Consider the following 67,100-nt stretch of genomic DNA (forward strand, 5'->3'; position numbering starts at 1 on the left):
AGGGTGTACACCAAATATCTCACCACTAGACATTGGGACCAGAAATATCTGTGACTTTGAATATGCATGTAATCAGTTTCCGTCTGTTGCATACCAAGTATGTTGGGAACTAGTCTGGTTTCCAGACCCTTTGCCAACTGTAGTCCCTTCCACAAAATGCGCCCTCCACAATGACTTTGTCGCTGCCTTTCCTGGTACTTCTTTTTCTGTTAGAAAGGGTTAATATTCTGGGGAGCAAAACAGTACATGCACATGGTCTAAAAGTGAGACTAGTCAGGGATTGATGATGTATTATATTGTTCATAGTAGAGGGCTATATCCTGAAATATTTCTAAGTCTATTTTTTTCTTGTCCAATTCATGAGGAATAAACAAAACACAATTTTCAGACACAGACTGACACATACACACATGCACTCATGTAGACAAAATTGACTGCAGTACATCACATGGAAATGACAATTATCTATCATAGCATAGTCATTTCTGAGACTTTTTCTTGTGAGTATTGTCTGTTCTATTGATGAGAACACGTGATCCACATGGATTTTATCTTGTCGGTGATCCTTGGATAATTTCAAATGTCTGAATTTCATTAACGTGCAGTCAAAAAAGGAAAATCGTTATCATAATTATCTACATTTGTGCAGCTCTCATTTGTACATAAGGTAGAACTACCCAAAATGTAGCATTATTTGTATGTTGTTTGATGTAATTGATTTGTTTTTCAATGTGATGCACTATAATTTAGCCTTTGGGCTACTACTTTGCATGTTTGTTTCAATAAACCATTATCAAATCAAATCAAATCAAATCAAATCAAATTAAAAGCAGCATTATAATGAGTCATACTGTTTCACAAATGATTTATATGTTGCCTCATTATGACAATATCTGACAAGTTTATGCGCAGAATAAGCTGCTTTGCATCGAGCATAGTTGCTGTTGGTATTCGATATACTGATACTTTTCCTATCTATGAGCTTCAGATGTTGTTTGTTGTACGTGTATGGCAGTTAATGTACGGATACAAGTGAGGTTGTATCATTCAGTGTGAAATGAATGTGGAGCGTTTAGGCCAAGGCATTGTAAAGGGTCGACATGCGGCTCCGTGCTAGAGGAAAATGAATTTATACCATTAAATATCATTATAGCAAAATGGTGATTTTAAAAGGGTTTTTTCTCATCTTTACCTCATGTAGTCTTCATTACACATTTAATCTTCAATATGCTGATTAATTTGGCATAAGACAGGTGTATGCACCTTGTAACTTTGTCTGCGATCATAAAGGATTAGTAGAATCAATGCCTACATTTAGGAGAGATTTATGAAAATTTTGAACTGAAATACAGATGTATGTTGAATATTACTCAAATTAATGAAAATGGTCCAGTTGAAATGATACAATAAGATATCCTCAATCCAAGGCTCGACACTAACGGTGGCCCGGTGGCCTGGGGCCACCAAAAATGAAAGTCGGGCCACCAAATTTCAAAAAAGGGCAAATTTGGTGGCCTGCCTCGGGCCACCAAAATTTTTTGAAAAGTATGTCAATAAATTTGAAACTCTTTGCACCAGAAATGTTGAGGTTAGTTTATGAGTAGATATGTCCAGCTTCCAATTCTTACTCTGATAAAACTGAAATATTTGACTCATGAAAAAAAAAAGGACTTTTAATGTTTTTTATTGTTTTTTCGGGCCTCCAAATTTTTCTCTCGGGCCACCAAAAATTTGAAATTGATGATTTTGGTGGCCCCATCGAGCCACCAAAAAAAAAGTTAGTGTTGAGCCCTGCTCAATCAAACAGTTCCAAGTCGTGATAATATATCTCTATTTAGAAAAAAAAAAAAAATCTTTTCTTTCACGCATGCTTGATGTTCCTTGTCCTATGCTCTGTCAATGCTAGTACAGCTGTAAGCCATCTTGATGCATACCGAAATTGATGCAGAAGTGTTTAGGGGTTTTGCAACATCTCGCTTTTAAATAATACGACACTGCAAAAGTAGTGCTGTGCTGATCAGTGAATCATCATCATTATCTTTCATGGTTTATTGCAATCATGACTGGCAACAGCTGCTGAATTTGCTGACAGTGTCATATTTCTAGGGGACGAAAAAATGCTGATGAACATAATATGTCACTTTCACTGGAATACTACATGCAAGAAAGGTTGCTTACTGTTTACAAATGCAATTAACTTCACCCATTGATAGCCAACCTCACAAAGGTTGAAATATTGGGTAAGTCAAAGAAAAATTCTACCCCAGTTGGATAAAAACAAAAATGTGTGTATTCTCTCAAAAATGTCAAAATTCACGGTAGTCAATAAATTTTCTTTCTTCTCTTTTGGATTCGACTTAGGCAATGTTGACTGTCGTTTTATTGCACCGGGTGGAATGAACGCTTGCCCTGTAAAGATAAGCTGGAAATTTTCAGTTATTTATTGTACCTTGATGATGCTTGAGAGACTGGTATGTGATGAGTGAGAAGTTGACAATGTTTTACCAAGCATTGAATTCTCGTATGCTTCTTGTAGACATTTCTTGATGGATGCCCTCTGAAGAAATGAACCATGATATCACTCAGTTACTAAGTAACACTGGGAGTTTTAAGTACTCACTTGAAAACGGAAAAAAAAAGGTTGTATGTAATTTGGATATGACTTTGTGTAGACAGTTACTGTAACTCAGACGGCTTTCAAAAAGAAGCAGCAAAATAATATGTCTAAGAAGAGTGAAATAAATACATTGTATATGTAATAAAATGTGGTACAATCTTCCCGAGTGTTTTTTCAAGTAATCTCCTGTGTTGTTGTTGTTGTTGTTGCTGTTGTTGTTGTTGTTGTTGTTGTTGTTATTCTTGTTCTTATTCTTGTTTTAGTATGCCATGCTGTATCAGGCATGCCCCTGGATATCTTTTTGAGAGGGAGCTCAAATTCTTCCGTGTTTTGTATGTCTTCGTTTGCTTCAAGGAATAATTGCAGTGGGTACTCTGCGTAAATGATAATGTGTCTGCATGTGGATAAATTGCAGTCACTATTGTGTGTGTGTGCGCGTGTGTGTGTATGTATCATTTACATATTATACAAATTGTATATATATATATATATATATATATATATATATATATATATATATATATACATACATACATATATGTGTGTGTGTGTATGTGTGTGTGTGCGTGTGTATGGGTGTGTGTGTTAGTACAGCCATTTATTATTTCACATTATCCAGCAGTGATGTTTGGAATCATATCATTGTATCATAACTTATATGTATATACAGTTGTATATGTTTTTTTTCTTTCATTGCCCCAAGTCATACATACACATATATTACACTGTCACACTGTCACAAATTACAAATGCCAACTCACAATATCACACAACCGAGTTCTGAGGAAAGGCAAGACACTTCTTGGAAACCCGATGTACAGTTAAGTTGGTTCTCATGCCATGGTCGCCATGTATTTCTTCGCGTCGTTATTTCTCCCATCACAACGCATAGATGCATATACAGATACCCATGATATGAATACCGTCAACCTCGCGCAAGTCGAAAGGAAAGAGACTAACTCGAAGAAAAAAAAATAACCCGGTTTTACGTAAAAGATAAAACATGTGGTAATTATGTTTTGTAAATCGAAAGATTTCCTCTTGTCTCTTTAAAATTGCCTTTAGGGAGGATGGCTGTATATGGATACACGTGAACAACATATTTATGAAATCCTTCTTCTGACGAAGGAGGTGCCATGGCCTTCAATTGGTTAACTTTTCTTCTGATAGAAGAAGACGGAGTCCTTTTAATAGGTCAACGTTTTGAAATAACTATAAAATGTTCGTGTCACCACCGACGACATCATCTGGTTCCTGGCGCCCTGCGTCGTCTAATCGTGAGTTTCATAGCCAGTGTCATCTACAGGAATAAAAGTTGGGGTCCACGGGAGTCTACCGGCCCGCTGGTCGTCCGCACGAAGAGTGCTGATAACGGTGCCAACCACTGATGTCCGTACACAGTTCTTGACATAGAAATGGGTCAAACAAGAATTGCGTTCGGACAATCAAGGGAGAGCACTCGTGTGGGTGTTTGTGGCGGACCAGATGGAGTAGGCGATCATGTCTTGGTCAGGAGCCGGGAGGGAACGGGCGCCACAGGAGGCTAGCAGAGACATGGTGGCAGCAAGGTTTCGAAGGCGTCCGAATGGCTGCAATTTAATTCCTGACTAGCGACAGGAAAAATATGAAGACGTTGTTTGTGACTCCCCCCTCCCTCTTCTTTAAGGTTCTTAAGTACGGTATGTGCCTTTGTTGCAGGTGGATGGGGTTTAGATAGCGATACGCTGTTTGGATAGAAGGCTACAGCTAATCAGGCGTCGAAGAGAAGATAGTTTTTTGAAAAGCATTTTTCGCTGAATTGATATTACCTTCGCGCAGTTTTTATCACAGGCGAAGGAAAGGAGAATGGAATTCATAGGAAAAGTTGTTTGCGTGTAAGATTTGATTTTTCCTCCTTTTCTTGGCTTAGTCTCACTTCTTGTGAGAAGAACAAAGTGACGGAAAAGTCCTCGGAATGAGATTCATTTCATTATAAAGGTCGCAGATGAGAGCGCTAATCCTCGGGATAATCGGGGACACGAGAGAAAAACATCTCATTTACGAAAAGTATGGAAAAATGCTGCTTATTAAAAAGTGTCCAGACAGATAAAAAATATCTTCAGATAAAGGAAGGCATACGTGATGTTTGTGACATTTTGGTATTTTAATGAAGCAGTCAATACAACATGTATCAGGTGTATATGTTAGTGTATGAATTAATGAATAAATGAATGAGTAGAAAATTCTAGTGTATATAGCTTATTTTGTACGTGTAGATGAATACACACGCACACACCCATACAAACATAAATATCTATACATAATCTACACCTATAGAAACACTATAAAGAAGTAGTAATTGCATCGTGCTCATGTGGATTGATATAATATTCGTCTCGTCTAAATGTGTTTCTGACAGGTTTTGTGAGGTAAAACAAGCTGTACAGCATGGAACCTTTTTCATTCATGTTGTTGTTGTTTTTGTTGTTTGTTTGTTTGTTTGCTGTCTTCTTCTGCTTCTTCTTCTTCTTCTTCTTCTTCTTCTTCTTCCTCTTCTTCTTCTTCTTCTTTTCATCCCCTTCCTACTTTTTCTTCCGCAACTGCAGCCATGATGGCAGACGATACTATAGTTTGTGGCGCCAAGATGTTTCGAAGGCGCCAAACCACATGCTATGAAAGGATGGTGGATGGTAGGTAATGTGTGATCATGGTGCAGTAAGCTAGTTCGGAGTTTCCCTTTGAGCATAAGCAGAAAATAAAAGTGTCATTTTGTACTGGCAGACATTAGGCATCTGTGATGTAATGATTACTCATGTAATCAATATTGCTTGCCAGTCCATCCGACAGTATTAAAGCCTAGTAAGTGAATTTGACAAGATCAATAAATGAGTTTGTCAATGCATTCATTGCAAAACAATGAAATAGATGTTTCCCCATACAAAGTGTTGACTGACTGATCGTTCTAGTCACCTGGTCTGCGCAAGTGCAGTCTTTATTTGAACATGAATTCCACAGATTGGTCAAGTCGGGCAGGCTTGTGCATTAAATGTCGCTTGGAAACGATTAAAGTACTTAACCAATTGAGAGAAAAAAATGTATTTGTACCAATGTGCACATGAGCTAACACGTAACTGGCTCATTAATACGTTTACGAGTGGTTTTTGGTATAGTCGCATTCTAAATTGCTCATCGGATGCAAGCAATGTGAATGTAGAACGTGCTGGACTTGAGCTGAGGAAATCATTGAATATGAGACATACGGCACAATTTCTCTATATCTCTCTTTTTATAGGCATATATCATGAATACACATACACACATAAGAGTATGTTCAGGTGTTAGTAATAATGTAGATAGTAGATGGATAAATAGATCCTCGTATGTGTCTGCGAATACTCAGATATTCGTTTCGTTTTATTTGGCTGTATAATACAGCTTATAACTATCCAGTTTCACAAACTAATGTGACTGGATATGGTTTTCGTTTGGTTGGTTGATTAGTTTTGCTGGTACTTTGGTTATTTCGCGAATCGTTTGAATATTTTATTTTCCTACACAAATTTCGGCACGACTGGTATTTTACTACCACTGTGTGGACCCGTTGATAATAATGATGATAATAAAAACACAGTTACTAAGGACTAACAGCTTAAAGTCTTCAGGTTTATTTTGAATGCAGGAAATATATTGTGTAGTGCACCCAGTTCGTTAGTGTTAAAGTTTAACACAATTCGTCCCGCAATTTATTTTCTTTTGCTAGACGAATAGCCAAGAGATATAAAACTTTTGATATTCCTGCCAACCCTTTCATTAACTGTCATTTTTTGAGATATGAGATATCAGCAACATAGTTTTCTTGCCATAGAGCGCGTAATCATCGCTCTATATTTCTACAACATGTTGAGTTGTCTACAGAACGTACAGAAAGTGAAAAGTTGTCGTCTGCTACGTTACTTACCGTTCTAGTCGAATTCCTGGACTTGCAGATACCAAACTCGATCTGTTTGATGTCTTCCGTGGCTTTATTTCTGGCACCTGTGGAAAGGTTGTGCATCAGCTGTTTCTAGAAAAGTGCAAACTTTAGATGAACGAGTTCAAACTCGGATGGCGAATTAAAGAACTTTTACTCGCGGACCCTTTGCTGACGAATCTGTGACTGGACCAAAGTGGCAAGAGAAAGAGATGGAAGAGAGAGAGAGGAGAGAGCGATAGAGTTGGTTTGACGTTTACCGCAGAACCTCCAGCGTGCAATCAGCAAGACGTCCCACCCCGCACTCGGAGCCAGAGACAAAGTGACACACCCATCGGTGGCGCTGGACTCCACTCACTCAAAGTGACCGCTCCTTCTCGAGCTCACACCGAGAACAATGTATAGCTCCACGGTCCGTAACCACCACCCCTTAATCCACGTTTAAGGAATCCTATACCCTCTTCCTTTCAAACACGGAGTCGTTAATTATCCACGGCTTAGTGGCGCGTATAACTATCTATGGACCTCCCATGCCTTTGACTCCTTAAATATTATTCACCACTCCAATCTTGGAACGGCGGACCCCAGAGCGAATAAAGGATAGAGCCACATAAGATGCAGAGAATAGAAAGGTCCCAAAGTCACTGAAATGTTACTGGTGCCAACTGGCTTCCTTCCTTTTAAATGTGGCCCACCACCCCCTAGACTAAAGCCATTGGAATGTAGCCCAACAGTAACATCATTAGACGAGTCCTTTAATTTGCATTTGTCTTGCTTCACCTATCAGTCTCCTTGACTTTATTCAATTTCACAAAGACTGGATGACATAGATTATCAACCAGTTTGAAGATGAGGGGGTCTTAAGTATAATGTAGACCCCACATCCATGACATCTCCATAATTGGTGCAGTCTCTACATTAGTCTGTCTTATGCGGGTTTGATGAAATATTGTGCATTGCACTCTCTGTAATTTATCCAAAGAAGTTTTAAAATCCTTTGTAATAGCTCCTATCCTGTCTGATTATAATGAAGAATAATGAGTGTCTTTCAAGTTGGGACAATTTTGGAACTGAAATACGTTCGCTTCATTAAAATGGCGCACGGTCTAGGGAGCTTTATATAGACCATGTAGACAATAATTGACCATCACTTTTACGAATTGTTGATATTTTCTATCAGATGTTTTTTTGTTTTTTGTTTTGTTTTCAAAACTGAGATTTGAAGAGTTTCATCGCACAATGGGCTGGGTACCATCTTTTAACATTTTAGAGCAAAGTCCATCCACAGATAGTAGAGCGAAATGAAATCTTTCCAGTGATAACTTACTTACCACAAAACAAGGAATATTCTTGAAGTCATGATTTAAAAACCCCGTATTATCATTTTCTGTGTTTTCCAGCAGCTTTTAATTGCATAATATTAACAAACTAATCTTAACAAACAAGTTTAAACTTAACAAGAGTGGAATTTGCTCGTTTTTAGATAAATCTCTTCAAATTGCCATCATGTTGTTTATGATGATATTCAGTTTCCATTCATGGTACTTTGTTCTGTTCGATTAGTTAAGAGTGTTTGGGTGCATTCAGCGGCTTCCTGTATGGGACACAGTTAGCATTGTTTATTGAAAAAGAAACATAAACTGCGTAACGTGAAACAACGTTTTAAATTCAAACATACGGTATTCTTCATTTCTTATGTTATGGGGAAAGACGGTATTATTCGAGCTCAGCAAACAGACAAATACAGTAGAAGTGCAGTGAACCTTTTTTCACATCTTTAATCGATGCGGACACTGGAAATGCATTTCGGAATTCCGAACCTCAAGTTTAGAATTCAAAGTCAGTATTTGGATTGAATTTAAATGGTTAAACGTATCTATTCTATTCGCCTTGTGGTGAATGCATTTTTGAAAGCCAGTCAAAATCACCAATCGAAGATCCGCTGTTTTGTAAAAGACGTACACTGAAAATAAATAATGCCTATGATAATGATGATGGGGCTAATGATAATAATGAAGGTTATCAATATCACCATGATTACGCAGTGCTTTTCTGTTGCATTGGAAGTGCGAATATCCAATCAACTACCATGCAGAATTATCCAAAAAATGATTCTACAGTCAATTATTATAGTTATCAATTTGATACCATTTCATACTTCCCTCTCCCGTTTGTGTACACACACATACACACACACACACACGCACACACACACACGCACAAACATGACTCTAGAGCATTAGAGCCTGAATCCTCGTAAGGAAAATCGTAAAACACTATTCATTTGAGAAATATGTTCTTTATACTTAAAGGACCACAATCATCTCTATAAAAACCTTTAGATATTACGTTTACACGCAACGATTTTCTATAACCTATAATATAGCTCTTATTCACAATTCTTGATACACGCGTATGTATACGTACGCAACAGCTCTGATTCCTGTAAAATCCAATGCTTTTTTTTTATGGAATTGGTAAGATGTAATTCCATGCTTAATCTCAATCTCTCGATGAAGAAAAAAAAACCGAAAATGTTCAATAATTATGAGGCCGATATGCTGTTTCTTTTCTAGTGTTGTTTATAATACCAACGCCGATTCGTTTACGCACATGCATATGGTTCAGGTATAAGTGTTATTGTGCGTTTAGTGTATTGATGTGTTTTGTTGTTCAAAGTGAAAGTTACCCAGATTGGTGGTACGCTGCCTTGACAACCGTCCCTTTACCGCGGTGTCATTCAGGTTCTTCTTTGGGTGGGCACCCTGTGCCCGCCGCCTCTATGGCCTAAATGGCGCCACTTCATCATGGCTCCCAGCGCAACACGTGGACACTCGCTCTGAGCGGAGCGCCGCGTTCGCTATACACACAATGGCGCAGCTCAACCATGATGGACTGATAGAGGTGTTGTTTATTAGGCTGCATGAGTGGCGGACTTTGCCAATACAGGTGAATAGTGCGGTGCTACTCAGGCGCCGGGTCGTTAAATGATTCCGAAGGGGAGAAAAAAAATCGCGTCCTTAATAATCTCTAACCAAGACGAAGTGCCTGTGAGGAGCTTAAGGAATGAACAAAAATGGGACAAACAACTTTAGAGTTATCACCCTTCGAGGCCAATGAATGGGAAAAAGGCGTGGCCTAAAGGGTGCAAACTATCTTCTGAGATGCGCGTTATAGGTGCCCTTAACCAAAATACCAAAACACTTGAAGGAGACTTCACTTCTCTTTGCTTTCTCATGCATTTTAATCAAAATAATGATTAATTCGTTTGAAACTGCTCTAATATAATTCGGATGATAGTTTACCCTTACCGTTTCCTTTAAAAGAGGGGGCGCCTCAGAATGCATCATTACGCGATTCAACGACTCTTGCTGTACCTCGTACTATATAGAGATACAGACAATTCAAGTCCCAAATTCATTGCCCATATATCTTTATATACTTTATTGTTAGGCTATAACGAACTTTCGATATAACGGAAGAAAATATTCGGTGGGAGGACATCGTCATAATGAGAGTCCTCTGGACCTCTCTATGCTCTACCTCCATCTCACGTTCCCCACTGCTCGGGCAATTTGATGTGACTCTGCCGAACATTATTTATCATGCATGTGTCAGGGTATACGCTCTTCTACATTGTTTTCCTCACTAAAAAGAAAAGATGAAGCATATATAGGCCCTATTACAATTTTAGACATGTTATTAAACATATTATAACATTTTATAAATTTAGAGGTCCTACAAGGGAATGACATAGATCAAAGGACTTAAGGTTTGAGCACATGGCTCTGCACTGTAACACAAAATATTTGTATCTTCTTAGTGACTAACAAAAAAAGACAACAACAACGAACATGAATAAAAAAAATAATAATTAGTTTTCACTGATCAATAAAAGGGGCTCCTGTATTTCTAAAATTTGGCACAAATGCTCATGATCAGCTCGGGAGGATGATAATCACTTGGAAAAAAAAAAGGCAAGGATGGTTCATAATGGAACCACGACAGCTCGATTTTCTCGTATATCCGACGTTGCATATCGTAACAGATATTAACAAGAATATAGTGAGCACAGGACGTGTCCACTGGAACAGACTTAGGCTACTTCACTTGAATGATTTCACAGGATAGCGCTGGCAATGAAAAGACTAAAAAGATGGTGAGAAAAAAATTGCTTGGAAGTTTCTTTTGGTCCTTAGTTAGAACGTCAAGCGTGTGACGAAGGTGAAAAAAATCAACACGAAAACATTATGATTTATATAAGACGCCAATCTCCATTTCTGACAATAGATGGACTGAAATGACCATTTCGGAACTACGACTACCTCTGATATCATCGTCATCACTGAAGTGGCCACGTCTCCTCTTTCCTTTCCCAAACTCTCTAGTCTAACCCCCCGCCCCCCTTTCCCCGATGTTGAAAAGCACGACGAATTGAAACAAACATTTCGGAAACGTGATTATGGAATATCTCATAACTAATTGACTAACATGTCGTCTGCTGCTTCTAATATTTTGTAGATTTTTTTTTATTCTGCTTTATCCCATCTGTCATGTTGAACGAGATGATGTGAAACCGGATTACAAAAAAATACTTTACTGATACAGTGCAACTGACATTCCTGTATACCACTTCTCGTTGTCAAATTCTTCTTGTTCATCATCTTTCAAACTCATCACTCACTCCTTTACTGTTTCAATTCGCCTATTTGAGTACTTTCGGTCTGGGGGTGTTTCATCAACGCTTGACATCGCCGACAACTGTCGGCGCTGACCAATTTCAACGAAATCTTTGGTTTTGATTGGCTGAGATGCTCTGGTCACTGACTGTTACTATGGTGATTCAAGTTGTCAGCGCCGACAAACGTTGATGAAACACCCTCCTGTTTTCTCTTTCCCTCTTCTATTGATAATTACCATTCATTCTCCTCTTTTTTTTTTGGAATTTTCTTTCTCTTTTCTCCATTAGTGAGCCATCTTCCTCATAGCTGGTCTGCAGCGGTTTTTATTTTTTTTCTGATAATAATGAAGCTTCACTTCCCCTTTCTCGTATCATGATAGCGTTACAATTTGTTTTGAACAGTGGTGAACGAACAAAATATTACGTTAACAATTAATGCACGATGTTAAATGTACAAGTTGTGGAGAAGAAGGTGATTTTCCATAATATTGAAATCACCCTTATCAGAATGAATCCCTCGGTTAGCATCATGTATCCGTGTTTATGAATAATTATGAAAGAAATAACACGACAACGACAAGAAAACGGACGTATTCGTTGTCTGAAATTGAATGTCGCCACTGCCGAAAAGGCCAAGTGATTTTTGGCGCTCCGTCGTGATCCAGTTAGCTTATATCACCTGCCCTGTATGTCCTTGAGTCTCAAACGTGAAACGGAAAGTAATGGTTCGAACACGTCCGGACCATTTTTGTTCACCCACCTACTGGTACCTGCTAGACGTATCGATGGTATCGATCAAACCGTCAGCCTCACCACATTTTACACTCTCGTACGACTAACATTGACTCACCCAGATACTTCACAGAATCCACTCCCCGTCCATCGTTCTGGTTTGAAGTGGCAGGAGTTGTGTTTCATGTTCTTTCAGCTGTTGATGCTGCTACCAGAGAACTTTGGGCAGAAGATCTGGCCAGGATTCCTGGCGTCCAAAACGAGTGCATCAAGAGACGAGGCTAGTGCAGTTCTTGACATGCGAGCCATCAGAGAGAATAGCAACTCATGCATGCGTCCGTAGAAATTTTTATAGATCTGTCACGCCGACGCGCTAAAAAGCCCCTACGCCGTCATACAACACATCAATAGTGACCGGTTGTCTTGTCTATTGTTCTCTTGGTCAGTCTTCGACTGGCCAGGCCTTGCCCTGCAAGCACTAGGATGGGGTCGGGACATGGGCCGTTTCACCCCATTCACACAGAAAAAGTACGTTCTTTCTTGAAAGGAAATGACTAGCATGATGATGTGAATTCACAATGCATTTTGAAAGGATACATTAAGGAAAAAATGTATGAATAAATAGGTACACTCAAGTTCATGGTGAAAAAAAAAATAGATGAAAACTGATTAATTCTAACTTTGTGTTTGAAAGGGAATTTTCTTCAATGTGTTTGTCATTGAATCTTGGCGTTTCAATTGTCTTTGTGATTTGAAAAATGCAACCTCTGCATTTATGTTACTATGTTCACTGAACAAATTTTCTAATTAAAGCTGTTTGGTTTTCCCAGAAGTCAATCAGATTTTCATGCATTTATCTTTACTGTAATGTTCATTTCTATCAAGTCATGCTTGCATTTGCACAATTAGAACATGTTGATTGACGAGCATTAATTTTAAATCGATTTGTGCAGTTCGTCATGCATTTTTCGTAACGGTTCTGTAACTCTATTCATTCACTTGTGATTACAACACTAATTTGGAAAATTCACTTTGATTACCTTATTCCGATTTACACTTTGTGCAATTGACTGCAGCAAACTCATTAATACAATGAAAAAATAAAAATAATGTTTTCAATTCCATGAGCAAACATTAGTGTTTAATTTTAGTAATCAAAAATTATCCAATATTTTTTTCATTGACTTGATGAACCAAAATGATGGCAAATGTCTGTCTTTTTATTCAAATCAACAAATTATAATTTCATGACTGGATTCTTATCAACTCAATGTGCAGAGATGAGGAGTAATGTATGATGAAGTTTAGTTGATCTGAGAATGGTGGTTCCAATTACAATGACCTGTGCTTGGACCAAGGACCCATTATATGATATGTAAAATCTACAAACCACTGGGCTCTGTCATTTCAATTGAACGTTTTCCCAATGCAGAATAAAAACGCTATAATTATTCTGATGGCGATGTATTTAACCCAATTAGTCAAAGGCTGTTTATTAGCCCTTGGTGTTCTGTATATTTGTGTTGGTTTTGTTGTTGTTGTTGTTGTTGTTGTTGTTGTTGTTGTTGTTGTTTTTACGTGCATATTTTGTATTTCTCCCAAAAATTATATAAATACTCTTACTACGCCGTAAGATGAAAACTAAATACCATACATCGTTCTCTTTAAAATCAAAGGTCACCGATACCAATTCAAATCTCCCTTTTTCGTTCGAATAAGATAAAAAAGCGAGGACAAAATGCAGAAGATGATTTTCAGTCTTTTTGAATCATGATTCAAACTTAAAAGTATTTTATTTGATCCCTCATAGTGACTTCTTGCACCGTTACAGAAAGCGGCATATGTTAAAAGGGTGTTTGTTTTTTGTTTTGTTTTGTTTTTTGTAAAAGAACAAAGTAAAACAAAGTGGTCCATTTACTTTGTTTTTGAATATCTCAGTCATTTCAAAACCAAATTTTCATCAAATAAACATTGAATTTCTCTTAGAGTTGTATGCTCTTTTATATTTCAAAGGATGTTTCTCATTTTCTCACAAAAAATTGGAAACCTGAAGCCCCATATCGACTGAAACTATATTCCTTTAACTCATTGCAAAGGATATGTTCTCAGAAAGTGGTTTTGGAGAAGATCTTAACGTTTCAAGCTTCTAATGGTAACTTATTTTCAACATTCTATCGTGTGGGGTTTTTTTATCAGGAATGTACACATTACAAATTCTTTGCGAAGAGTGAGTTTCAAATTCATTGACAGTAAGAACTTGAAGACACCGTCTCCAAAAGTGACTGATTACAGATAAGTAAATTTAAGTTTGGATGGTTCTTCTATTCATCCAAAAGCACGTTAGGCATGCTAAATATGGTTTGTCATTATTCTATTGACCATAAGAATCCGCGAAGTACGGTGGTGTTGCATGTGAACAACCCCTGAGTTAATGTCTCATTCAACCTTTCACCCCACCGCACCTACACCGACCGCTATCGATCTGTTGTAGGCTCGAGCACAATGGGATGATGGCCCTTGTTGGACAGTGAGAAAGAAAAGCTTAGCCGTTTGAATCTAAACAGAAACCAACACCGTGCCGCACAGCGCCGAATTCCGCCAAGATTCGAAGCCTTTCATCTAATCCCCTTAATGCTTAATAACACTCCCTTCCCCCGCTTAACTCTTTCTAGCTCTGAATGACTATTGCTGCTGCGGGCGGAATGGAGGGCTAAAAGAAGGGTAGGGGATACTCTTTAGGACCATCTCCCTTTCATGCACCCATTTATTACCCCTTACCCCTTCAGATTATGGGATGCGTCTCTAAGCGTATCCCTTTTATTCGAGAAAGATTCAATAGATAGTGTTTTCGTCACCGTAATAATAGGCGTGTTTCAAAGCCATTCTTACAGTATAGTGTCCCTACTGTCCAATCTCGCATTCACAATATTTCGCCCATACTTTGGAATGCCTCTCTCTCTCCATTCATGTTAACCATGCAGCTCTCTGTCTATCTCGTATCTCTTTGGCTTGGATAGATGTGCTGACGGGTTTTCTTTTTAGACATTATCGTTCATTCCTCCAACTGGTCTTTAAAGGGGAAGGCTAGTAACTGATCAGTGGGAATCAGTGGAAATGCTGGGAGATGATTGTTCCAATCTTTATGGGATTCATTCAAGAGTTCATTGTATATCTATTGTTGTGTGAAAATGATTTGCTTCAGAACGGTCTCATATTCAAGTAATGTGCAAATTAATGCTCCGTCACTGACCAGGGACGCTAACCTGGAAGCATTAAACTGCACATTACTTGAATATGAGACCATTCTGAAGCAAATCATTTTCACACAACAATAGATATACAATGAACTCTTGAATGAATCCCATAAGGATTGGAACAATCATCTCCCAGCATTTCCACTGATTCCCACTGATCAGTTACTAGCCTTCCCCTTTAACGTACAAAACCAATCAATCATTATAAAATTTATCGTATAAATCAACATGCATAACTTAAATGTTTCCTTTCAAAGTCTATTGTTAATCATATTAGTAACATGGAAGCATGCAAGGTACAACGGTTACAGCTCGTTATTCCGAAGGTTCGTTATTCCGAAGGCTCTTTATTCCTAAGATTCGATATTCCGAAGGTTCATTGTTCCGAATTTCATTTTCGGATTAACCAATCTTCGGAATAACGAACCTTCGGAATAACGCCACAAATTTTGGGATTAACGAACCCTTTTTAATTTTCGGATTAACGAACCTCTAGGTATAGGGAATTGCGTGTTTCGGATTAACGACCCTTCGGAATAACGACCCTTCGGAATAACGAACCTTCGGAATAACGAACAGCACCCGGTACGGTTTATGTTCAGTCAAGGAAAATGTGCGTATTTAGTGTCTTTTGTTAATGATAGTTTTATTAGTAACTTTTGTAATGATCGTCAGATGATGTCACTGGCAGAATCTTGGTTTGGAAGGGTTTCTTTGGTAGGTGTATATCAAAGCAGTCTGAAGAAAACAGAAAAATTATTATGAGATATAATATGACACGTATTTAGATATGCCCACGCACCATGCTGATATTGAGCGTATCACGAATCAACACTGTCAACATGCGTTTGCATAATGTAGGTTCCCGTAAACAACTACACACATAAACCAGTTTGGTTCAGACTTATGCGTGCGGTATATTCCAAACAGCATTGTCGGATGGTCCTTCGTGATCACTGGCCATGGTGTCCTTCAGTCGATAAGTGTATTACGCACATATTCATACAAACACACAATAACCAGCAACAAATCAAATAAAGATATTTATAGAAGGACTGAATGAAGGAAATGCTGGCTGTTGAGAATAAAGGATCAGAAGTCGTCATCATGAATGTACAGGGCCGACGGAACGGGGGGGGGGGGGGGGGCCGAGCCCATGCCCCATTTTTTATTCATTTTTTTTTGTTGTTTTTTTTGGCACAAGATTAGCGTCATTTAACCATTACCATGAGCACTGAAAATAGCATTATAATAATCCCTTTGATCTATCGACAAAGTATTATTGCCATCACGCTAATCAGGTTCAGAATATGCATTATGATATGGATTTTTTTTTTTACTTCAAGGACTAATTATATGAAAAAAAGACTGTCTGGCCACAAAAGATGCCCTGCATTGTCATATTCCTCTGTAAAGTATTATTTTGTATGCATTATAATTACTGTTCTTAATGTTGATATTATTATATCATTATTGCCGTAATCTTCACTCTTGGCACAGAAACAAAGGATATATATATATATATATATATATATATATATATATATATATATATATAATGGTATTAGAAGCAAAAGTCTTCTAACACTTCTTCTGTAACTTCTACATTATGTGCTTATTATCAACCCCAATTAATCATGTCACATAGAGACTCGAACATTACCCTTCCATGATTGGTTTTTCACTTTTCCGGATACAAAAATAGATATTCACAGGTGTTGATCTCGAAAGAAAACGTTCCAAAAATCAACTTGGAACTCGCAATTCAAACTGGAAAATCTAAGGGTGAATTTGACTTTACCTACTTATATGAGATCTGGACAGGTGTATTAAACTCAGTTCTTCCAGTGGAGGGAATTGATGTTTTTTATGTCGCATGCATTACAATCCTTCTGTTCCTCAACAGTGACAAGTTGAATTAGATTTAGAGACAAGTCATATAACCCTATAGAGTCTTACGACCACAATGTTGACGAAATTGTCAAACTTTCAATATTTTTTCGATTCTTCAATTGCCATGTCAACTCATAAGTATTACATACTTCATCATAGTTCATAGAGAACAGAAATATGTGGCTGGCCAATTTTAACAAAGGTGGAGTAACAAAACAAACAAACAAACAAACAAAAAGATGCTGACACGCATGAGTAAAAGAGCACACCGAAAGCTTTGTATGATTTTAGGAGCTTTAGCAATGTCAACATGAACTCAATCACTGTCTTAGCAGCTCAAAATGAATCATGGTGACTGACGAGTAGCTGTAAGCCCTTAAAGTTGTTGATCCCATCACGGAGAACTCGCCGAGAAAAATCAATATCAGCGCAGACGGCTGTCCGGTGGTCGTTCGGGAAATAAGGGGATAATTGCTGTATGCTGTGATAGCCATTCACCCGTTAGACGAGAAACTTAAAAGCGAGAAGGATTTAAACAAATCTGGCAATTCTCAATCAAATCCCACAACTCCCCACTTACCATAGTATAATCAGGGAGGTGGAACGGGCTCACTCCGAGATTAAAGGGATGATTTAGTTTTTTGTTGAGATGGAGATTCAGGTTTTAACTTTTTTTGCAAGATAATTAGAAACTATATAATCCGCATGAACTATTAAAGAGCATACATGACGAATTAAAAGTTTATTTGATGAAAATTGGTTTTGAAATGGCTGACCTATCCAAAAGAAAGTAATCCTAATAAAATATGGGTCCCACCTTTTATTAGGACCACTTTGTTTTGCTTTGCTTTTGAATATCTCAGCTTCTAATTCCTCTTAGAATTGTATGTTCTCTGATATCTTATATACATAGTTTCTAATTATCTTGCAAGAAGTTAAAACCTGAATTCCCATCTCAACCAAAACTATACCATCCATTTAACGTACATGGTGCGCCTATGAACTATTACACCATTCACATTTTCTGAAAATCACTGTTCGATGTAGCAAATTTCTCTTCTGATAAAATCATGAAAATGAATATACATGTATTGATAAATCGATTTCACACCAAATATTTTCCTATGCCATATACTGTATCTGGAAAACCAGGTGATAAAGGTTTCAGGTTGTTTGTGTTAATAATGCAAAATCTGATGCTGCTCCATTAGACTGTGGTGTCCCGCAAGGATCTGTCGGGGGCCCAACGCTTTTCTCGATTTATCTGACTGGTTTGAAAGAGATTTTACATTGTTACTCTTTTAACTATCATTGTAATGCTGATAATATCCAGATATATACATCATTTTTTACCTACCCAAACCAATGTCGTTGACATCATTCAGAAACTTGAGGCTTGCATCCATGATATCAAAAAGTGGATGAGCTCGCATTCATTGAAGTTAAATCAGGAAAAGTCAGGAGTTGTTACTTATTGGTTCCAAGGTTCTACTTGACAAGGTTAGTCTTCCTTCTTTAACGGTTGACAATGGTGTGGTTATTGCTCCATCTAAATCATGTAGAAATCTTGGAGTATTATTTGATTCTACAATGTCCATGTCTGTTCAGATCTCTGCTGTCTGTAAATCCGTGAGATATCAGTTACGCAATTTGGGCATTATTCGCAAGTATTTAACTCGTTCAGCCACAGAAAAAATAGTTCATGCTCTTATATCATCCCGACTTGACTTTGGTAATGCACTCCTATTTCAGATACCACAATCTCAACTTTCACGGTTATAAAAATTGCAAAGGGTTATTCAGCAGCCCGCATTGTTACCCTTTCCAGGAGAAATACTCACATTACCCCCGTTTTGTTCTCATTGCATTGGTTACCTGTTGAATCTCACATTGTATTTAAACTATTACTATTTGTTTTTCATTGCATACATGGATCTGCCCCAGAGTGCAATATTAATTTACTGACATTTTATAATCCTTCCAGATGTTTAAGGTCATCCGATTGTAGATTACTTGTTGTTCCAAAAACGAAGAAATCATGGGGGGATCGGTCGTTTGCACATGCTGGACCTTACCTGTGGAATCAGTTGCCTCAAGCTATCCGTCACATTTCGAATGTTGACTCCTTTAAAGTTGCCCTCAAGACTCATTTGTTCATGACCATTTTCCAGTAGAATTGCATATTATGATGTATATTTTTTCATTGTCATTATTGTGTCATTCATTTTCATGTGCATGTTTGTGTAAGGATTTTTGTATTTCATAACTTACTTCTTCTACTGCGCCTTGAGCACGCTAACTATGTGGAAGTGGCGCATTATAAGTACCCTGTTTTATTATTATTATTACTTTGTGTGAACAAATAGACAAACGTTTTCTGAAAGCAGTCAAACCTCTCATTTACCCTTCCATCTATGTCCACGCAAGTCGCTCTTCCCCTGTTATTTTTTTGGTATGTATTAGGTATTTGTCATGAAATTAACAAAATCGTTCACACTGTCCACAGTTTGTTTGTCATTACATCGTCGTGTTATGGGTGCTGTTCGTTATTCCGAAGGTTCGTTATTCCGAAGGTTCGTTAATCCGAAACACACAAATTCCCTATACCTAGAGCTTCGTCAATCCGAAAATGAAAAAGGGATCGTTAATCCGAACATTTTTGTGGCGTTATTCCGAATGTTCGTTAGTCCGAATGTTCGTTAATCAGAAAATGAAATAGGGTTCGCTATTCCGAAGGCTCTTTTATCCGAAAATGAAATAGGGTTCGTTGTTCAGAAGGTTCGTTGATCCGAAATGAAATAGGGTCCGAAACGAACCTTCGGAATAACGAGCTTTGTGTCATTTTCGGATTAACGAACTTTATTTTATTTTCGGATTAATGAATCTTCGGAATAACAAACCTTATCACATTTTCGGATTAACGAACCTTCGGAATAACGAATCTTCGGAATAACGAACCTTCGGAATAACGAACTGTAACCCGTGTTATTGTGTGTATTCACTGTATGTTGTGATCATTTGTGTTGGAAATGAAATAAAACGAAATAAATCAAAATGAAATGAAATGAAATGAAATGAATGTAATGTAAAGGGCTGTAAGCAAATCAAGCTACGCTTAAGCTGTAAGCCCTTCTGTATTATTGTTTTGTACCGAGTTATACAATACTGTTATTATACAACACAGCAAACAATGTGTGTATATGTATACTAAAATCAACAATCAGTGTACATGTACAATAATGCAGAAACAAATAAATCAGATCAAATCAAATCAAATCAAATTATCAATATCTTTTACTTCGTAACTATGCACAAGAAAGTGGGAAAACTATTACTGAAAATCATTCACTAGCAGATTAATTCACACACAGTGTTCAGAATGCACCGTCTCCATCAAGCGTTTATACATTCGTCTATTCATGGTTGATCAAGTAGGCCTAAATCCAAAACTATGTTTGTCTTCATGTTTACTGCATAACCATTCGAACAGAACAAATCAGCCTTCTGTATAGGTTCTTCATACATTTTCACCTGCTAAGTATATATCGAGGTAGATACCAGCGATACAAGCAATGTGGTATCATAGTCATTATGGTGCGGTGACTGCATGGCTGGTGTTTCCCCAAGCGTTTAGAGATTTGTTTTAAATGGAAGATCAATTTAGATGATTGGCGCCAACATTCTCATCACACTTTTAAGATTCTTGAGACATTCCAACGAAGAGAACGAAATGAATGGCATAAAGTTTCCTGTCAGGTAAAAACAAGCAAGAAAGGTCGACCCACAATTTCGGGATGTAAGTTGCACATGAGATACAGTAAGTCGTAAACCAAGAAAGTGAATAATAGAGTTTAAGATATGAAAAAAAAAGGCTATCAGTTCGAGAAGGAGGAATGGTAATCCCTTAATGCGAAAAGTCTAATTTAAAACGGCAGACCCTTTTCTAAGGGCGCTCGATATAATAGCAGCACGCTGGTATTTTGGCAGCAAAATGGGTCTCAATGAGGTTAAGAATTGCAAGAATACGGGGTCTCGATAAACAGGTTGTTGAAAAGGGATGATGGTGTTAGGTGCCCCCCCCCCTGTCTCTCTCTCTCTCTCTCTCTCTCTCTCTCTCTCTCTCCCTCCCCGTGTGTGTGGTATGTGTGTGTGTGTGTGCGTGTGTGTGTGTGTGTGTGTGTGTGTGTGTGTGTGTGTGCATGGTTGTGTGTAAAGCTCAATAATACTAATATATGAATGGTCCTGAAATCTATCGCCTTTAACGACAGTACGCGGCTTTTGCGCAGCAAGATAAATGTACTTTTTTCTCTCTCTCCACAATGCAAACTCGATCTGTCCTTGTAATTTCAATGTTGTTGCTTGGATATTTTTCTCCGAAGACAAATAAAAGCTGAAAATCTGAAAGAGTGTTTTCTGGCTTTGAAACAAGGGAATTATCATATCTAAGTGTAACATCCAAAATACCCGAGCTTATGTTAAAGTGACGCTATAACCGAAATGATGACACCGAGTATCTGGAACTTGATGGCGGATCCTTCGATTGGTCTTACCAACCAAAATATTGCTTGTAAAAACTCGATATTGATACTTACAAAACAAAACAAAAAAAAAACAAAAGAATACAAAACGATACAAAACATAAAGAGAATGATCATTCTACAACACCACAGCTTCATGATTCGACATCGCAGTGGCTATCGGTAGCAAGCATTGCATGAAATTAACCCATCGCCGACGGCAGCATGGTGGTGCCGCATGAATGCTATAGGGATTTCACAATTCAGTATGGAATGCGGCAAAGAAAAACAATGATCTAACAACAGCAATATTGTCCTTGTATCAAATCTTGGAAATTTTGGAAATGAAATAAATGTTGGAAATGAAATAAATGAAATGAAATAAATGAAATGAAATCTCAGAGTAGATCGATACTATACACAGAACCGCTGAGATAGAGATATAGTTCAGTACGTTTTATTTCATAGATGTTTCCAAATGGGAGTAATTCCCACATCTTTTTGGAACAATCCTGAAATAGGTTCCCGAATATCATGTTTGTTTTCTAACCCCCGAAAAATTCAAAAATAGAGGTAGTGCAGCTTTTTGGAATTTGCCCCGATTCTTATTGTGCATGTTTTGCTGCAAAGTACGTCTGGAAGTACTACATGTACATCTTCTCTCATATATGAGAAAGTCCCTAAAGATATTGATGTCCCTGCATGCAAGTGCCGACTATTGTGGACACTCTACAACCTCTGCACTCTTCCTTCATTTAGGGGGTTATTTTGCCCACTTCCTTTTTAAACACCTGTGATAAGGGTAATTTCACTGGCTTCGCTTCCAAAAACCCGTTAGAATGGGTCAAAAAATCCTTACCCAGTCCTTCCAGTAAGTGGGTCTCTCTATACGAATCTGAAACAATATTATTATTATAATGACGTATGTTTGACCGCATGACACCTCCGCGGCGGTCGGGACACCAAACACCAAGAAATCAGCGAAAAACATACGCCCTCAACGTTAGTAGATGGAGAATGCTATCGCTGAATAACACGTCTCCTAGTGCCAGCCCTGTATTCTTACATAATTATTTGAATTACTTATGATAACGCCCAGTAAATCAAGGACTTGTATTATTGGTTTGTTAAACTACAACGCAGGGTTAATGTTTATGTAACCAGTTCAGTGAGGTACAATGCTAATTTCGGAACACGTTTCGTGCTTTATCGATTCCAGACGTTCAATTACGTTAATTATCTCGTAGATGATGTAGATCCTTCGATAGCAATCATTGGAATACACTTTAGAAGCAAAATTTTAAAGTACATGTATTTATGCGCACTGTGAGATTTACAAGACATCAACAAGCCAATTACATGTGACTCCTATGGTCTGTCCGCTGAGTGCACTCCGACCTCTCCTATCCGGCCTCCCTAAGTTATCCGGATCCCTCTATTATCCGGACACGATCTCGCCGTGATTTTTTTTTTTTTCAATCTAATAATTACGGCGGAAAGGGGATTTTAAACTCTAACAAAATTCCTTCACAAACTCACATGGATCGGATATTACTCTCGACATGAGTAACATACATTCACATCAAATTTTCGTCTAAATAACACTGCATTCAGACATTCACTACCCCCAAACACCGCAAAAATATGGACAGAAAACTACTCTTTAAATCAGGGCACGGTACAGGCGATCGTCCATCAAGCAAATGCTTATTCAGAGAATTCTGAACGTAGACCAGCTGTGGAGGACGTGACATGTCAGGCCCGTAACTAGGGGGGGGGGGGGGGTGTTCAGGGGGTTCGAACGAACCCCCCCCCCCCCCCCACTAGAGAGCAGGGTCCGCTTGAACCCACCCCCCCCCCCCCAAGAAAAAAAAAAGTGAAAACTTCTTCCCAAAGCTCCAAATACGACAAAATAGTTTTTAAAGTAAAACAACAACCAAAATAAAACAAAAACAAAAAGCAAGCATGACCAAAACTCGACTAACGTCTCTTGCGCTTCTCCATATTCACTACCACAAAGTGATCAACCTAGAAGAGGTGGTTGATATCTTCAGCAACACAAATCCAAGGATGATGCTGAACTTGGTATAGAAGTGCACTCTGTTACAAATAATTTAATCAATAAAGACCAATGTGAACAATGAAGGCACTTTTCTTGTCTAAAAGCTGTCAATTTCATAACTGAAAATGCAAAATTTTTAAAATCATAATTCATTGTTAATATACACTATAATATCTATACACTAATATTTACTTATGAGTAAATTTAGTGTATAGATGGTAGCCTCGCGTCCTCGAGTGTGCCCCCTGAAATTAACATACCTTTAGTAAACCTTACATTTTCCCTTTCTTCTATGCTTTTTAGCAATATAAGAATATTTTTTATTGCTCAAACAATGCGATCACGTAAGCTTTTAATGAATACATTTCAGAGGAATGGCAAAGTGAAAGTAGCTCGCTCGCTCTGTCCGTACATATATAGTAAAATGAACAGTTTTCGTTGTTATGATGATAGTCATTCGCAGTGATGATTGTTTTAACCCCCTCCACCACCCTCGCCAAGGATCTCACACCGTCACCCGTACCCCCGTATGTTATAATCGTAGTCCTTCACACTACTTTCTTTTTCGCCATGTTTAATTCCCGTGAAATTTGCTTTTAAATGCTCTATAAACGCGACTTTTGTACTCTGTTTTTTTTTTTTTTACAAAAAGTCCCTACCGTGGGAGGGAGATATCCCCCCTCACAGACCCTCCACCCGTTCGGTCGCTTCGCTCCCTCTCCGAGGATCTCACACGTTCACATAATGTACCCCATATGTTATAATCATTGTCCTTCGCACTATTTTTTTCACTATGTTTAATTTCCTAGAAATTTGCTTTTAAATGCTCTAAGCGAGACTTTTGTACTCTGTTTTTACAAAAAGTCCCTACCGTGGGAGGGGGGTATTCCCCCTCCCACATCCTCCCCCTGCTCGGTCGCTTCGCTCCCTCGCCGAGGATCTCAGACCGTTACATCAAAATTTACCCCCCCCCCCTCATGTTATAATCATAGTCCTTCGCACTATTTTTTTTTTAACCTAAGTTTCATTTCCTAGAAATTAATTTTAAATGCTTTATAAACGGGACTTTTATACTCTGTTTTTTACAAAAAGTCCCTACCGTGGGAGGGGGGTACCCCCCTCCCACACCCTCCCCCTGCTCGGTCGCTTCGCTCCCTCGCCGAGGATCTTACACCGTCACATAAATGTACCCCCCCCCCCCGCCCGTATGTTATAATCATAGTCCTCCGCACTGAATTTTTCCATTATGTGTAATTCCCTAGAAATTTGCTCTTAAATGCTCTATAAATGCGACTTTTGTACTCTGTTTTTACAAAAAGTCCCTACTGTGGTACCCCCGCTCGGTCGCTTTGCTCCCTCGCCGAGATTTCACACCGTCACATAATGTGCCCCCATCGTGATTTTGCCCCCCCCCCCCCCAAAAAAAAGGGTTCCGCCGCGCTTGTATAAAAACAATTCAATATAAAGTCACAAAGATGATCAGAGACTTTTCTTCATGGCTGATACATGTGTCAAACCGAACTATTAAAGGTGAAGAATTGATTGTTTTTACGTTTGAAAATATACCCCTCCCAGAGTGAGACCCTATATCCCGCTTGGTTGCTTAACTCCCTCAGAAAGGTCCACTATTTCCAATTTTGAACCCCCCCCCCCCATAAGAATCCTAGTTACGGGCCTGCATGTTCACGAAATATCAATACATGTATATGTAGTTACCATTGGGAAGGCAGCTGCATATATAAACATTGAGTCTCCCACATCCGACTAAAATCCTTTATCCGGATGAACGTCGGTCCCGATAGGAGAGGAGGTCAGATAGTACCTACAAACGATGGCCACCACTGTGGTCACAGACCAAAGAGTAGAGCGGAAAATCCTCATCTTGATGGTGTAGATTATCATTGCACGTCCTTTCGGATCTTCGTCATATCAATAAAGAACGGCAATTTCGGCTTCATTGATGTTTGCTGTTCACAATGATCTTGTGTATTTCATTTCATTTCTCTAATTTAATTTCAGGACAAAAATTTCACATTTCAAATTACTTAAAATCGATACAACATTGTTATCAAGGGGGAAACTGTGAATTAAAAAATACTGAATTATTATGTGACTTTAAGACTATTATCTAATCAAAATTGACTGGAAATGAAGGGTAATGCTAAATAAAAAAAATAAATTAAAAAATTAAAAAAAAAAGGAGCTTGTACTTTGCAGTCTCCTCACAAACAATAACTGACATGCGATTGTTGAACTAACAAGACAAAGCAAATTGCCTTAAAAAAGAAAAGAAATAACAAAAAGAAATACTACTACATCTCAGATATTGCGGCTTAGAACATAGTGTAAACAGGTACGCAAACGAACAAAATTACAATACATACAGTGACATAATCATGTGAGTGTCTCTGTGTGAAGGGGAGACAGAGAAAATGGAATGAAATTGTTAAATTTCATCATCAGCTTCAACAACACAATTAATCTACATCAACTCTCCAGAGCGAAACCTCTATCCCTCTCCTCTCACTTTAAGATGAACCTTTTTGTTTCAACGCGACGATACACGACCCAACACAAACACATGGTTACCATGGATTAAAAGCACGGATGTAATAGTTACAGTTTTTATTTCGATTTCCTTGCTACTTGCGTACATCCTATATACGGTGAAACAGCCATTGTCATGCATAGTCGTCAAGTTAAAAAAAAAAAAAAAAAAAAACAGGCAGAAAAGACTAAAAAGAAACCAAACAGATAAACAGAAATCATTATCCATGAGGGCGCTCTTTAATTCAGCGCTCAGTGGTAAGGCTGTATACTACAATACTAATGCGTTCCGCACACATCAAATCCAAGTTTGTGTAAAATATACCCACGTAGTACTGTACGTGGAGAGTACAGGTATGCGTTAATTAATAATGCAAACGACTTGCTACAATAGTATACTGCGAAAACAGTAATATCTATACTGTTGGTTTATATGATTCACTTCACTGGCATGACTGGTCTAATTGCACAAAAAAAAAATATCTTCAAAAGAGAATTTCGGTACGACAATAAAAGAATTATCAGAGTATATATTTGATAATTATGTACAACTTACGTTAAACTTCCGAGAGGGAAAAAAAACAGAACTTACAACACGTACTGAAGTTAGAAAGGTGATACAAATAGGAAATACTGAATCATGGGAACACATGTGAAAACATTGAAAGTACTCGTATGCAAAAATCATCATTGGAAATGATCACTGAATACTATACCATTATCAATCAACGCTGCATTGAAATAGAATTTGAATATAAACATGATCAATAAAGCGGACGAAGCACTCCAATTTTACTACAAGTTTGTCGTCAGTGCTGCATGCATCTAATCTTTTCAAAATTTGCGAATGCAAACTGTTGTCGATGTAAAGTGGGAATTTGAAATAGTGCAAAAACAAACAAACAAACAAATAAACAACGAATCCGAAACTACTACCTACGATAAAATCTCGGGGAAAAAAAAAAAAACTAAATCATGAAATCTATCATAATAGAGGTATTTACATGTTCAAGAATCCTTTCACTGCGGGTTTTTTTTTTTCTTTTCGTCGTATCATTATTGCTCGGCATGTATCAAAACTTTCTTTCATATCATCATTTGTTCGAATTTTGTAGAATTATCTGTGATTAGTTGAATTTGTAAGTGACTCTTATTTTGGCATCAATAAGAAGACTGGAGTTGAAATTTTGGTACATTTGGGCAAAGGTTTTATGATTTTTTTTTTCAGCCATTGTGTACATTCATTGAATTCAACCAGTTCCATGCAATGCAATCTGTGGCAGTTACCACTGGCTAGTACCGTCGCAAGCCTGATAGGAATGTTGGTGGCCATTGTGTGTATGAAAATAGACCCTATACTAATGACATTTTTTCACCATTTTCTGATTTTACATACGACTGGGGAAAGGAAGAGGACACTCCATGCAGTAATAGCTATTGAACTGTAAAGGATAAGAAAATTATTTCTAGGAATTATGTGATAGAGTCACATTTTCAAGTCATATTTAAAACAAACGAACGCGATATCATGATTATTTGATTGATTTATAACAAATCAACGCGACAATACGCGAAAACGCATGCTAAGATTGTATTAATCACAAAGAATGCTCGATACACCAGGAAAATGATAACCTATACAAATTGCTTACATCAGCTCAGAATGTATCAGAGCACGTCATCCTAAGTTTGCAGAAAGTGCGACTACTTTGAGCATCATGAATTTTATCAGCCTCGTTTGTTGGTGCTTTTATTTCTTTATTTTTATTTTTTTTCTGCATTTGCGTGTGTTTGCAAAGAGTGCGGTAACATTTTTTGCTTGTTTGTTGTTGTTGTTGTTGTTTGATATTGACTCCTACGTTTCGAAGCTGTCGGGTTCAAACATTGTGCCCTGGATATAGAAATGGACAAATGACAGACTACGTTAATACATGTACTGAGAAATAGACGGGAAAATACTGAGACAGTCCTCGGCAAACACCGATTCAATCGAGCAAATAAAGCATAAAACACACCAGGTCATCAGAATTCTAACTCGAAAATCAACAAAATAATGGAAAGTTGAATAAAACGCGGTTATTTATGCTCTTGTTTACGTTCTTTACTTAAAAAATAAAGTGGTCAGCTGCACTTTTGAATATCGGTATGCAAAATAATACTTTCGAGATGAATGCGTGCCACCGTTTGTCAGTGTTCTACTGTTTTCGTTGGTCTACTGTTAATAACATGGAAGCCTATAAACAGACAACATTATGTAAAGCTGATGCTGGCCTGGTTGGCTTTGGTGGGTAAGGCGACTAGAAGACTGGGTTTTGCGGTTTGGTAGCCATGGTGGGCGAGAAACGATTGAAGGCCACGATGTAATCCTTGACGAGGGCCAGGGGAGCGCCCGCATTCAGGTGCAACTGCACCATGTAGCGATGACCCCACGGCGGGAGCGTCACTCCCAAGTTCAGGGTGCGAAGGTTGGTGGCGCTGGCCACGCCTGACGGCACACCGGTCCAGTGTTTCAGGCATGCCTCCATCTGGATGTTCAAAAATTCACAGTGTAACAGAAAAAAACAAACAACAACAACAACAACACACACACACACACACACACACACAAAACAAAATACCACGGTTACCTTGGCCAATCTAGGGAATCTCGACCAAGATGGTTAATTCACTTCAAGAAATTAACAGCAACGGGCCGGGAAAAATCTAGTACATTGTAATCAAAACGAATACATACGAATATTGAATGAACAGATAGCTCATGGAGGTGGGGAATCTCGATCTCCCCCACCTCCCTGGTTAGCTCAAAATGTCAGGGCGCTAGCTCAACTTTTAGTGTCTGCAAAACTTGCCAAGAACTGCCACAGCTGTGAAATACGATTTGGAAAGTTACTCTCTGTTTTAATGACTTTAAGAACATGCTTTATGATCCGCTTCATGCTAATTAGGGATGGCCTGTTCGACGAGTCGGGAGTGAAATTTACGCTTAAGTCAGCAATTTGGTTTACAATATAATTATGTCTTAACCTCTCTAACTGTACTACAAGGCACTCCGATAATTCTTACTGAAACATTTTTCATTTCCACCAAGTCCTTTATGAAACAAGATGTATAATATGTTACAAGATATGTTATCATTTGACGTTTGTATTACCTACGTATATCGACTGGAAATGAAAATAAAAACATGAATAAATGGATGAACGAAATTCTCTCACATATTCCCTGTTGTGACTGCAAAACTTTCCTCTTTCTTTTCAGACCAACTTTTGAGTAGTCCGGAATTGTCCTTTAAATTACACATGAGAAATACTCTCGAAGGATTACATTATATTTATAAAATGACGAAGCAGATTCTACTCAAATGACTGGTAGAGAGCATACACGTGACCAGGCACTTATTTTGCCCATCACGTAATTCTGCTTATAACCTGTCATGAATAAAGTATAATGACCGGTCATTATCACTTTCACGTTGCATTGGTGGCCGGGTGAGATTTTATCGTTTAATCTTGTTTATTAACTCGCGAAAATGGCTGCCGCGAAATTAAAACGACTACCTTTGAAATGCTTCTGACGACAAGGATCTGTTTCATCATTTTATAAAACAAAGTAATACACATTATTTTGCCCGGACATATTCATAATCACCTACACTACGTACCTTCGAAACAGTTTAAATATCCTTGGCCATCGCCTCGGGTGTGTGACTGTTCCAAAAGTACTTTGTATGGGTAATCCGTACTAATGCCCTCAATGATGTGTATTGTTTTTATACTACTGCACAATATAAACAACAAAGAAATGTTAAAAAAAAAGAGAATAAATAGAAATGTCGCTATGGCGACTGGTATGCCTCCGCCATAATGCATGATTCTCCTAATAGGTCTATAGTACATGGACAATGTGTGATTACATTTTCACAAAAGTGGCAAAATATTAAAATGACATGTTTGTCACAAATGTGTTGAATGTTCACCCTCCTTGACCTAGATTTGATTGGATGAATAGGAGAGGACGTATTTGGGGATTTAAGGACTTTAACTTGACTTTGACCCTTTCATATGTTTATGCACTGCAGCATATGAGTAATTTTCAAGGTATGGAGAAAAAGTGCAATTTTTGTATTGAATAGTAAAGCGTTACCATTTTCATCTGCCTTTGACCCTAAAATTCATAAGAGAATCACTGTCAGGCAGAACATGCATAAATATGTACTGAGTTTCAAGATAACTTGAGCCACTTTGGAGATATGGAGGAAGAAGTAAGTTCAGCACTTTCACTTGATCTTTGACCTTTTGACCTTTGACCTTTTTTGGAAAAAAAAAAAAACTTCCCAAAGAATCTCTATTGGGTTATACATGCATACACCAAGTTAAAAAAATAATCCTGCTGGCATTGCATAAATATGAGGGAAATAGTAAAATTTTGAAGTGTTGCCCTTGACCTTTGACCCCTGAACTTTGACCCCATGAACCCCAAATTGCTTAGATAATCACTACCAGTCAGTGCATGCATATATACTATGTTACATGAAGATACCTTATTTCCAAGATATGGAAAATAAAGTGAAATTTTCACATTTTTACTTGAACTTTTGACCTTTGACCATTGACCTCATGACCCCAGACTTTAACCAGAGAATCTTAATTGGGTAATACATGTATACATTGAGTTTCAAGAAAATATCTTCAGGCATTGCATAGATATGGGGGAAATAGTCAAATTTTAAGCATTTGACCTTTGACCTTGAGCATGTGCACCCAAAAGTTGATAGGCACAACTTCACCCCCTAATACTCATACATGCCAAGTTCCATTAGAATACCTCAATAGGTTTTTTTAGTTACGCTGTCCACAAAATTCATTACGGACGGACGGAAGGACGGACGGACAGACGGACGGAAGGACGGACGGACAACCCGAAAACATAATGCCTCCGGCACCACTTCGTGGCGGAGGCATAAAAAATCAAAGCGTACCCCGCAGCAAGAGAGGGCAGCGAGCAGGCAGCATGGTCTCTCGCCGCGTACAGCGGCCTGGGCCTCCACGCCAACAGACACGTCCAGCTCGACACTCTTAATGCAGTCCAGTGGAATGCTCAAGTAGTGAACGATGTCTGTGGCTTTGCCGGTGACCATGTAGCCAGACGGTCTCTTGTCCACACCGTGTGCCAGGGAAGTCAAGGACAGCCCTGCAGGATTAATTTAGATCATATCAGTCTGGTTCATTTCAGGGTGATTTAGGTCAAGATCGGGCAGTGCCAAGGAAATAAAAATTTCCCTATTATGTTCATGTTAAAATAATTGTTTGTGTATCGCTTTCTGAGATAATCAAGAACCAATAATCAATAATAAATAATTGAATTGATACACCAAAATGTCATGTAGAATTTGCCTGAAAGTGGTGTTCACCTAAAAAGAGAGTTCGCCTCAAGAGATATCTCTGTCTTTGTCCTACCTCGGTTTTGCATTTCTATTTACTCCGATCCTACATAATAATTATTATGGAATACCATATTCATTTACGTTCATGGCACATTCGTCATATTTGTTTTGTTTTACTTTTATAGAGATATGCCTCCAGCATTCTGACATTCTTCTCATGTTACTTGTACTTATATGATATTAGGGAGCTTTAGATTTTAGACGCGCGGACGTTCAAAGAGAAAAAAAAAACATGATCTGAACGTGCGCAGTAGCGCGGATCAAGTTACTGCGCACGCTCAGATCATGTTTTTTTTTCTCTCTCTCTTTGAACGTCCGCGCGTCTAAAATCTAAAGTTCCCTATTGCTGGAAATAAATCAATGTCATTAAACCTGAACTTGAATAGTCAACAGTTTGTTAACATTGCCTCTACTATAAACAGAATACTGTGCACCACAAAATCAAGGAGGATATGTCATGACAATAATACGTGTAAATGTATTTCAATAAAATCTACTACGGTTGAAATGAAAATATGAAATTAACACGCAGAAATCCGACTTTCCTCATGCTTTGGCGAAACAGACATCGAACCCACCCAGTGGCACATAAATGTTGCTGATTAAACGAAGTGATGATTCTTCGTCCACTCAAACCTCTCCCATTGGTTTTATTGTGGAGAGGATATTACTAAATCAATGAATTCTTGCTTGGAGTTGTTTTTATTGCAACTGATTAACAAATTGCCCTACATCGGTGTTCATTTTCACTCAATTTTAATAAAAACAACTCCAAGCAAGAATTCATTAATTTGAATAAATACGCAGTATCCGTGCATGTTATAAGGATAAGAACCAGCACTGGCAGTCGAGCGGAAGTTCGGTTGTCCAGTGGATACGACAAGAGTATATGGGATGTCAAAGTTTTTGGTTTTTTTTTAATCATGGCTACAACTAAAATCTGATTAGACGGTACTTATTTTTACCTCGACGCAGGACGATTTGTCAGTTGCACTGAAGAATTTCTTCAGGTCGACTAGAAACTTGAGACGGTGACGTCATCATTTGATCTCTAATGTGCATATAAGATGTGACTGACATCGCTGTTTCATGAAAATACCCATTTAAGTCGACTTTAATGACAATTTCTTAATATTCTTTTGTGTCTCGTTTGTCTCTACTTTTTATTTTCTATGCTTTTGTTTGTCTTTTTAAAAATTATGCTGAGCGAGGAGCGGAGTTTCATTCAAAAACAAACTCATACCCTGGTACAATTCGGCAGAGAGGAGAAGCAGGCGATGGTTGGTAAGAAAAGCGCGCCCTTGCGTGATGTTGGCTCGTGGCGGGGAACCGGCTTCCGGCGCGAAGACCACGTAGTCGAAGTACAAGTACGAGTTCACGAGCATTGTCTCCTCGTTGTACAAAAGACCTAGTATAATGAGACGGGTATTAAAGGGATGGTATGTAGTATTGGTTGAGCTGATGATTCAGCTTTTAACTCTTGCGAGATACTTTTAAAAGATACTTAATGAATTGATATGAAAGCGCATAAGAAGAAGCATTCAATGTTTATCTGATGAAAATCGGTTTTGAAATGGCTGAGTTATCCAAAAACAAGGTAAAACAAAGCGATCCTAATCCAAGGTGGGTCTCATCTTTTCTTAGGATCGCTTTGTTCTGGATATCTAAACCATTTAAAAACCAATTTTCCTCAAATAAACTTTGAAATCCTCTTAAAATTATACGCTCTTTTATATTTCATAAGAACGGTTTGTCATTATCTCAACAGGAAAAAAAAAATCATCAAAATATGTTGGAAACCTGAAGCCTCATCTCAACCGAAAATGCATCATCTCTCTGCAAAGGGAGTGTGATGATTATGGTTTTTATGACAAGGTCTATCCCTAGTTAGAGAGATGGGTGTTTAGTAGCAGAGTTGGTGCTCAGACTGCAAACATTATCAGAAAATAGTTCAATTCAAGCTTGCCTTGAAATAGCTAGTTCCATTATGTTTCTCTACAACATTTTTACTCTGGTCGAAACTCTGACACATCGACCATGTTCAATGCAAATAATTTTCTATTGTATATGCATGAAATATAACAAAATGATTATACATAATCTCCAGCTTGGGCTGGGCATTATGTATAATCATATTTTTGTCATATTTCATGCATTTTTCATTGAGAAATGCGAAAATAAATTCAAATTCAAATTCCAGAGGGCACAGCACCACTCAGTCTTGGTCGATCGGCTTGCCACTACTTTCCAATGACATTAGCACAAGGCAACATTATTCGGGTGCTGTTCGTTGTTCCGAAGGTTCGCTATTCCGAAGGTTCGTTGTTCCGAAGGTTCGTTGTTCCGAAGGGTCGTTAAACCGAAACACGCAAATTCCCTATACCTAGAGGTTCGTTAATCCGAAAATGAAAAGGGGTTCGTTAATCCGAAAATTTGTGGCGTTATTGCGAAGGTTCGTTATTCCGAAGATCGGTTAATCCGAAAATGAAATTCGGAACAATGAACCTTCGGAATAACGAATCTTAGGAATAAAGAGCCTTCGGAATAACGAACCTTCGGAATAACGAGCTGTAACCCATTATTCAACCGTGCTCCACCATCATAATAAAATCAAGTTGACTTTAGCAACATCTAGGAGACGGACGACATTTCACGACGCAACTTTCAACGTGCACTGAAAAAAAATATAAACGATTTTACACAGAATGTTTGGAAGAAAAGTATATCTACTTGTGTAAACACGGAAACAACAGAACTGAATTTGAACTTCAGCTCTTCACCGTCTCTCGTTTTCTGACCGTGACCAAATTAATGAATTTCCTATCAACGCCATTGTGCAATACACGACGTCTGATAGAACCCCAAATATATTCCTATATTTCATGGGGTATGTTTTATATAAATAATAAAAATAAATAGATATGCATTATACATATATCAGAATATAACATAAATTCGAATGTATAAATATTTGTCAGATCCATATATAGATGGATATGCCTCAAATTGTCAGGCGAATATCAAAATTTAGTATTCAAAGTTTAGTATGAAAAAATATTCGCGTGTTATTAAGAACGCTTGAGATTAAATCGACTTCCATCCAAATTTGCTGTGTTTCAATGATTCGTGATATCATTTGTGTTTATTCACAAAAATTCCAGATGTGCGATACTCCAGCTTGACCCAATTGATAGGTCCACGGCAATAGCCGTCGTGTCAGTCTCACCGGCCATGAACTGGTCGTAGGTGAGTCCATTCCGAATCGCAGTTCGCCCGTGCTCGGTCGACGAGGCCACACCACTGCTCGTTTCGTTGATCACCTGCAGCAGCTGGTTGTGGCTTTTGTGAACCGCCGGGAAGGAATTGACAACCGCTTGAGAGGCGGGGTCGAAGAGGTACGTTGTTCCAGACGCCTGTTAAACGACAGGGAATGGCATTAATGGCATTTTACACTTACTTGCACTTCTGATTAAATGTAAGGGCGCTATATATAGGAAACCTAAAACCAAATATATATGTGGATTTACTGAATGTAGCAATATGGTATATGAAAGCATATGAGCGAAGTTTTCAGGAAAATCGGACAATCGATCGAAAAGTTACGAATTGAAAAAAAAAATAGTGCCGTCATCGCTGGATGAGAAGACTACTGAAGTCCATGACGTCACGTATGGAGAAAAATATAAAGAAAATATAAGAGAAATTCAACATATTCTTATTTTCCTACAGCATAATGAAACAGCTCTTGACTTTCCTTTTTGAGAAAGCAGGGGTAATGGTTTTACCTTTAACACATCAGATAACATATACAAGTCAATGGAATGTGTAGGCCGCTACTTTTCATGCAGACATTTTGTGAAATTTTCCCCGAGTCCTATTATATTCTTCACATTGTTGTAAATAAATGACGTTAAGAAACTGTAGCAGTTTTCCTACCAAGCGTTGACGGAACCGAAACTTTAATATTTAATAACTTTTATATTGATAGTTCGATTTTCCTCAAAATTTCGCAGATGGTGTGTTGTATATAAATTGCTGCTTTAACTCAATTTGTATTGAAATCTCGGTTATGGTTTCCTTTGACTATGATATGGAGCTACACCATACAGTAGCTCCATGATTTAAGGCAGCGATAACTCTCGTTACATGCTATTCGTTTAATTTTTATGTAACGGCTATAGCTAGCAGACGTATGATCTGAGAGGAAGTGAGTGGAATAAGTTAGATTATATTCCACATACTAAGAATCTGTCTACAGGATTGGTCGAGAGCTGATCACGTGATAAAGCGTAGTTTTGCCCATCACATCACCTGAGAAGAAAAGTTCGTTACACTCTATGATGATAGTCATTTTGTTTCGACGGACGACGGACGGACAGACGCCGCAGGCGATCCCTTAGTCTCCCCGCACCTCCGGTGGCCTCGACAAAAACTTCTAAAAACACACTTTCCCATCAATTTTATGATCCCAAACTAAAGAATAATGTAGGAGAAGGATAGTTCTTTCAGAAAATATGAAAAACTCAGAAATAACTCGGTTGACCAATGTCACCTTTTTTGAGTCCTCACGTAAAATCAAGGAGTGCAACTTTTTGTTCGTTCTGTGATGCACGGTCACATATATAATTTTGATTTTGATTTCATTTGATTTGTTTCATTTCTGCATTCAATCAGATACAATTCAAATACAAATTTCAAAAGTACAAAGACAAAGAATAGCCAGTGCAGTGAAATAAATCGATAACAGTACACAAATAGATACACGTAGGTGATTCCATTGAGCAGTGTACATACACAAAAACATGAAATAAAATACATAGTATTTTTCAGTAAATAACAGAGATCATTGAATGCAGGAGACCACCATCGTAAGCGATTAAGCTTAAAATGGATGGGGGCCTCATAAAAGGACTATCCAAAGACATAGCTCTCTTGGAGGAAAGTGATCAGGTGGGTGCAGTGCAGTTGCAGGTGTGAGTGCAAGATGCAGTTGAAGGAAGAAAATAGAGATTGAAAAAAAAAAACAATCATTTACCATAAATATTTGTTATCTTGATGAGTAGGGAGAATATGATTGTTCAAATGTCGTTTAAGTGAAGCTTTCAAAGAATAAATACTTGAGCAAGACTTTATATTGTCCGGGAGATTATTCCAAATGTCCGGACCCGAATGTCTTATGGATTTATGTGTCACTAATAATTTAGGATTCAAAAGATGGAAATTTCTACATATACGAGTAGGGTACGAATGGACAGAAGTATTAAACCTAAACATGTTATTCAACGATGATGGAAGTTGATCATGAATATATTTAAACATAATTACTGCTACTTGAATAATATTCAAATCAAAAACCTTCAATGCTTTAAGTTCATGAAATAAAGAATCAGTATGAGCCAGGAAATGCGATCCAATACAAATACGTATAACTTTCTTTTGTAATTTACAAATAGAATTTATTTTGGTAGAGCCGCAAATTCCCCATACAACATTACAATAACTTATATATGGGAGAATTAAGGAATTATATAATAAAAAATAAAGTTGAACGAGGAAGAAAGAACTTTAGCTTGGAAATGATTCCTATGTTTTTAGAAATACACGTTGGAACATGATGCAAATGCTCATTCCAAGTCAAACTTTCATCTATATATACGCCCAGAAATTTTGAATTTGTTTTCCTTTCTAATGGGATATCATAATTGTTAATATGTAGAGAATGAAGTTTGAAATAAATGAAATGAGTCTTTTTTATATTCAAAGAAAGTTTATTAGACTTAAACCAATTTGATAATTTACTAATTTCAATATCTAAAGTATCATTTAAAATCTTAAGATCTTTATGAGAATAAAATATGTTGGTATCGTCAGCAAGTAAGACAAGAAAGAGAAGAGAGGATGTATCAATGATATCATTGAAGGAATAATAGTGGGCCCAGAATTGAGCCTTGAGGAACAACACATTCGATTAAAAGGGGATCAGATTCAAAACCATTAGAAATAACATAGTGTCTTCTATTAGTTAGATAATCTTTAAACCATAAAAGTGCTTGACCCCGAATACCATAATGACTAAGTTTGGAGAGTAGAATAGAATGGTCAAGAGTGTCGAATGCCTTACTCAAATCACAAAATTAACCTGCAACATGTTCTCTATTTGCAAAAGCACTCGTAATTTTATCATTAAATTTGTATCAATGCTAAGTCAGTAGAATAATTCTTTCTGAAACCATATTGATTTGGAATAAGTATATCATACTTATTGATAAAGTTAAGAAGTCTACATTATAAACAATTTTTTCTAAAATTTTGGATATACTAGGCAACAAAGAAATGGGACGATAATTGCTAATTTCATGAGGATCATCTTTTTTATGAATAGGATTAACTTTGGCTATTTTCAGCAAATCTGGAAAAATACCTTGTGATAAAGAAAGATTAACTATATGGGTTAACGGTTCTGCGAGTGGATAAACTATTTCTTTGAAAAGCGTCATACTTATTTTATCAAAACCACAAGATTTAGAACTATTTAAAGATTTGGTGATATTAATAATTTCACTGGTACTTGTTGGGTTGAAATAAAAAGACTCTCGATTTTGTTCAGAGAGATGATCTGTAAAATGAGCAGAAGTATTGCTAATTTTAGTAGCAAGTTCCGGACCGATAGTAACGAAAAATGAGTTAAATGAGTTTGCATACGTATTGGGATCATTTATTTTGATGCCATTTAATTTGATATCATCCGTTAGTGGAGAATCGGGCTTTTTACCTGGGACCTCTTTGATGATTTTCCATGTTGCATTGATATTCGAAGGGACCTTTTTCATTCTATCAGAAAAATATAATCTGCGAGATAAACGAATCAATTTTGTCAATGTATTTCGATAAACTTTATACATATTCAAATTAAATTCAGTTGGGTTACGAATATGTAACTTAAACAAAGAATTACGAGTGTTTATAGATTTCAAAATACCTTTTGTAATCCAAGGATTTCTTGGTTTACTTCGGTTATTTTTTATTCTACATAAAGGAATATTATTTTCATAATAATACAATAATTTTTCATTAAAAACATTTATATGACAGATTAAAATTATTAACACTAAAAATGTCTGTCCATTCCTCTAAGAATAATTTCTGTTTCAGCAATTCTACTAAGTACATTGCGTTTTGATTCTTTATAATACCAAATTTTATCAAATAATATTTCACAACCTAATTTACATTCACAAATTGAAAATATTGGTAAATGATCAGAAACTTCAGAACACAATATACCCCCATAGTTGTTTTATTATATACATTCGAAAAAAATATTATCAATCTGAGTTGATGAATGCGGATTTATCCTGGTGGGTTTATTGATAATCGACACAAAACCGTATGAGTACATTAAATGCATAAGATATGTTTACATTCATTACCTATCTTATGGAGATATAAATCCAATTCATCACAAAACAAGAGACCCGCGGGTCTAGCGCTCACCTGAGTATCGCAAGTTCACCTTTCACGCAGTCACTAATCTAAATTATTCACAGCTCTACCAAAATTTGACCAGGCATTCTCAAGTGGAAGATGAAAATGTACAATAAGGGCCCAAATCTTTTAAGATTCCTTAATTTGGGGGGGGGGGATTGGGGACCCCTGGGGCCCTCTGGGTGGGGCATGGTGCTCATTTGGATAAATTGAGATCCTGACCCCCTAGGGATGCTACTTGCCAAGTTTGACGAAAATCCATCATGAGGTTTTCAGGAAGAAGATGAAAATGTACAATTCAGGCCCCCATTTGGACCTTCCCAACCACCACCCCCCCCCCCCTCACTCCCTGCCCCCAAGAGGGGCACCCCTGGATCTCCTTTGAACAAACTTGAAACTACAGTCATTAATGTACTCACTCATAGTATTATCTTAGCTCTATAACTTCTGATTCTAGAGTAGATTTTTAAAGATTCCTTCATTTTGGGGGTGTGGGTCCCCCTGGGGGCCCCCTGGGTGGAACAAATTGAGATCCTAACCCCTTAGGGATGCTACCTGCCAAGTTTGGTGAAAATGGGTCATGGGGTTCTCAAGAAGAAGATAAAAATGTACAATTTAGGCCCCATTAGGACCCCTCCTCACCCCCCCTCCCCTGGGTCCCAAGGGGCGCACCCCTGATTCTGCCATGAACAAACTTGAAACTACAGTCATTAATGTACTAAGTCATAGTATTAACTTAGCTCTATCACATCTGGTTCTACAGAAGAAGATTTTCACATATTCCTTAATTTTGGGGGGTTTGGCCCCCCTGGGGCCCCCTGGGTGGGGCATGGTGCCCATTTTAACAAATTGAGTTCCTAACCCCCTAGGGATGCTACCTGCCAAGTTTGGTGAAAATGGGTCATGGGGTTCTTAAGAAGAAGATGAAAATGTACAATTTAGGCCCCATTAGAACCCCTCCCCACCCCCCTCCCCTGGGTCCCAAGGGGGGCACCCCTGATTCTGCCATGAGCAAACTTGAAACTACAGTCATCAATGTACTAACCCATAGTATTAACTTAGCTCTATCACTTGTGGTTCTAGAGAAGAAGATTTTTACAGATTCCTTAATTTTGGGGGGGGGGTTGGGCCCCCCTGGGGGCCCCCAGGGTGGGGCATGGTGCCCATTTTATCAAATTGAGTTCCTAACCCCCTAGGGATGCTACCTGCCAAGTTTGATGAAAATCGGTCTTGGGGTTTTCAAGAAGAAGATGAAAATGTAAAAAGTTTACGCACGACGGACGACGGACGACGGACGCCGGACGAAGGGCGATCGCAATAGCTCACTTGAGCCTTTGGCTCAGGTGAGCTAATAATCCACAGTTCAGATCAGGGGGTCGATAAAGTAAACCTATAACATTTTTAGAGATTGGGTTATCAATTTCAATGAATAACGTTTCTGCATATTTTAATGTGATTTCAGAACGGATTTTGAACAGTAAATTTTGTGCAATGTAAAACGCACCACCGCCACCCTTTTGATCAGCCCTAATAGATTTGTAATTATGTAAATTGAAGATATCTGGGGAGTTCTGATGTAACATTGTACCCATGCATGTTTCACTTATTCCAATAACAGAAAATTCAAAATTATTTAAAGAGTGAAAAAGATTTTCCAAATATTCAAAATTTTTATTCAAACTCCTAGAGTTTATATGAAGAAGTGAAATATTATCTGGACTATACGGTATGGTTCCACTGAATTCAAGAGGTGTGTAATATTTACTGTCGTGCATAGGCATAACGTCAGCAAGAATACCGGGAGTATTCACCTGTGGCGCCATTTTATAATACAGAAATGTAAATTACCGGAGATTTGAAAGACAACAACTGCATAGGTGCTGATGTGCATTTTGCAAGTGCATACTACTGTGCAGGTGTGTGTACAAAGTGCAAATGTGTGTGGGGTTTCAATATACAATACAAAATACGATACAATTAGACCCATCTTGGTCACAGTTACAATAATTACTCAACTACAACAGATCACCAGGGGATAGCCGTACCACCCAGTATAAGGGTGTTGTGTTTTCAAACACGTACACAAAGAAAAGGAAATGAGTTGTGGAATATAAATATCGTATCCGCCATCGCAATCCACACAGCGAGACGTTCATGTGTATCATGCGAGCTATTAAACGTACATCTTTGCGAATAACTCTTCAGAATACATCCCTATTGTGAGAACTACAGTATATTGGCATTCCCAAGGAATAAAAGAAACATAAAATTCATACTTTCTCATTAAAGTTAACAAACAAACAAGCAAAACGTGTTCAATTTGAGAGCACCAAGCGACAGTGGACTGACGTGGGATCAGTCAGCCGCGGCGAGGAGGAGAAACAATTCACGCCCTCTGTCGACATTACACGTATGGAAACATAGATGTAGATGGAAATTATGTGTGCACGTGTGTGTGTGTATGTGTATGCAAAGGAGGAAAGTGTGCGGAGGCTTAAACGTGTTTGGATGTTTTGCTCAACTATATTATACAGTGACAATTCAAAAAAAAACGAAAAAAAAACAAGTTGTATAATTGGTGGGGGTGTGAAAGTTCCCTCCCATCAAAACTATTTAGTGACAATGAGGGTTATCATTCCAAGCTTACCAAGTTCATTATAAGCTTTAGAGTTCCTTTATGAGAACCAACAGACCGTGACACTTGCCCAGTTGAAGTTCAGTGAGACTTTCCAGTATGGGAGGGGGGGGGGGGGAGTAAAGGGGGAGTGAAGGTACATTTCTTGCAATATCTACATTGGCTATTGAATGCGAGACTTTTAACCATGCACCCACTAACACAAGTATGAAAGAAAAAAAAAATACAGTACAAATACTACATGGAAATCAGGGTGTTAAAACAGCAACCCGGTTAACATGCGTCAAACACAGGTGCCACTTGCAGTGGCTTGATTACCATAGGAGATCAGTCGGCCGTGGCGCGAAAGAGCAACCACGCCTATATATTGTCGACACTAAAAATGTGAACGATTATACATTCATGCAAACTTCTTACTGTACACGTGTGATAAGGACGTCATGTCAATGGGTTTTGAGTTTCACACAGATGATTTGCAAAACAAAAGGATTTTGTCGGGCAATTCACAGTAGAAGAATAAATATCTGCTAAAGCAGTGCGGGATGCGCTGTACTGAGAAAATCGGAGTTCAATAACAGAAAGTGTGGGAGGTTTATAAGAATCATTTATCAGTTATCAGTAAATTTAAAACTGATTAGTGACTTCCATTAAAAATTAGAGATATGGGTTCAAAAAGGTTTTGAAAGTATAAAGTGAAACAGGCGGGTAGAAATTTCTGGCTTCACAATCAATACGTAAAAACATAAGGTACTAACTGTCACCATACAGGTTGGTGGAGGATGAGCATAACCTTGCCGAATTGAACCGTGTATCCCTAAAATGATGACAGAAAATGGTTTTCTTTTTTTCTCGCCAAGCTTTAATATTATCGGTGATCAAAAAATTTATAACATATGTATAATATGAAGTAAAAATTGTTGTTGCAAGCCGTGGTTCTATATCATTCCATACACTCAGCGTTGGGCGTCACACACTGACTCACAGTGGATCAGCGAGAAGGTGGTGACAAATATACATTCCTTTCGAGGCTAAAATGTTGAGAGACATTCAAAATTTTTAAGAGACATTCAAACTTTATTTTATGAAAATCAGTGTTGAAATGGCTGAGTTATCAAAATAATACAATAAAAACACAGCGATCCTAATAAAAAGAAAAATGGTTCCAACTTTTTATTCAAGGATTGCTTTGATTTGAATATCTCGGCCATTTAAAGACCGATTTTCAACAAATAAACTTTGAGTTCCTTTTAGAATTGTATGTTCTTTCATATTTCCTAAGAGGTTTCCAACAGAGCTGCCAACTTTTGTAAAAGCCTTTCAGTACTATGATGGCTGAAAATCAGTAATTTGCACCTTTTTTGAGTGAAAATCAGTAATCCTTAACAGTGTTATAGAATTTATCATAGACAATGATTTCTAAAATAAGTAATTTGCTTGTAACCTTCAGTATTCTTGTCCAATTTCAGTAGAAATTACTGAAAATCAGTACTAGTTGGCAGCTCTGTTCCAATTATCTTCGAAAAATCATGAAAGAAACCTGAATCCTGAAGATATCTGATGCCTCATCTCAACCGAAACTGTACCTTTGATTCACTAAATAACCTTTAAAGGAATATTCCATACAATTTATAGATTTTACATTGTATGTACACAAACTGATGGTGTCATGTATAGCTTTCTCAAATCTATTGTGGTCCTCGGGGAGACAAACGAATACTCTGGGGGGAAAAAAGCAACAACAACCTATTACACTCAACAAAGATGATGATATATAATAGGAGGCTCACAAATTCCAGTAATGTATCAATGTTATCAATAACGTTTGCTTAACAAGTTCACCTGTGTAAAAAATTATGCATGCTGTCTTGTTTTGTTCTGCCTCCACGAGCACCTAATCATGTACTGTTATGTGAAGGTGATGAAGCTATGTCATCCTTGTTCACTGTGATTTGTTATGAATTTTGAAAATATATTCATTCCTTAGATTAATTACTTTATATTCTTTAACTCTGTACCCAGTGTGACCAATAGACCGTTTTCCGTTATGTGTATTCAACTTTATGGATGTTTCATTTCCGGGAACGTATAAAAGCTGTTCCATTAACCTGCTCCTCTTAAATGAAATTGAATTGCTTGAATCCCGTCTGCATGCATTACTTGTTGCTATGTCGAACAAGCCTCAGTCAAGCTTTCAGGTTGTCACGAACAACCTTTGATTTAAAGGTATGCATACAACTTGAATATGTTACGAAAACCGCCGATAGATACAAAAGTCTGAAAAATCTTCCGGAGGTCTCCTTTAAAGCGCTCATTTTCCTTGTTGAAGTTGTATAGTTGTAACTCTATCAAAGTAAACACTCAGAACATTTAGAAAATTACAATATAGCACGGGAAATATTTCTGAGAGTAAGAAGGTGTTGAATTTCAATCTTAGCTTGCTGCCTTGAAACGTAAACATCTTTCACAACCATAATGTGTTCATGCATATAAAATGGGGTGAAGCTGTATTCTCAATGCTTTCCCAATGGTTCATACATACACCATGATTACTGTATTAAATCTATATTTGTCGTGTTTTATCGATATTTTGCTATATGCGCTAAGATACGCTATATACATGTACGTTAGAATTTCTCTTTATCTTCTTGAATGCAAATATAAAAGCAAGGTTTGTTTAAAGATCTGTGTACAAGAGAATGTGAGACTTTTGAGGCGATGTATACCATCATGACCTAATCTAATATGACTCACGTGATTCAGAGCAATCATCATCTTCGAATACACAATATAAAACTTGAAAGATTCCATAACTTTCAGTATGAAGGAAAGCTTCTGTATTTTGAGGCTTCTAAGTGAAGGAGATTTAAGAAGACATTATAATTATCTTAAAGGGGATGGCTAGTAACTGATCAGTGGGAATCAGTGGGAATGCTGGGGGATGATTGTTCCAATCCTTTGTGGGATTCATTTAAGAGTACATTATATATCTGTTGTTGTGTGAAAATTATTTGCTTCAGAACGGTCTCATATTCAAGTAATGTGCAAATTAATGCCCGTCACTGTATAGGTATGCAAACCTGGAAACATTAAACTGCACATTACTTGAATATGAGACCATTCTGAAGCGAATAATTTTCACACAACAATAGATATATAATGTACTCTTAAATGAATCCCACAAGGATTGGAGCAATCATCCTCCAGCATTCCCACTGATCAGTTACTAGCCATCCCCTTTAACCTATCTACGCAGCTTGAATGATACAGAATGTCGCAGATTATATCTCTATTACCAAATATTTTGATGACCTTATTCATAAAAAAAAAGAAACGCGTGTCGACAATCACCATTTATTTTGATCACCATTTAAACCTGTGTCGATAAAGAATTAAACTATACAAAATATTCATCCATTCACCATAATTCGGTTGCATAATAAGTTTATTGTATGGCACAACAGCGTCCTATACACCGGTAGTTTCTGAACTATACACAAGCTGATCTTATGAAAATTTCCCAAATTGCTCCTTACCATTCTGGTGTGTTCGATCAGTTCAGTTTCACTCGAGGAAAGGGATGTCATTGATCACTTTCTGCCACAAATCTGCGAGTTCTGAGTAATAAGAAGTAAACACACATTTATGACTTGAGACTTTTTGATTATATACCTGCAAACAAAATCAAGTATAATTGTATAATAGTATAATTGAATACGAACTCAAAATGGACCTAATGGAGTGTCACTTGTTGTCTCGCAAGCTCTTTCACTCTCATTGATGTACAATCTGTATTTCGTCCTTTTGTTATCAGTGACATTACAATAATTGTCATTATGTTGTTCAAAAAGTCAATACTGAATTACAAAAAGTGAATAACTGGGTAAGAGCCAATAAATTATCATTGAATACCCAAAAAACGAAATATATGATTTTTAGTAATACTGTTGACATTTTGAGTACAGCTATAGTTTTGAATGATTTTCATTTAGAACAAGTTTCACATTTTAAATTCCTTGGAATTATTGTTGACGACAAACTTTCCTGGAAGTTACATATTGATTATATATCCAACATAATCTCACGTAATATAGGTGTTATAAATAGAATGAAATTGTATATCCCACAAAAATCATTACTCATGTTATATTCGTCACTGATATTGCCATATCTTAATTATGGCGTTTTAGTTTGGGGCAACACTCACCAGAACCTACTGGATAGAGTGTTCCTTCTACAAAAGAAAGCTCTCCGTGTCATCAGTTATCCTTTCATACCCTCCCACTCAAATATGTTATTTGCCGCAAATAAGCTGCTAAAAATCAAAGATTTGTATTTATTTAATTTGGGGCAATTTATGTATACGTACAGCAACAACTCACTCCCCTCCATTTTCGATTCTATGTTTCAAAGAAATCAATCATTCCATGACTATCCCACTCGACGTTCCAATGAATTTCACTTACCTCACTTACGAACGATTCTTGCTAAGAACACACTTATTTATACTGGCCCAACGTATTGGAATTTTCTGAACAATGACATAAAAAATTCACCTTCTATATTTTCATTTAAAAGGAGATTAAAGTTGTTTCTATTGCAATGTTATGTTCCTACAGAAGTGAATCAGCCTGATGGCTCATTTTAATTTTTTCCGAAGAATTTTGATTACCAATAATATTCTCACATATTTTCTCGTCCCTGTTGTACTGAGACTCTTACTGAGTAGATTCAATTCTACTTGTAGTACCTCCGCATCTATTTCTCTCTATTTTTCCATATTTATGTATCCCTTCCTCGCATCCCAATATTTTTTCGACATAGTTCTGTCGAGGATCGCTGGATCTGTTTTTCCTTTCTGTCCGCTGTATTGTCTTCCTATTATGTCAACCTTGTCTCGTTCTGTCTTGTATTGAAGTCCCCTTTCATAAGTTTTGTCGTCTCAGTCTCGTTTAATGTTCATTCGCCTGTGTATGTGTGTCTGTCCGTTACTCTGTCTTCTTATTGGGCTTCCAGACCTTTTTTTTTAATCTGACTTTATTCCCGATCTTTTTTCCCCTTTTTGCATCAGTTCATTTTCTATTGACATTCTGTACCTGAGGGGCCCACATTCTACAAGCATTGCCTTTTTAGTGGGTCCCTCCATTTTTCGATATTTTGTGTAATGTATATCGTCTATATCACTTCAGTCAATTTTCATTACAACATTATTTGTTACCCCAAGGTTCCACAATTATGTTCTCTTTTCAATTTTACTTTGTTTTGATTATGTAACCTTATTCTCTGTTACCAATGAAAGTGAAATGTTTATGTTCTTTTCGAAAAATGAAATAAAGTTTGAATTGAATTGAATTGAAATATTATTTATGTAAGTGCATTTACTTTGTCACAAAGTGCACACTTTTGTCTATTGGAAAATGTATCTCATGGGTGTTGTTGTTGTTGTTGTTTTTGTTTTTGTTCCTCTCTATCGTCAACAATATCATTATCATCGAACGAATTTGTTCGTATGATTGCTCAGAAAGACATGCGGCTTTCAAACCCCGATTATCAAAGGCAGAAATACACCGGTGGACTTCAATTCAGTTCAGTTTAATTTATTTCTGCATTCCGTGTTTAATACAATGAATAACAAAACTTAATTAAACTTGTACATCCATAGAAAACTGACAGCTGTTTGAATAATAAACTGTTGTTGCCAGCTGAAACTCCATCTCTTGAACCTCCTTCATGCCCATACGAACACAGATACATTCCGTAAGCTTTACAAAGAACTCACTATTATAAACTCCGCCACAATACTGTACGCTATTTATACGCTGTCTGAAGAAAAGCCGTGTACATTATGTGACTGCGGCCTAATAAGCATTACCGTTCATCCAAACGTGATATAGAGCTTCCTGATAACTTTGCACTCCGAAAATACAGACATCCGTGTCCACCTCCATACAGCACGAATGCATGCGTTGACTTGTGTCGATTCATAATACCCTGATCGTGGCCATAAGTATACTGTGGTATCTAAAAATATTTGTGTAGTGTCTTATGATACTGCTCTCCAGATTAATTGGATATACGCTCACTTGCACACACAAACACATCCCCCCAAGGAAAAAACAAAACAAAACAAAACAAAAAACTTTCAACCCAAGATTCTGCCAGTGACGCCATTAGTCAGTCAGGACTAAAGTACGGAATGCATCTTCCCAAAGACAGAGCATATTTTCCACGTTTACCGGCAATGTCAATTTTAATCATAGCAACATGGAATCATGCCTGTTATGATCCGGTTAGGCAAAGGGGGATTCCAGTATATCTTGTTATCTTTTCTGTCTTTTTTTTTTATATCATGTTCTCAATATTTTCTCATCATCTGTCGTTTTCAATTCAGATATCACTACAATGGTGTACGAGAATCGTATTTCATTTTTGTATAAACATGTTGTTGCAATGTCTGCAATGACTGCTCACGATGTTTATATTATTGTGTGCGTTAAAGGGGCCCTGAAATCCAAATGCATGTGGGCAATTCCACGGTAACTCGCGTTACAAATAATGGGTACATTTATGGGATAATGTGCCAATATCTTTGTAATTGGTAGGATCTACAAGTTACTTTTTTCATCATGGGTTAAGTAGACATACACCAACTAAATGAATCCAAAAAGAAAAATAAAGGACAAACATGTTGGGATTCTTGAATCATTTAATTTTGGTAACTCGCGTTACACAAAAAGGACATGGTCAATTCTATAAAGGCCTCTTTTTGGAAAGTCTCCTCATACTAGACAATCTTGATAAAAGTTTTCCTACCTTGAATTGATATAGGGTTAGGACTCATGAATTAACACTATCAAAGTTGAGTAACAATGATCTGGTAAAATGTAGGGAGCCTTTATATCGGTAACTCGCGTTACGGTAACTCGCGTTACAGTATGTCCACTAACACAGGGTGACACAAATTGATGACATACAACTGTTCTGATGGCACTGAATCTTGTGTTGAATATTTTGAGAGATGCTTATTTTTGTAGATAGTAAAATGAATAAATGTTAAACAAATATTTTACTAATAAACCCAATTGATAGAAAAGAATGTGTTTAAAACTAATAAGAGCTTCAATCCTCATAGAGACCCTGAATATGTTTGAATATATACATGTATACCCTAATTTTCAGAGTGTAAAGATTAAAAATGTTGAAAGTCTTTTTAAAACAAAACATAAAAGTATCAAACCCTATCTACAAGTTTACAAAAAAAGCTTACAATCTTTCAAAAATTAAAATCCTGTATTTGTGAGGAGTGAAAACTAGTACATTTCTTTGCAACTGATTGACAAATAGACCAGTTTGTAATTCCACTTTGCGCATGAGCAGAAAAAGGTCATTTGTACCAACAGGCATTTTGGTTTGTAAATTCACTGAGGTAAGCGTCTGTGATGCGATGATTATTCATGTGATCCTTATCTAAATGATGCTTGCCAGCACATCCACCTGACAGCAAGAATGGTATTTCGCAATATAAAAGGAAATAAGCTATTAGGTACTGCATTCAATACAAAACAATGAAATGGATGCCTGCTAAATTATTGACTGATGGGAGTATTCTGATCCCCTGATCTAAATGCAAGTTCATTCTTTTTTTGAACATGAATTCCATAAATTGTTATGTCGGGCAAGCTTATGCATTATGCCGCTTTGAAAACGAGTGAAGTGCCGAACCAACTGAGAAAAAAGAAAGGTCATTTGTACCAATGTGTACATCAGCTACAGTGTTTTACGAACTGGCTTACATCTTGTATTACCCTACATCAACGTAAATAAGTACTCAATTGATCAGTGTTTTAGTAGTAGCCATGATAAAAAAAAAAAGTCATGGGCGTACATACTCGAGCAGTATTCGAACCCAAGACCTCCTGATCTCTGGACGGGCATCATCTCCACTAGACCACTGAACTTCCGCCCGACAGGAAGTGTTGGTTCTAATCCTTATATCATGCAGCGGGTACTGTGTAATTATTCAAATTCAGAAATTCTTCCGTTGAGATGTTTTTATTGCAACTGATTGACAAATTGCCCTACATCAACGTAAATAAGCACTGAATTGATCAGTGTTTTATTAGTAGCCATGATAAAAAATCATGGGCATACATACTCGAGCAGGATTCAAACCCACAACCTTCTGATCTCCGGATAGGCGTCATCTTCACTAGACCACCGAATAAGGATTAGAACCAGCACTTGTTGCTTTATAGCATTCTGTAATAAAAATTCTGTAATATGATGCAGGAAATTCAGAAGATAAATTTTATGTTAACCTCATTCACTGCTGGATGTACATACGTACACATGCAGTTAAAGCCTGGCTAGACTCTTCAATGTGGCATGTGATCAGTGGCCTTGATGCTAGTATTATACAATGACAGTTAATTAGGCTACCCTCCTTTGTTTCAGTCCAGCATAGTGTGTATAACACTGGATTTGATTGTTTTCACCACAATCTAGCTCAATTAAGTGTTAAAATTTGCTTATGTTGGTGGAAACTTGTGCTTATAGTTGGTAACTCGCGTTACATGCCGGTAACTCGCGTTACATGGCTCAGTTTTACATGGCTCAGAGTTACATGGCTGTAACTCACGTTACACTTTTCATTGACATTTTTTAATGTGATGACAGTGTTTATTCAAGTCAACATATATATCCTGTGTACAGTATCAGGGTGTGATGAATTTAGAAAATTATGATTCCCAACAAATTACCTCCACTGCTTCCTTCAGAATGAAAAATATTTCTTGTTTTGGTAACTCGCGTTACATGGCTCAAGGGCTGAACTTTCATGTGGTGATTAAAATTTTTTGAAGGTGGCATAGAAATTTCCTCATGGGAGACTGAAGTAGAACCAATTTGCTTCTTTAAAATAAATTGAGTGAAGTGCTAGAAGAATTTTTCTATTAAAAAAAATGTATATCGAGTTAAGCATGCATTTTAGCAATTTGGATGAGTGAAAAATTGTAAAAAATTTGTAGCTGTTTCTCGGGAAATATTTGACCGATGATATAATTCTTCGAGTTTCTTTATCTTCAGTATATGGGCAATACATAATGAGTAATTGTTTTGCCATGATAAACTTGAAATTTTAGTGCCATGTCCACATTCCCATGGAATTGCCCATGTTGATTTGTGTTGATTTATGATACTCTCAACATCACTTTTGCGGTGAAACGAATATCTAGAAACATTCCCTATATTTTTAACGATTTTTTCTTCTATTTTTCTTCAGATCACTTGGGAACGCCAACAAAAAAAATCCTTCCAAACCAATCAATATTAATATTCTTGAGATGACCTCATCTGTCAATTTGTCTTTTTGTCAATTTGTCTCATCAGTCTTTTGTTAGTCACATTAACATGACAGAAACATGCAAATTATGCTGTGTCGAGAGGAAGGTGCATTCCAATGTCTTTTTTTTAAACATTTCAGTACTTTAGCAATGATTGACAGATGAGGTCATCTCAAGAATATTAATATTTATTGGTTTGGAAGGATTTTTTTGTGTGCGTTCCCAAGTAATCTGAAGAAAAAAGGAAGAAAAAACCGTTAAAAATATATGAAATGTTTCTAGATATTTGTTTTACCGCAAAAGTGATGTTGAGGGTATCATAAATCAACACTAATCAACATGCATTTGGATTTCAGGGCCCCTTTAACATTTGAGTATATCACATCGCTTATTTACGTCTTGCATTCAAGCATTTACAACCCATATTCTAGGGTGCAACCATGGTACAACTGTATGGGTGTCCTATTTCATACTTCTGATACGAATGATAATGTCCTATACCTATAGATACACAATCTGCTGAAGGTAGTAGTATATTATGTAAATATCCAAAAACAATGAAAATATAGACAACCCTGACATTAAATGAATTCAGAAAACAACGAACTAAAGCTCGATTTTGATCCGAATGACGCCCATGCTCAAACAATATCTATACATGTTACTATCTGGAAAGAGATCTCATTTTATTATCTCATTCTAACCCTAATCAATTCTTTGTTATCTCTCATTTTAAGATAAGGAGTTTAGATTAAAAAAAAAAAAAATCTTGATCAATTTATTTCATTTACTGATGAACTAAGATTCACACATGGTGTTATTGGCCTCAGTGTACCGTGGCTAATGCAGAACATGCCACGTCAATTTCCTCTGGATTTCAAATCTACCGCTTGAAACTGATTACCAACAGCAGACTCAGGACACTGCTGGAAGGAAGGAGGTGGGTTAGGTTTTCACATCTAAAGAAAAAAAACAAACAAACAAACAAACTTAGACTGTCGGCAATCAGACAAATTTAGTATATAGAGATAAATCCCTAAACAAAGGAATCATAATTTGGGAAATCAACAGACCACCTAGTTCGAATTTTCTTGAGTGTGCCCAGTGTTATTTCATGGTCTGTACAGAAATAATCCCTTCAACAAAATATTCACACTTTATGTTCATTTCAATTTAAATCTTTTAACTACAATGATAACAGTTTATTAAAACTATCAAAATTCGTCTAAATTGTTTACTCCTTTCCTCAGGAAACCTACAATAGATTAACCGATATTTTATCTACTCTAATTGATAACATCATATCCAAAACAACCTATTTCCCGCTATCACACCTGGGCCAGGTTTTATCAAAAGATACAATCAACTATAAATATCCTTTTCACACATGCCATTGACTTACCACAGAAATCGATACAATCAATTATAATCTTCATAATACGGGGCCTTGTAGTATAGTTTCCGATGATTACTGATTATCTCCCTTTGTGAATATGCACTTCTTCCAAATCTTCAAACTGTCTAAAATAATCTGTCGACTGATTCTACAGTTTCCGTAATCATCTCAGAGTCAATCATTGATAGACTGGAGGGGAAAGATTGGTTTATGTTGCTTGGTCCATTGTCTACGATCAAAACGATATAAGCTATTTTTCGATTTCTATAGAAACATTTTGACAATTAATTCAGTTCAACACCGTTTTGTCTCGCGACATCCTGATCAAACCATAAAAAGTACCCCGACAATCAGGTTATAAATTTACTTCCCAAGTCTAATTGATAAGAAAAACAGACTCTTTTGTAAATACGGGAAGATTCCTATATACCGCTGTAGACTTTATCATAAGTCTCCATGATATCACATTATCAGGGAGGTCTCACCTCCCTGGTGATAATTATATTCAGTATACCGTAACATGCATCTTCATCTTCATTGCGTTTAGCTAAGTGAAATAATGTATTTCTCAAATTGATTTGACAAATAGTTAATGAAAATTATTGTTGTCATGGGTAGAGTGGAAGGTGATTTATCAAGCGCTGAAAAAAATGTATGATACCAATAACAACGTCCTTATCCATACATTAACATGATAATGAATTGCCTTAAAATTGACAACCCCGCAAAATAAGACGACAGCTTTCAAATACGTTTTTGTAGAAATTTGGCCACGTCTTGTCAATGAAATCTATGATGTACCCATGCATCGAGAATTTCACTCATTAGGCGAAATGAACATATTTCATCAAAATTATCATTACCATTATTTTGTATTCCGATTGTCGAAGATGAAATGATAATATTGTTAGTAATCTGATGAAATATTTGGATTAAATATTATGACGGAATTGCAAATTTTCTTATTAAAAACGTTATCAACATGATACTGTGTTGTCTTCCTTGTACCATATCGCGTCCTTTGTTAATGTATTCACATGTTGTTGTTGTTGTTGTTGTTTTGTTTTGGGGTTTTGTTTTGCTTTGTTGTTTTTTGCTCTCCTTTTTACGAGTTTAGGCAATGCACACGCATGTGTGTATGTATATACCTACTATTGTGAGTTTCTTTTGTTGTGTTTTATTTTTCATCATTCTTCTGTCGGGTATAACACGGCTCATCGAATATCAACAGTGCTTGCAACTTGAACATTGCTAGATTCGCCTGAAATTGTATTTTCTGCGCTTTAAAATGATTACGGTTTGAATAATGATGATGTATACTTATTCATCACGTTTTGAGTGATCCATCGTACAAGCTTAGCTTTTTAGTGGACCACTCTTTTTCCGTAATACCTACTTTATTGTTATCCTTCAAAGCATGACTATAGGTGTTCTCAGTTATGATATCATATCTTATTATATTCTATGCGACACACTTTTAGTTTTGTATTTGTTTTTTCCTTGCTTGAAATTAATCAAACCATGTGATTGTTTTAAGCATGCTTTATATTATATTATACTTTGTACTCACCTCTTGCTTCAAGGAAAAAAAAAAAATAAGCTGAACTGAACTGAACTGAAATTGAAACTGAATTTCGCCACTCACTTTTTTCCTAATTTTGTCTTGTCTATTGTGAGAGACAGTCGTCCCTATTTACATATAAAAGGGCAACAGATCTCAAGAGTACATGTCATCCCACTTTTCTTTTAAAGGGGAAGGCTAGTAACTGATCAGTGGGAATCAGTGGAAATGCTGGGAGATGATTGTTCCAATCCTTATGGGATTCATTCAAGAGTTCATTGTATATCTATTGTTGTGTGAAAATGATTTGCTGCAGAATGGTCTCATATTCAAGTAATATGCAGTTTAATGCTTCCAGGTTAGCGTCCCTGGTCAGTGACGGAGCATTAATCTGCACACTACTTGAATATGAGACCGTTCTGAAGCAAATCATTTTCACACAACAATAGATATACAATGAACTCTTGAATGAATCCCATAAGGATTGGAACAATCATCTCCCAGCATTTCCACTGATTCCCACTGATCAGTTACTAGCCTTCCCCTTTAACCTCCTTTTCTAAAATTCTTTGAAAGGCTTGTTTAAAGGGACCGTATAGTTTTGGTTGAGAACTGATTTCAGGTTTCTTACATTTTTTGGTGAGATAATGAAAAATCTCTTATGAGATATGAAAGAGCATGTAATTCTATGAGGAATTCAATATTTATTTGATGAAAATTGTTTTTGAAATGGCTGAGATATCCAAAAAAGAGCGATTCTGATAAAGTGTGGGACCCACACTTTATTACGATTGCTCTGTTTTACTTTGTTTTTGGATGTTTCAGTCATTCCAAACCCGATTTTCATCAAATAAACTTTGAATTCCTCTTAAGATGGTATGTTCTGTACTATATCATAAGTGTTTTCTTGTTATCTTGCAAAAAGTTAAAAGCCCAATTCTCACTCCACCAATACTGTACCATCCCTTTAAAAACGCAACCCTTGTTTTAATACCTTCTAAATGCAAGATTCCCAGTTTAAATTTAGAAAGAAAAACAACAACACAACTCACGTCTTGCGTTCATTGACAAAATAGCTCATGAAATGTTTTTCATATGATAGCACTGGATTTTTTTTTTCTTGATTTTGCAACATCGTTTGACACGATAGATCAATCCATACTTCACTTTACAAGATAAATCATTATAGAATTATATGATTATATGACAAAATTGTTTCGTCGTTATATTCATAGCCACGACTCCAAGTTTCCAAACTGATATTTTGCGGTATCCCATCTGCACTGCAGGTTCCCTGTTTATAGGTCCGCTCTTATTACTGTACAGAAATGCTATATCAAAAACTCAGCTTTTATGTTTTCCATTGTTTGCTTTGCAGGTGATACAAATCTGTTTTTCTATCTCATCAAAATCACAATCCTTGCAAATATTTCTTATATCTTTATATTTTGATTTGATTTAATTCATTTCCGCATTCAATCAAATACAAACTGAATACAAATTTCAAAAGTACAAAGACAAAGAATAACAAGTGCAGTGATATAAAACGATAATATATAAGAGTATATGACATAAATGGAGATACGCATAAGCATTTGCATTGAGCAGTATACATTCACAGAAACACAAAATAAGATAAAATATACAGTATTTTCAGTAAATAAAAAAGAATGCAGAGATAATCGTAAATAATGACTAAAGAAGGCATATGGTTTTGTCCAATCTCGGATCTTTGCAAACAAGTTATCTCTATGATATTTGAAAACTAACTGCAGTTTTTTTTTTCTCAGTAATTCGTTATGCTTCCTATGTCCGTCAAGATAAACAGTATCCATCTACATTGAGTCCATAATAGTGTGTTAGGCCTTCATTGATAGTGATTTATCTCAGCAAGTCCCATATCAACTAAAATAATACTTAAGTAAAATCCAGGACAGGAATTGTTAATGAAATGATATACTACTTTCCTAGCTATGCTATTCAAGGTATACATTGTATATTCCACTCCTTTTTGTGGGGATTTACTTCTGGAATTTTCTATAAATGTTTCACTTTTTCTTCTGCAAATAATAGCTAAACATTAGAATTATGAATCATACTGGATATTCACCTCACACCTTTACGAAGTTTTTATAAGATACAAAATCTTGAAAATAAGCGAATTACTTTGTGGCAATTTAATGTTTCACTGGCCAAGTACCGGACTTTTTTGTACAAATATTTTCAAGAAATAACACAATTCATATTCATCAACTCGTTTGTCATGCGTACCATGTGCACCTTCCACGTACTAAAGCAATTTTTACGAAAAAAAAAAAACTATGCTCACTGAACCAAATAATTGAATGAACTTCCAAATGAACTTAAAATTACATATTTTCTTTCAACGAAATTTAAAGCAATCACCTAAGCATCTGTGGCACACAAAGTGATTAGCATAATTATTTTTAGTCTTCTTGTTCTTTTTTTATCATGTTACCAAGTGAAGTCTTGCATTCTGGCGAGGTCCCTGGTCAGGATCGCAGGTCTACTCTGCATAGGCTTTTACTCTACAAGCCTTTTTGATGTGTGTGTGTGTGTGTGTCTGTATGTGTTTGTGTTTTGACTGAACGTTTGAAATTCCGTTGGTCTGTCTCGCGGCATGGTTCCATGGTACCTATCTTTCTTCTCGAGTGTGACGTTTTTAAGGTGTCCGATAAATTTCTCACCTTCCGCAACCTCCGATCAATGTTTTGAATCATGTGTTTTTATGCCACCCTGACACTAAAAGAAAGCTGCACTCATCGGCATTTGGATTATAACTTTAGTTTCCTTCAATGTGACCGCTTGTCCATGCAGTAGGCTTACTTACCATAAGTAGGCTTACTTAGTCTTAATCGTTTTGGGGGGTTTTTATGAACAGTTTGGTCTAGAAATTTATTCGGGTATACCTTATTTCTCTTCAACCGATTTCATATTAGGGCTTATGACTTTAAAAGCCTTTTTTTTTTTTCATGTGGCCCCAACATATAGGCACACTTTGCAAAATTTTGTTACCAACTGAACACTACTGCAAATTGACCGTTGCGTTGATCGTCACAGGACGTCATAATGACAGCTTTGCACGCGCAGCTAGGTGATTAATATTTCACGTTTAATTTTTTTTTTTTTTTTGTATTTGGATATAGTAACTTTTAAATCTGCATAGATTCTTTTTTCCCTTGTTGAATATTTTCCTGAGATATTGACACTGAAACTGATATAGACTGGTTATCTAATTAAGTAAAGCCAATTTGAAAGGTGGGTAAAAACTCTTAAGCTCTATCCGTCTTGGCTTGGTGGCACATATGATAGTGTAGTACAATTGTATCACATTTGGTTTCCATCCCACCCGAAGGCCGGCAACTTCCCGAACAACATATCAAACTTGTGACTATGACCATCAACGCCCCGTGTGGCATTCAGATTTCAGGGACAATCTGGCGAACTGCAGCACGACATGACATGTACTAAACAGTTAGTTGAAACACTCCAACAGCCGCCGACGCAGACATGATGCGCCGACAGCGAGCAAAATATCACATTAACACATTCGAGATGGGTCCCATCACACCGAACTCGGTGGGCCATCGTAAATATCCGCACATAGAGGCACGCGAACAGGTGCGCTCTTCACACTCTTCACACGAAAGGTAAACATCTTCAACCACCTATTATGGGATCATATTCATATCATTATGATCTGAAAGATGACAGGATTTTGATAGAAAACCCGTTTCTCCATGCACTCACTATTCTCATCCCGATGAAGCAACCAAATATTGTCCACCACATAATTTACCATACTCACAGCTTGAGGAAAGCATCTGATACGATGAAACCATGAAACGGCGCAACACGGATCCGACTGTTGGCTCACTGCCACACAAATCTCTCAGCTCCTCTGCAAACATGCATGCTTTGCATGCATTGTGCATCCAATCACAATACAAGCGAAAAAGGCTGGATGCATCAGGGAGAACGTCACTTTGCGATCACGTGACTTCTTCGCTATCCAAAACCGCGTAGCCATTATTGGGGAATCCCCAGTACCACAGCTCAGGTTCAAGTATGCGTGTATACCTGTGTATCCGATGTCTTCCTGTTTCTGACGTGTGTTCTTATTAGACATGTACTGTAGGTCTTCGTGTTTGTTATTTCGAATACATTATAGTAGCGGGATGTCGATGATATTTGATCACCACCAGCACTTGAGGGGATGGAAAACCAGTCTGTTCTGGATAATAGTCCGGGCAATGAGTGCATGATCCTATAGGTCCAACGTGACATTATTCTGTGAAAGAAATCGACTTCATCTATACAGTATAATAGCAGAGCCATACCAAAGAAATTAGAGTTTGAAGAGGGCAATGTCATTTAAGCCATGAAAAGTGGGGAAAGATGTCAATATTGTTTTTGTATGTATGTTTGTTTGTTTGTTTGTTTGTTTTTAGTGGGTGTTTTTTTTTTTTTTTTGTTTTTTTTTTAGGGGGTTCGCTGCAGACGATGCTCATTTCGGAATGCATGTTGTAGGCCTACCGTAAAATCGGACACCATGTTTTATTAGACGGGCTGTACTATATATACACATCGTTTTGATAGTCTGACGCAAGAACAAGTATATAGACTTAAGAAGTTTGTAAGTTCTTAGCGATCGAGAACAATAAATGATCAATTCTGGTATTTGCATAATGGAGTGGGAAGCTTTGGGCTCTAAAATTTTGTGTAGAAATTCATGCACCGTAAATCGTACTAATGAGTCGGTAGACATCATATTATCATGCCCCTGATCCTCATTGACTCCCAGAAAATGAAGACGAATATAAGAAGGAGCCAGGATGAGGACGGACTACCGGGGGGGGGGGGGAGAGAAATGAGAGAAGTCGAAAGAACATAATGACATTTGGTCACATAGGCCTTATCGCAAACAGCAGTCAGACATGGTAGGTATGTTAAGCGACATGAACCACCTGCCTGATAATGACAATCTCAAAGTCGAGGAATAAAACAAGGAAAGTTTTTTTTTTTTCCACTCGCTATCAAACACCCCTCCTAATACACGAAGTCCTCATACGGTATAGGCATGGTTCTATTACACTGATTCCATGTAATTTAAGCTTGGTTCTGCTAATACCTTTATCATAACAATTCACTTACAGAAGTAAATATTTGAAATGTTTTGCTTCCATAAGATCATGCTGTGTTTGCGATTGCATGTAATTTTGTTAGATATGAAAAACGAATGAAATGAAATGAAATGAGATGAAATGAAATGTAATGAAATGAAACGAAATGAAATGAAATGAAATGATATCACATGAAATGAGCTGAAAGGAAAAAAATATACTGACAGTTTCACAGTTAGCAAGTATAGGCCCTATTGACTTGTTTTTCACACAGCTCAGTCGATGGGGAGGGTCAATCTTCGTGAAGACTGGGACCCAATTATCATAAAGATTACCAGTGTTCTAATGGCTTTCTACTTCTACGCTGGCTAGAGAGCAACGAATTTTCGTTAAAAAAAAAAAACACCAAAAAAAAAAAAACGTATACAGCCAAAAGTAATTCGCGGGGAATCCCAGTCCAGGCATATTGGTGGTGAGTGAATATCATGAGGGCATTATAGCGGTTTTCAAAGTCCTTTTGCCTTTGCGTGTGCGACCCGTGTGCAATGCACATCCCTCTGTGTGTACAGTATGTCCCAAAAAAAAATTACAGTCACCTTTTCGCATTGATAACACCAAATTCATGTATGATTGAACTTCAGGGTCTTAAAATTTAACATCTTAGCTCTATTTTGCAGAAAACCCCATTCAATTCGGTTAAGCGGTCACAGAGAAATGTGGATTTTTGTAGAGCATGTCATGAGTCTGATTCTTCCAAGTTTAGCACTTGGATGCTCTTGTGTGTGAACACAATAGACAGAACTTGGAGGGAAGAGATCCCTGACATGCTCTACAAAATTCCTCATATCTCTTTGACCACTAAAGCAAATTGAATGGCGTTTTCTGTAAGATGTGGGCAACGAGTTATAGTTTCGTACCCTGAAAGTGTATTTGGATTGATTCATTATTTTGAAAGTTATCATTGCGGAGGGTCCCGTTGTATTTTTTTTTGGGGGGGGGGCATACGGTATAGGTCTTACACCTGTAAATAATCATCCGTGGACACACGGTTTCATCTTATGCATTTTTATGATTATACTTAAGGGATTGTATAGTTTTGGTTGAGGCCTAATTTGAGGTTTCTAACATATTTTGTTGAGATAATGAGAAAACTCTTATGAAATGGGAAAGAGCATGTAATTCCTAGAGGAATTCAATGTTTATAAATTGAAAATTGGTTTTGAAATGTTTGATTTATCCAAAAACAGAGCATTCCTATTAAAAGGTTGGACCCACCTTTTATTACAATGGCTTTGTTTAACTTTGTTTTTGGATGTCTCAGCCATTCCAAATCAGATTTTCATCAACTAAACTTTGAATTCCTTTTAGAATGGCATGCTCTGTACTATATAAATGGTTTCTTGGTATCTCGCAAAAAGTTAAAAGCCCAATCCTCATCTCCACCAATACTATACCATCCCTTTAACCAGTGATCAAGGTTTTCTCTCTGTTTAGGTGAAATTCAAACAAAAAAAGAAACAAAAGCGACCCTTGTCAAGGAAAGGTGAAACCCGTGTTCGTTTCATTTCATTTTCATTTCATTTATTCATTTCAACACGGCTCATGATTCAGCCAGACGGCTGTTTTTCCTCATGTCCGTGCATCATGAGGTAAAAATGACATACTTTTTTTTCAAAACATATACACATGTACATGAAACATACATACAAAATACAATTAGATGAAACAAATCAGAAAAAAAGGAAAAAGAAGAAGGAAAAAAATATTTACAGAAAAAAAAAGGCAAATACAACGAGTGGGATTCCCAGGCGTGTAGAGCTGCGAAACTTCCCCCGTCGACAACAAAAAAAAAAAAATATTGTTTCTCTAGAGGCTTTCATATCTCTATATCGATAAAAGATAATAGAACCAGGAAACGTAAATAGAGGTGTCCTATTCGTGAAAGAATTAAATGGCTCGCCCTGATCCTATCACAGAATCATGCCGACAGAAACTAAAATCTTAAAGAGGCAATGTTCTGCAAAGAAAAAAAAATGCCTTTGAACTATGGTGATTTATATTGTTTGTTATTTTGTTCCTTCTTTTTGTGCTACAGACAATGGTAATGTTGGAACACCGTCAAATCGGACATCTTGGCTCTAGTATACTAGTATACAAGACCAAGAATATGAAATCAGCCAGTTTTCGGTGAGGACAAATCAATACATTTATTTTATTTTTATTTACTCTTCTTTCTTTTTTTGCATTTTGGACATTTAAAGGGGCTCTATCAGAATTCACCTAAAGTGAGTTGTATAATAGGCATCAGGAGTCGTGTGATTAACTTGTTGAGATACACCCCTCATCTTATTTAATGGAGAAAGAAGAAAAAGAAAAAGAAGAAAAGAAAAGAAAAGGAAGAAAGAGGAGTCAATAGAACAAAATGACATCGGGCCATATCGGACTCAAAGGCACGAGTCATTTCATTTCATTTCATTTCATTTCATTTTTATTTCATTTCCGGCCAAAGCATATACTAGAGTAATATGACAATATCATATAAACAAATTAAGTACAATGTAACTTTTACATTTCCAAATGAAATTTAGATATACGTCATTTGTTTACATGAATCAATAAACATACTATTTGAAGAAATACATGGACAAAATGTGACTGAATCATAACAAAGAAAAGGTCGGAAATGGAGGGGACTGCTAAAAAGCCAAGCTTGTAGAATGCAGACCCCTCGTGAGTCGTGAATTATAGTAATAATGCAACGAGTCTTACGGCCCTCGGGCCAGAGACATAGAAAAAAAAAAGTCCAGGTATATTATGTATGAGCCCCACTACGGTCATTAAGCCCACGAGTTATACGCTGTCCACGAGATAGACACCAAGCGAAATAAGCCCACTAGCCGCTGGACACTAAAAGTCTTCAGTAGAACAAACCCATCAATGAGGCATACACTACGTAAGTAAGGCCTATATTATGCATTCGACTCTAAAGGCAGAAAAGGTCCTCAAAAGCTCAGTGGGCCCTTTTTGCCTGTATTGTCCGACTCTTTCACCTTATTTGCCTATCAGCGTCTATAGCGCGTGGACTGTATACTTAGTAGCTCATGGGCCTATGATTATTTCAACTGATGTCAAGCTCGTGGGCCTTGTCTAGCTCGTGGGCCGTATGATTCATGGGCAGTATGCATGACTCGTTGGCTGTTACGACTTGTGAGTGCACACGACTCTGGTACAGACTACATCCATCGCTCCTTTTCTAACGAAAATCATACCAATATATTTTGAATTATGTCAACTCCCTTGATTTTTTTTAACATTAATTTTGATATGACCAGTGTAATTTTTGAATGAGCGAAAGACTTCTGTCGTCAACGTTGAACAACTTCTTGCCATGGTAACAACATTTTTTTTTTCAATATATACAAAGAAAAATACTAATTGAGCTATCTCCCTCGAGTTTTAGATGGGGATATTAATCACATTTGGCAAATAGTTCAATGACAGTTCCAGTTCTTTGGGGAAATATTATTTCAAAGAGAATGCAGTATACCATCTGTGGCGAGTTCCCGACTCGTTACCTCATGGTTGACTTTGGCAGTGCATAATGAACCATGGTCGATAACAAGAATTCGCAAGGTCTTAATTAATTTTAAGTCATAATGATTCAATTTATCAAATTAATGAATTATTATTATTGTTATTATTATTATTATTATTATTATTATCATTACCATTATTATTATCATTATTATTATTAGTGTTGTTATTATCATTATCATTAGTATTATTTTTTATTATTGTATTATCAATTATTAATAATTAATTATTAATTATTAATTACCCTTTAATATTATGGTTTTGCTTAAAACGTTGAATTTCTGCTAGTCCTGTTCTCATTATTGACCCACTTCTTCACGGCAGAATAAGTTTCTCTCCAAACATAAAAACCTTCGCCCCTGGCTACCCCCCCCCCCTTTCTATTTGCGCGCTCCGTCCCTCCCTCTGGCCGCACGCTCCCCCTCCCCATCTTTCATTTTTCATATATTATTTGTCCATCCCTCCCTCTATTAGATCCCTCTGTCTATACCTGCCTTTGATACCTATATACTGCTCTGCGTATGCATCTATTAATTCCAACCAATGATCTTTATAATCATCTACCAACCTATCTATCTGTCAATGTCAACGGAAATAATATTTCGGACTATTCTACAAAAGCACTCGAGATAAAACGAGAGAAAAATCCTTTTGAATCATTCTCAAATCACTGAAATTGTTCATTGTGTGGAATCATTGGACACTGGTGTGATACATGTCTACAAATTCACGTTAGTTCATTTCCAAACTTTCAATAACTGTGAAACAAAGGGAGTTTCCCCTAATTGAGTGAACCATACATAAGAACGAGGCAACTTATTGTGCACCGGAAAATTCGCATTAAAACACTTTTTTAGTAAGTTGTTTGTATAATAATGCTTGCCATGCAAGTTTCTCGTTCTTATTCTTTAGAGCCCGCTCTTTCTGAACATGATTACGCATTCATCTATTGCGTTTCTGTCACCCTTCTACTGCGGTGCAATTTCCCGTTTTCAAAACTTTGATTTCAAATTTGCATTTTACATGGCATGCTTTTTACCTCTTTATTAACATTGGTTATTTGGGGGCTTTTCTTTGGAGGATTCTTCTCTATAGCAGTATACCTATTTTCTATCGTATGTTATACTGTAGTGGTGCTTTATCATTTGGGGTTCTTCTCTTTTTTATCAATCGTAGATACTTCATGAAAATATGCGTCTTGTATTTGCTTTAAATTCTTTCTGCGTCCTGTTAAGCTCCACCCCTAAAATAATTATGCAGGTCATAATTATTTATTCATTTATTCCAGTTGTGACGTCATCCTCCCGTAAGACTTGAGGCGAACAATAAAGACAACGCTCTCCCATTCATTGCCACTTCAAAATTTTGTCAAAAATTTGCATACAAAAAGAACGCGTGATGCTTTGGGGATGAGTATAAGCGCACTTAATAACAGCAAAGAATGCCAAGATACGTAATCTGGTAACTGTGTTTATTGTTCAGGTCATGTCAAGTGTCACAGGATGATGATGTCACAATCGGAATATGAATAAAGATGATCTGAAGGAATATTTTGAGGTATACTAGTGCTTAGCAGAAAAGTAGGTTTATATATTATAATAGTTCAATTCAATTCAATTCAAAGTTTATTTCATTTTTCGACAAGACATATAAGTTACACTTCTTTTGACAACAGAGAATAAGGTAAACAGAACATTATGTATCGAAGAGAATGTAAAACAAATATTATTGAGGAGGACCTTATAGTAATTATATATTGTATTTAAAAAAAAACAGAAGTGATCAAAATAAAGTACATGACATTGTATAACTTTGCTTAAAGTGCGAAAAATGGAGAGACCCACTAAAAAGACAGAGCTTGTAGAATGTGGGCCCCTCTGGAATAATAACATCAATGGAAATATTAATTGAAGCATCATAAATACAAAAGGAGAAAAAAAAAAGAGGAAGAAGTCTGGAAGCCCACTGAGAATTAGATTCACAGATAAATACACTTACTATCATAGACGTGAACAACATGGAACAAGACTAGACAACAAAACAACTGCTGGAGAAAAGGCTGTACGGGTCAAAACGGGATGGACAAGACTAACAGACGCGAACAAACATGAAACAAGACTAGACAACAAAACAACTACTGAAGAAAAGGCTGTACATACGGGACAAAACGGAATGGAAACGATTAACAAATAGAAGACAAAATAGCAAACGAAAATGCACAACAGACAGAGATCTTCGACAGAAGCGTGTCAAGAGAAACAGATGATAGTTGTGGAGGAAAAAAAAAGTGATATTGTAGCGTCTGAAAGGAGAAAAGCAATGAAATGAAGGGACGTGAGAACAGGAATAAGACAGACATTCATGTCTTTGACTCTTTTGGCGAAAGCGCAGATGGCAGCAGACATCCAAAAGATTACAATTTATTCTTCAAAGAGGAAAAAGTGAGTACGTGTAAGTCTGTATGTGAGAAAGAAGGCAAAATGGCTAGTTGCGTCCTGCATAGTCATACGACCGCAATATAAAGGACTTTAGTCTCCTCTCGAAAGAATGTATGGATGGGGCGTTTTTTATATCATGATTCAGAGAGTTCCAATAATTTGGGCCGATATAAATAAGTGCATTTTTAGCAAGGATCGTGCGTAAGAGGGGTAAATGAAATTCATTGGAACGCCTAGTGGGATATTCATGAAATGATTGGTTTTTTAGGAACATGGAATCAAAAATAGATGGAAGCAAATTGTTACAATACTTGTACATAAATTGGCCTAAATTATACAAAAATAAATCTTTAATTTTTAAGAGCTTATTAGAGGCAAACAACGTGTTTGTATGAGAACGTATACAGGGGAATGGCAGATAATGCGGAGGGCTTTCTTTTGCAAGAGGGACATTCTTTCAAGTAAATTCTGATTCGTGTTGCCCCAAACTAAAACTCCATAATTCAAATGAGGCAATATTAACGTCGAATATAACATAAGTAATGTTTTTTGTGGAATATGAAATTTCAGTCTATTAATAACACCTGTATTACGTATTATGTATTATCAACATGTGATTTCCAGGAAAGTTTATCATCTATAATGACCCCCAAGAATTTAATGTGTGATACTCTTTGTAGATGAGTATCATCTACAACTATATTTGTGTTTAAACTATCAACAGTATTGCTGAAAATCATATATTTCGTTTTTTGAGCATTAAGTGATAACTTATTAGCTCTGACCCAATTTGTCACCTTATTCAATTCAATGTTAATTTTGTGAACAAGAAAATCAATATCATTATGGGCAAAAAAAAAAAATACGTTTGTATCATCTGCAAAATGAATAAAAGAGAGATCATCAGATACACGACAAAAATCATTGATATAAATAATGAACAATAACGGTCCTAAAAGACTTCCCTGTGGGACGCCACATTTAACTTCTCTGATAACTGAATCATTGTTTTTGATTGTAACAAATTGTTTTCTATCGAACAAATAACTCTTGAACCACTCCAAGGCCTTCCCACGTACTCCATAATGCGATAATTTATAAAGTAAAATGTCATGATTGATGGTGTCGAAGGCCTTGGAGAAGTCCAAGAAAATACTGACTAAATGAGAATGATTATCAATGGCATGAACTACTCTATCAACGAAATATAAAAGAGCATGCGAAGTACTATATGTTTCTCACGAAAACCAAACTGAGAGTTCGTAAAAACTTCATGTACCTTCAAAAAATTGCTCATTCTCTTATAAATAAGTTTTTCTAAGACCTTAGACAGTGAGGACAATAATGAAATTGGGCGATAATTATTGACTACAAGTTTATCACCTTTCTTAAATATTGGTATTATACTTTAGCCAATTTCATTTTATCCGGAAACACACCGTTAAGGATTGACAAATTAAATATATTAACAAGTGGAACAGCAATCGAGGAAATAACACCCTTAAGTATAAAATTATCTATCTCATCATAACCAGAACTTCGTTTGTTCTCAAAACAAGAAACTATATCAATAATTTCAAATATATTAGTTGGTGTAAAAAATATGAAATCAGAGTTGCGCTGGCCTAAGAATTCAGTAAAATGAGTTTCTGTTGCAGAAATAGTTTGAGCATAATTTTCGCCTATTTTTGAAAAATAGGAATTAAAGATATTTGCAATATGAAGAGAATCATTAATCAATTCATCATTCACTTTAATTTTGTCAGTGTCAGAGTGTTTACTCGGAACATTCATGGCCTGTTTCAGAATTTTCC

The 67,100-nt window shown here is 36.9% G+C and overlaps 2 protein-coding genes across 3 annotated transcripts in view; one reads left to right on the forward strand and one right to left on the reverse strand.

Moving 5' to 3' along the window:
• LOC140241049 (ubiquitin carboxyl-terminal hydrolase 20-like) overlaps positions 1-2,759 on the forward strand; it is a 24,562-nt gene extending 21,803 nt beyond the window's left edge. The window contains exon 23 of the mRNA XM_072320817.1: positions 1-2,759. This exon is cut by the window's left edge and continues 126 nt beyond it. The gene's annotated coding sequence lies outside the window, so the exon portion shown is untranslated.
• Positions 2,760-26,306: 23,547 nt separating this feature from the next.
• LOC140240685 (uncharacterized) lies at positions 26,307-58,047 on the reverse strand. Of its 2 annotated transcripts, none has more exons than XM_072320439.1 (6): positions 57,940-58,047; positions 45,349-45,429; positions 34,922-35,108; positions 32,939-33,103; positions 31,231-31,442; positions 26,307-28,777 (listed from the first exon to the last, which is right to left on the reverse strand). In XM_072320439.1, the coding sequence occupies exons 2-6, from the start codon at positions 45,397-45,399 to the stop codon at positions 28,550-28,552; spliced, it is 843 nt and encodes a 280-aa protein (XP_072176540.1). In that variant the 5' UTR covers positions 45,400-45,429; positions 57,940-58,047; the 3' UTR covers positions 26,307-28,549. The 2 variants fall into 2 exon arrangements, with proteins under 2 accessions (XP_072176540.1, XP_072176541.1); XM_072320440.1 differs by having other exon boundaries at positions 57,882-57,981.
• Positions 58,048-67,100: the final 9,053 nt, after the last annotated feature.

Source organism: Diadema setosum, chromosome 17, assembly GCF_964275005.1.
Source record: "Diadema setosum chromosome 17, eeDiaSeto1, whole genome shotgun sequence".
Taxonomy (NCBI): domain Eukaryota; kingdom Metazoa; phylum Echinodermata; class Echinoidea; order Diadematoida; family Diadematidae; genus Diadema; species Diadema setosum.

What these genes read in the sequence shown, in the direction of transcription:
- LOC140240685 (XM_072320439.1), bottom strand. Translation starts at nt 45,399, where the DNA reads ATGACATCCCTTTCCTCGAGTGAAACTGAACTGATCGAACACACCAGA. An exon ending in CTCTGCCGAATTGTACCAGG is followed by an intron (nt 31,443 to 32,938) that starts GTATGAGTTTGT and finishes TTAATCCTGCAG; the next exon opens with GGCTGTCCTTGACTTCCCTG. An exon ending in CTGCCCTCTCTTGCTGCGGG is followed by an intron (nt 28,778 to 31,230) that starts GTACGCTTTGAT and finishes TTGAACATCCAG; the next exon opens with ATGGAGGCATGCCTGAAACA.